This window comes from Glossina fuscipes, unplaced genomic scaffold (assembly GCF_014805625.2).
Source record: "Glossina fuscipes isolate IAEA_lab_2018 unplaced genomic scaffold, Yale_Gfus_2 121, whole genome shotgun sequence".
In the NCBI taxonomy this organism is placed as follows: Eukaryota; Metazoa; Arthropoda; class Insecta; order Diptera; family Glossinidae; genus Glossina; species Glossina fuscipes.
In genome coordinates, this window is record NW_023998464.1 from 967,866 (window position 1) to 1,039,954 (window position 72,089).

Sequence of the window (72,089 nt, forward strand, 5' to 3'; positions counted from 1 at the left end):
GCGTAGTGCGCAGAAAACGGATGCGAAACCGCTTTGTTGCACATATGTATGTTTCTTATGGAGCTTGCGTTTCCTTTATTTACTGGATATTTTTTTTGCACAAAAATTAATAATTTTCTCTTGTTTCCTAAGCGACGGTTAGAAAAACGTTTTAACCTTAAGTGGAGCCTTAAAGTGGCCAAATAAATCCTTAATAAAATTTTTTGTTAAGTTCGTAAATTTCCTAAATGGGACCAGATTCTCCCTCTCATATATAATACAACATCCAATCTTTTACTTTGTTTTCACCAATTTCCCCAAAAGGACATTTAATAAAGCTGTGACTTCCTCATGTGAAAATACTCCGTTTGAATGTTACGAAGCCGTACACATTATTTCGCATAAATGTACATAACATGCGGTCAGTTTACTTTGGTCATAGCTATAATGAGCGCATAGCTATAATCCACGCACCTATCCACTCTCCTCAATTCTTTCCTATCGTCTCCGTGCAACATGAATAGAGCACATCCACTGGATGATTGGTCCTGTAAAAAATGTGCAAAGCATTAGGGTTTCATTTGAAAGAATCAAGAGATGAACGGAGTATATTATACTGAATACAAAAATGCATGAGGCGAACCATGAAAATCTATGATGCGCCAATTTAGGACTACTAACGACGGCGAACAAGTATTCACCTCCTCGGTAGGCTATAACTTTCATTGTTTCAACCCATTGTTACTAAGCCATCAGTAGGAAAAGCTATCAACCAAATACCAGCCAATAACGAAAACAGCCGTAAAATGCTCCACCACTTCATAGAACAATGCTTCACTGAAAGTTCTTCAGAAAACTTTAGTAGCTCGACAGCCTCTACTCCTCTGTGTGTAAACGATGACTTATGTGATATACGGGCCGCTGTATACATACCGCAAATTTCAGTTATCTATAACGCGATGACTGCGACGACTGTCAAAGTGTCAACAAGAGATGGGCGAATCGATAGATCAAGTCATTTACACATAAAGTTGGGGTAATCATAGCACTCTTTCTGCTTCAGTGGAAACGGTTTTTTTTCTTTTTTATAATATGAGAAAAGTGGCATTATTTGCTTATCGCAAAAATATTGTAGAGACACTGTTCATTTCACTTAGAAAGTCGACCGTATTGAAGGCGGTATTAGGCAAAACGTGACTGCACGTAAGTTCAAGCCTTTACAAAAATGCTCTAAATGTGCTGGTAATCATGGTAGAGAGAGGGGGAGAAAGGACAAATTGACGTTAATATGAAATATGTACGTATTTCTATTTATTAATCATGTTTATCCTTATCCAACGTTTGTTTAGAAGTTTGCAAGCAAGAAAAAAATAAAATTTCAACTTGAACTTCAATTGATTTCAATCAACAGAAGGGTAAAAAGAAAGAAAAATAAGACAAGAAGAACTTATTTATGTCATAATTTCAACATAATAATTTTTCTCATAATTAATAAATTGAATTCGATAGGAACACACAGGCACACGCACACATTCATAGAAGCTAAGCTAAGGGGAACGCTGCTACAGAAGCTATTACCTCAGCTTAATATAATTATACAATGCAGGCATTGCAATTATGTATTACTTAATGCAGACGCAACCGACAACATCATCTTCGTTTTCATCATTACCACCACGAGCAAAAGTACGTAAAGTACGTATCATATCCTCACTACTTTTGCTGCACTAAACAGTTTAACAGTTGTTGTACTTGTTTCTCTTTTTCGTCGTTGTTTCTTGTTGCTATTGTTGTTGTTGTCGTTTTCGTCGTCGACGATGATGGATCGGATGGTTCGTTTTCACAAGACCTCATTTCTTGGCAACTGAAACTGACTGATGTTATGATATTTTTGTTGTGAAGACGATTTTGTTTCACTTGCATTTTTATTTGTTATTATTCATCTAACGTACAGCAATTTGTTAGATGCGTGTTTGCTTGCTTGCTTGCTTGCTTGCTTGCTTGCCTGACTGGCTGTCTGCCTGCCTGCTTGCCTGCTTGTTTGCTTGCTTGCTTGTTCGACAACTTAACTATAAAGCCCGTCCATAAACAAAGACGCACAAAATCTAAACACACACGCACACATGCGGTAACATAAAATATTGCTTGGCATTCGGCCAATACATTGAAAGAGAAACTTGATTATTTTACTTTATATAGCGGTAGCAGTTAACAATAACATTATCGTTGTTATTGTTGGCGTTATGGTGCAAAAACGTCATTGTGTTTTCATTTGATTTTCTTCAACAATTTTTCATTGATTCTATTATATTGTTAAGTAACTACAAAACTTTGTTTTTCTCTCAGTCAAGTTATGTGCTGGTTTTATTCTCTATCATTGACCTAAATTTTTCTTTATTTCGTTTTGCGTTTTTCCAACATTTTTTCATCATTTTTGCGAGTGCCTGCGCGATGTAAAGACAACGTCTAACTTAAGTTATGTTAGCTTATTTGCGTATCCACATAAAATTGTTTTTATTTATTTATTTATTTTTTCTTTTTTCATTTTCCTTCTTTTCACTTGACTACATTCTCTAAAGTGGTCTCCTTTTGGTTCAGCAAAGAGGATATTTTTTCTTAATTACTCTGTTGTTGTTATATGTTAGAAGATTCTTGGTTTACAAACGATATAAGAGAGCTAGAAAGCGACATACTATATATGCAAGTTTTCCTTTATCACAACTAATGAGGAACAAAATTGCTAGAATACAACTCTCGCTGGTTTCATTAAGTCAATTACTCATCATTCTACCATTCATGAATTTTTTGGCGGCTCCTGCGGGCGAATATTCAGTCGAGACAGTTAGCGGAGCTATATTTGAGCAGCAGTTATTGTTATTTATTGTAACCATAAGAAAAGACGGTATAAGTGCCTAATTCCGTCGGCGGTTATTGCAAGACGTCTACCCTCATTGACGGAAAATACAGAAGGCACGCCTGCTCCTCCCGGTACGCAACAGCCCAAAGAAGAAGAACGCTAGGCACATGAATGCTGTCTTTCTCTAAAATTTGGCGTTGTTATCCCTGTTTCTCCGCATTCGAAATTGGGTAACAGTTGCCCCTAAGACTTGTAGCTTTTTCGATAAAAGCCTTTGCTCCTATTAAGGGCCGCCGGCTTTTAATCGTCAGAGAAGTTGATAACGCAGCACTTTTTTCGGTGCCCTAAATACATCACATCATAAACATTGGCAAACATTGCGAATTTTTAGTGAACGCAAAAAAATTTTCAATATTCGGGAAAGGCAGTCCTAGTTTATCTTTTGACATTTATCTCTTGCCCACGGTTGTATTATTATTTATTTATCCCACTTATACAAGAAACTCAACTAAAACAAATTGGCAGTCGAGTTCAATTGACCCTTAAAGTAAATCTTAAATTAGTTGATGTTAAAACTTAGTATAATTACAATAAAACAAAAAAGAAGGAAAAAAAAAGAAAAAAAGAAAAAGGCATGTACACAACTAGTATAGAGCCACACCCACAACCGGTACAGGACCAAATTGCGAGTGAACCCCTGAGCCATCGCAAACATGCATAAGCTTGGCAACCGATAATAGTTAACAACAATTAATTTTCGACTCATAATGACTTTTTAAGGTTAAAATATGGTTCAAGTAGACATAGGTAAATCGGACGTATTAAGCAATGTTGCTTTAATGTACTTTAAAGAGTCCGTTAATGAGAATAAATGATAGACCTCATTTAGGTTCTTGCAAACAACTCTGAGCAAGTTAAACAATTCGTAATTATATTTACATTGACTAAGCTTTATCAAGATAGAGTGCCTGAAGAAGCGACATTAAAGCCTATCTCACGAAGTAATGCGGGCGAGTCAATTGTACCATTTATTAATTTGATTACGAAGGAAACCCCAAGAATAAATCTACGTTTCTCCAGTGACGGTAAGGATAACAGAAGCAACCTATTTTCCTAGGGTGGAAGAGGGGCAATCGGGTCCCAACCCAAATTCCTAAGGACAAACAGCAAGAATTGCTTTTGAACAGATTCAATTGAATCTACGTAGCACCTATATGAAAGAGACCACACAACAGAGGCATACTCAAGTATAGTTCTAACCAAACACATGTAAAGCCTTTTCGTAATATAAGGATCATCAAGCTCTTTGGACCACCTCTTTATAAAATCAAGCGCGGACCTAGCTCTGCTTAACGAGAGCTCAATATGCAAATTGAAACGTAACCTATAATCAAATAGAATGCCTAAATTTGTGAACAAATCGACGTCCTCCAACTTATGCGAATCAATGAAATACTAAGTAATGAACGACTTCCGTCTTGAAAAAGAAAGCTTGTTACATTTATTTAGATTTAGTTTCAGAAGATTCAAAGAGCACCACTTTGAAGATGATGTGATTGCGATTCTACAGAAAAGGAAGAAAACAGTTTCACATCATCAGCATACAGTAAGACCTCGTTGAATTTAATCACGGAGGGCAAATCATTGATGTATAAATTAAATAAAATGGATCCTAAGTGGTTACCTTGAGGTACGCCAGACGTCACGGGGAATTCATCCGAGGTAATGAGGTTAAATAAAACCCTGAATGATCTACCATGCTAATAAGAGCTTAACCATTCCACTAAGAAGAAAGGTAAGCCAGAGGCTTGGAGTTTAAAGATAAGTAGTCTATGATTAACCAAATCAAACGCTTTGCTAAAGTCAGTGTATTTGACATCAGTGCGAGAGTAACCAGAAAAAGCCTTGAAAACCTGAGAAGTAAACTCTAACAGATTGGTGAACCAAGAGCTTCCCTTTCGAAAACCATGTTGGAAAGGAGAAATATACGATTTCATGGAAAAGGCTATATGCTGAGCCACAACAGTTTAGGCAAGACACTCAACTTGGCAATGCCTCTGTAGTTCTCTACAAGTTGCCTACTACCACTTTTGTGAATAGGAATAAGGAAACAAGTCTCCCAACACGAAGGGAAAACACCTAAATTCAAGGACTTGTTAAATTCTTTGAGATAACACCACATAGCTCGCCAGCACAAGATATAAGCACACATGAGGGGATTCTATCAGATCCAGGCGAATAATTATATTTTAGAAAGCTCAATCCTTCAAAAATGTATTTTCAGATATAATAAAGTTAGGAATTGAAATCAAATTAGAAATCGGATATGGATAGTTTGCTGATAAATCAAAATTGGCAGTTGAAAAATTCTGTCGGAAGTATTCCGCAAAGAGATTTGAGGTTTCGAAATCATCCGAGGACTCGGAGCCATTAAAAGACACATGCGAGGGATTTTTTGTAGATTTTTCGTTTGGAATTAACGAACTTAAAAAAGTATTTAGGATTAGCAAACAAGGAGGATTTAACAAACTGAAGGTATCTGCAATAGTATTCGCGGTTGAGGGAATTAAATTTATGCTTTGCCACTGAGTAAGCGAAATAGTCGAAAGAAGAACCACTTTTCGAAAATTTTTTGAAAAAGCTTATTTTTCCTATTCTTGTAATATTTAATTGTTTTATTGAACCGCGGGGGACGCTTGCTCCGAGGACGGGACTGCTTGATCGAAACGGATGCAGAAATAGCTTGATTTAATATATTGTAGAACGACGACAGTAAGCTATCAATACTTCCCACTGAGAAATGAAGCACCATATGAGAAAGATGTGATTTTAGTATGGAAACATTGATTTTATGGAAATCATAAAATTTATATGAAAAATTTGAATTTGGAACGTTATAGAAGTTCAACGAACCAACAAGCTTGTAATGAAAGGAAATACCCAGTGCTGGATGATATGGATCCTCAGGTAAACTAAACCGAAGACAACGATTAACGCAAATCTCAGGAAAATTGCCAGTTCAAGCAATCTACCATTGCAATTAGGGGTACCATTGTATTGAAATAAATTATGATCAAATAATTCATATATATGCAAAACTTGCCGGGAAATTTTTTGTATAGTTCTATTCATTTATGTCTAGATGGGTGCGCGACATGATCGCAGCGACCCTCGCTTCCTGAAATTAGTACTCAATCCGTTGATTCGAATCACTTTGAGCTCGTTCGCATATATATGTCTCTGCAATTCAATGTAAACATCAACTTGAATACTTAATTCCACGGTGCTCGATGACACCCGAAGAAAGCTTGACCAATACCTCCAAGAGATTCCCTACCGTTGAAAAGATACCCGTACTTGCAAAGTTCAGGAGCAGAATGAGCAGAAGCAATCACAGCTACAACAATATCGACGCACGGACATGCTCAGATGTCAAAACGAAGAAAGGACAAAAGGGAGAAAAAAGCCTCTATGTTGTTCTCTCATGTCCATACAAGTTTGCTAAAGAGCAGGCTAAAAACTTTCAACAATCGATTTTCATTGTTCACGGGACTATATCGACATGGTTGACAGCTGTGCTTCTTTTCTGATTATTTCTTAGGTTCGTAATAACTGTGTGCGCATATAGCAAAAGAAAAAATTTCTTTCGATACAATTCTTGACTTCTCTATGGGAAGTGTCCCATCGCTGAAAACATCTGCATTATTGGTATCCCCTCTGGCGAAAAACTTGTAATTTGAAAAGAAAGAATGAAAATAGATTACACTATGAAGAGGTCATTGAGCGGGAAGTAATACTAATTTTATCGTTTCATTATTAAACGCAATAACATGGTTCAAGGAATCCTCAAATACATATATATGTATATATATATACATATTCGTAAAAGAGGGCAACACAATTTGTCCAAGTTTATAAGGACTAAAGAAAGATGGAATACACTAAACCTGTAATGTTTCTTGAAAGGATCTAGCTATGCCCGACCCAATCTTCATCAGCCATCCATGTCCCGTTGGAATTCTCAAGGTTGTAGAACTTGACAAGGAAAGATCAAAGTTGCAATAGAAGTACTTAAGAGACCGCTTTCAACGGCACGGATAAAAGTTATAAACGATTTCCATCGCTCTTCAAAATACACAGCTATTCACAACAAATATCTAAAATTTACAATTAATTTAAAAGCATTGCCGAGTTCTATATAACTATATCTTTACACTCCCATCTAAACCTAAACCGTAAAGGGAACAGTAAACCTTTTTCGACGGTCACGAGATCAATAGATCACCTCGCTAAATAAAAGGTCATAACTTTAATTTCCGCTTAAATCAACTTGAATTTCCCTAAGCAAGCAAAAATGCCCCTCTATACCCCGAGTATTGTATTTGAGGATTTTTCTATGCGCTTTCTGGTTTATTTCATGTAAATTAAGGAAAAAACAATTCATTTACTTCCGTATTGAAACCTACACGCGAATGCTTTTCCTACTGGGCTAAGGAAACGAGAAACAAAACTTTTTCTTAAAAATGTACATGAATAGGTGTTAAAAGACTGATGAGTATAAAAAAAAAAAAAAAAAAAAAAAAACATTAAAATTAAATATGATTTCATGATCTTGAAATGCAAGACGAACTAACTATACGTACGTTACGTACCTATAAATATTTATAACTGCAGGCATGTGAACACACCCAGCAACGCCAAATCGCAATAACACGAGCCAAACTTTGCAATTTTAATGCGTCTTGAAGAGTAATAATAATAATAATAATAATAATAATAAAAAAAAAAACACGCAATATTAGGCTTAAAAAAAACAAGTTTACTAAAACAAAATAAACACAAAAAAAAAACTTGGCCACAGGTAGTCTCAAATCCGATAAAATGAACTCAGTAAAGCACGCCAAGTTGCATACACTCTCAGTGAAGGATTCATAAGAATTACGTATGTATCGTTAGTAACTGGTTGGCAGAATAGCTGTGCGAGTGCTTTGCAATATCAGGTTTTTACAATCGCCTTCACCTTCATGCTCAAAAAATATGACAAAAAAAACAAAATCATGTGGGAAAGTTTTATTTAGCTTTCGCCGAATCATGGAAACCAATCACATTTCCAACAATATCTTCTAATTGTGGGTTTATCAAAGAGACTTGTGTCTCCTCCGGACTTTTAGGTCAATATCGCGACTGACAAATCTCAGTTGCGGTAGAGTTTACTTCGGTCGTGGGTACAGTGAGCACTCAGTCGCTGTAAAGGCATAACACTCGTCTTCGGCCACCAACTACCCATCTCTTTATGTTTCCTCGCTTTTCCCTACGCCCCAGTCTGTTACACGAATAGGCGGCATTCCCTGGCTATATTTACAGCAGTAAAGCAGGACGTTAAAGTGTGTTTTCTGAAACTTTTCTAATGCACGAAATAGAATCATGTGCAACAATTTCAAAGTTGGTACAGGAACCAGGAACCAAAAGTGTGTAACAGAAACGTGGGCAGAACGAAGAATAGCCTATTGGCTAAGATGTATGTATGTACTTTGTGAGACTTTCAAATGTATGCCACAAAGGAACTAACGTGGATAATATGCGCTTCATGCTTTATTGATAGACAAGCAGACATAAATTCTCTTCAAGAATCCCAACTAAAGAAACCACAGTGGTACGGGGCTATCGCTGACGATAGGCGCATATCTTGGCCGATCGATCCCAATATCGCCAGTAGTGGTCTTCGTATCAGTCTCTTCACTAAGCACTTTCTCAGAATCTCGTTCTACAGAGTTAATCCCGAAACGTTAAGGTTTAGCATATGAACATCCGCATTAGAACGATGCAAATCCGCACTCTCCATGTTATATAACAATAAAAAAAAAAAAAAACAAGAAGTTCGTTTGGACTTAACATATTTCTTTATTTAGTTGATTCAAGCCTCAAGAGTGGCTAGAGCGTACAAACATACTGGTAAACTTAGTATACTTTCAAATCTGAACGATGGAAATAAAAATCAACTGGAGGACTAGAAAAACTTGTTTCTCGCAGTTTTTATTTATTTATTTTTTCTTTTTTTTTTTTTTCTTTATCATGTTTTCTATTGAATTGATGCTTCGCATTGCTAACAACACACAGCAAAGGAAGATACAACATGCAACATGCTAACGTTTAAGGCCATGGCCAATGTAATACATATTTTTTCTTCTTCATTTCTTTTTTCACTTTGCGCCTGTAACAATTCGCCGAACAACAATGTACTGATTTGAATCGCAGACGTAGGCATTATCGTAAATGTTGCATAAACTTGTAATTTTAAACGCATAAGAATGCATGTGTGCATGCTTGCGTTAGACAAGTAGACAAGTAGCGCATTCCTTCTATTACTTACATATTTTCATTTTCATTAAGAAAGAGTCTTACAAGTAGCGAAAAAAAGAAACAAAAAAAAGGGAAACATAACGATAATTGCTTTCCATTAGAGAAACCAGTTCCCCTACACTTTCAATTTCACTAAACAAATTTAATAAGACACGATAACCACAACTAATTGCACAATAAATCTATATAACGAGTCCTTTTCCTTTCTATGCGGTCGTCTGCTTAATGAAATGTCTCTTGATTTACTTCCTAACCATAGAACCCTTCAATGCAAAAAGCCATCACATCATAGATGCCCGCTGTTTTATTTAAAAATAAAAACTACCTTCTAGGATGTTTAGATGGACCCAAGCGTCATCCAAAAACGAATGAAAAAGCTACCACATACATCGAAAGGCACATTACTATCAACCTACTATTTTTTCAAGACTTGGCCGAATGGTGGAATGCAAAACTCGCCAATTAGAGTTTGGCAAAAGCCATATTGCGAAAAACGATACCATGAAAAGTCCATGTGATGATTTTTTACAGATTGTTGTCAGGAAAGAAGAGTGCAGTTTAGACATGAAAAGCGTTGTATATGTACCGCGTATTAGAACCGGCTTCTTACTATCACTTTCAAAACCAGCTGACAAAGACTTTGGCAGAGGCTAATGCGTTACTAACCGCAGAGAGATATGAAATGAAATCTTTATTATGTGAGTTCCGATATTTATGACCTCACAGAAATAAATGAGTTCTGCATGATGAAACAGATGCATCTAAATGAATACTATTTGAAAGTGTAATGAAACTGAATGTTGAATAAAATTTAAGGATCGAAGAATAAGGCAAGCGGCGAGCATGAACCCTTGCCCTAAAACACGTGTCAGCCAAAAAGTAAACTCAAAGCAATTCTGCCAATAGCGATGAACAACAGAGTAAAATCCTGCAGGTTACGCATAGTGCAGTGCATTAATTCTGGATCGGAGTATTGTTGCAATCGGTGATTACCTTCAATATTAAGAAATTTTTATACTTCAAAGCAAGCCCGACATATTAGAAACTTTCGCAACTCAGAACTCAGTTGAAACTTTTGCCGCCAAAAAGATAAAAATGATGCATACCGACAACTGTTTATTACAAGCATTTTAAGACTACCTATTCATGTACATCTACACATTCCTGACGTCATCAAAACAGAAACACTTGAGGTAGTAACCTACGGCTTGGCTAAGCCCTACAAGAGAGTGTAAAATTCCCGAAATTGGAAGCAAGCAAAGTATAGCAGATGTGCTTGTGATGTTCTCAAAACTATCCACATCCATCTTTCATCAATGAAGATAAAAGGTAGATCTTTCATTTCGGACGTGCACTACAATTGGATATGTAGAAGACAAATTATGACTTTGTTGGGAGCCTCTTGCTTTAGTGTGAAAACAAACACCGAACAAGGCGCCCATTTTGAGCTCGAAAGACTGAAGGGCTTCAAAAAACGAAGCACATTTGTAATAACTGGCACAGCAGAGAGTAAAACGCTGAAGATGGCTTTGAAACTTTACGTGAATTCATCATATAACAGCTAATCAGTCAGCAACTTTTCCCGAATGGTCTCAAAGATTCATGATCATCAAGATGCTTTTTACTTTTCCTGCTAAATATAACATTTTAACCGTTAGGTGCTGAATCGCCTTACCAAGGACTTAATTTTTTTTCTACCTACTCGAGGAACGGAATGCTTTGGATTTGCCGCTCGCAGTTAATGTTTCGCATGGCTCCTACCGTGATTTTTGTGCTTCAAACTATCTTTGCAACGCATCCCCAGTTTCCATGACTAATGACAATACATTCGTGCTTTTCTCGAATTAACCAGAACAAGCAAACGCTTTTTTTTTTTGTGGATTTCTTCAAAGCTAAGAAAAAACTGCGTTTAGAGCTTAAAAACAGAACTAGTCTTTCTCTTACAAACCCCACACGCGCTTAATTTGCACACTCAGCGAGATCTGGGTTGGATACAACACGTTAAACGTAATACGTTATAATCGGCCATGTACATCACCTTACAATTATTCTTATAACGGCCTTTCAAAATAAGTTTATAGTAAGGGAAATGATCGAAAAAGTGATCCGTTCCGAACTATTTTCAATAGAGTTCGTTCTAGAGCCAAAAAACGTGAATGTACCAAATTTCACCAAGACATCCCAAAAGTCGCGGCCGGTAGGTTGAACAACAGAGAATAAGACGGACAGATGGACAGACAAGCTTAAATCGATTCAGAAAGTGACTCTGAATCGATCGGTATAATAAAAGGTGAGTCTATCCCAAGTGGTTGTTGCCTACGTCCGCATACACATCTTGTACTGTACATGCGGTGTAGGGTATGAAAATAGAGCTACTCTTTCACTTACAAAGCTGCAAAACTTTAGTGTTTTATTCCTGAATACTGTTAATTATTGGCAAATAAAGCCAATCATTGAGTTGTCAGGCTGTTCACTGCTGATACGAAAGTTTACATTAAAAGCAATATTAAAAAAAAGGTTTATCGAATTTTGAATTTTCTCAACATTTTTTTTTACACGAATTTTTAAAGAAGAAAACTTTAAAAATGATGTTGAATTTTTTTTATTCCAGGTACGATATCGGTCGTGATGGCTATTTGGATTTAACAGAACTTAAATATATGATGGAGAAGCTCGGCGCTCCACAAACGCATTTGGGCCTAAAGCAGATGATTCAAGAAGTCGACGAAGATAATGACGGTAAAATTTCATTTCGTGAATTCCTTCTCATCTATCGTAAAGCGCAAGCAGGCGAATTGGAAAACGAGTCCGGGCTCAAGCAATTAGCACGTCTCACCGAAATCAATGTTGAAGAAGTGGGCGTAAGTGGTGCGAAAAATTTCTTTGAGGCTAAAATTGAACAACAGCTGCGCACAAATAAATTCCATGACGAAATCAGACAAGAACAAGAAGAACGCCGCCGCCAAGAGGAGGAGAAAGCTAATCGACGTTTATTGTTTCAGCAACGTGCTGCAATTTTTCAATAAACAATAAACTCAATCAAGAGGACGTGAAAAGCAATGCAGATTTTAAGCGGATGATAGCGATTGTGTTTTTATTTTATTCCTTTTTTATTTTTTTTTTTTTTTCGATATAAGTAATTAAGCTTTAGTGTCAGTGTTTAGTTTCAATTTGTGTGATTGATTACCTACGCGTATAATTAATATATAATTTATAATATAAAAATTGAAAGCAAAAATCAAAAATTATTAAATTCACGCTTAAGATATGTATTATTTAGTTATGCTTTTTTATTCTCACGCAAATAAAAATCATTGAATGAAAGAGAAAAAACAAGGCAACCACATACATAATCATATGAAAGAATTTCTCTTCAAAAGATAAATTTCTAATGAAAGATAAAAAGAAAAATAATATTATAGATTTAGAAACGGGAAAAACACATTTACATACATGCACTTATAAATCTATACATGTATATGATATTATTGTAATACGGTAATTTACATACACACATCTAAAAGGAAAGAAACTCATATAGGCATAAAGAAAAAAACGCATAAAAACTAAAAAAATTATTTGATTACATTTTTAATAATCGCATTGCAACCACTACATACATAGTACATAGGGATATTTATTAAGATTTTTTGTAATAAAATTTAGTGATGTAATATCCGCGATACAGTTACAGTACATATATACATATATATATATATAACACTATATTGGAATTTCTTAGTATATTTGTGCAAGCCTGAAAAGAATTGAAGAACAGAGTTCGAGAATCGAAGAACCGATTTTAATAGTAATAGCCTAAGTAAGAGGCGTCCCTTAAGCTTTTCAGCAAACCTGTACATGCGTATGAAAATAAATGCGCAAGATCAGGATGCTTATGAGAAAATTAAGAAATTAAGGCGTATTGCTTTTGATGATCCTTCCGGTCATTTGGCAGAAGACTAAGAAACCTACGCATAAAAAATCTAAAGCAATTATATACAAGATAATAAGAGTTATGCACCTATTCCAAGAGTACGCTACAGAGCTAGTATTGATAAGTTTTACAAACGTTCTTAGAACTAGCGAAGACAGTTTGGGATATGTGACAACACGTGTGTAATTGGTATGATTGATATGCCGGAAGCTTCTAGAACATCTCTAATTGTTTGAAAGCTGGTACTCTAGCAGTCTAGCTGAAAACTGTGCTTGAAAATTAAAATGAATTTCATCATTGCGAGGATTGTAATAAAACCCATCATCATTGCGCATAAAGGAATAACAATGCAAGCATTTATACATCACAGTGCTTTTTTAATTATCAAAAGGAATTGAGAGAATACGATAATAACCATACAATCGATACATGAAAGTCTACTAATTAATAATCCCTTACTTGGCTCAGAGAGGAATTGAAAACATTCCTAATTAGGACTGTTAATAGGGTAGGTGGGCCACTGTAAATTTTGCAAGAAATCAATGTTTTTTGGATTGACACCAATGATCCCTTAAATGGCTTAGAATGACAATAGAAGCCATGAAAGAGACTTCAGTTTTTTAACATAATTATATGGCTCTTAATACTGCAAATGCGTTTTACTCGAAACACGGCTTCCAAAAACGGCACAAGGATGAATCCCTCAATTTTCGTTTGTTTCAATTTCACTTTCTCACCATCAGTCAAATTCACCTTTAAGGCGCATTGTCTTCATATATTTGGTAACTGATCTCGCAATGCTTGCGTGGGAAAAATCCAGCCATAAGCATGTTGATTAAATAATTTTTGTTCTAAGTCAAATTCAAACCAACGTAGACCAGGGCGCAGAGAGCCCATTACATTGATAATACCTAACGAGGATGATCCCGACGTTGCTATTTTAAAATATGTTTCGAAGATAATTTTTTTTCTACATACGCTTAATAACCTCTAGAGTTGTACCTGCACAATTATTATTATTTTATTCCCTTTTCCACCCTCCAGACAAAATTGCCAAAACGCCTCTTTTTTTCAAGACTGTAACAGTGGCCCAATCCACTTTAAACAGTGATCTAAGATTGACTTTAACAAACAAACCTTCGATCTAGCTTTAATAGAGTTGTCCATCTCACAACCAATGCTAGGCTTTTAAATCTTCATCAAATGTTATCTATTAAAGAGACACAAAACTCCTTCACACGCAATGAGAGAGAATGGCTTTTTAAACAATGTTCAGGGTATAAGTTCTCTATATTGGAAAAGACACAACTGAGTTCTGTATTAAAGCGAGTTCCATTTGAAAACATGTCCTAAATGAAGCTCATCAAGGAATTTCAATGGGCAGATGCATAGGGAAGCTTATCTAATCTGATATATTTCGCAAAAATTTTCAAACAACAATTTTAATAACAATTGCGAAATGAAAAAAAAAGTAGCGTTACCTTATTACAGCAACAATGGCCCATGTATTTGGAGTGCAAAGGGAATTGAATATTCGATTTAATTCCATTTATTATAGCATAACTGCAATAGGGATGCATGTGTTTAATTATAAATTACTTTAAAAGCTTCCTTGTTTTTGTGTGTGTATAATTTATAAGTCATTGAAGATTCATTAGTTTTTTAAATACTACTGGTTCTCTTCCTTTGCTTGACTTTATTTTTTACCATAATTTGTCAATGCTTATTTTTTTTTACTCTCTTCCCCCCCTCCCCTCCTCCATTCCAAGCTTCGTTTCAGATACATTTCTTGCAAAAATATTCCAATGTAAACAATTTATTTTTCTTTCTTAATTATCTGACTTTGTTGCAATATAAATTTAAATTTACACACTTGCTTTACATAGAAAAAAACACTTTTTATATAATTTTCAAACTACATGTAAAGCGTTAAACAATTTTAAATTAAGTTTAATTATAAAAATAAAAAATAAACACAAAAATTTGTGAAACAGTAAAATTATTTTGTTTAACTGGAAACCGAAACAAAAGTCCACTTCTCACTGGTACATGCGTCTATATAAGATGTAGACGTTGTGTTATGCTTCTATGTCAATTGAAGTTTAATGCTCTTTACGAGTATTTCTTATAGTCGCATTTCTATGTAGTAGGTCCTACGAAAGGTTTTGTCCGTTTTGTCCGGTTACAATGAATTCCAACAAGTATCCGCAAGTTCATTTGATGCATTTTGGTTTTGGTTTACGGAATACATTCGTACTGACTGACCGTCTTTAATCGGCAACCATATTCGTGGTGGTAGAGTTCGAAAGGAGAAAATCAAATGAAAGAGAGAAGCATGACGAATTATAAAAGCAACTTAACATGGGAATTATGTGAATGTTTATAAATAGTCGCAAATAATTTTTAAGTTTAAATTTATATATAGGATGGAAAAAGAAACTTCTACGAGACATATCCACCCCCGGCATACCCCGCTTCACATACTCCTTAATCATTTCTGGCGTCGTTGTAGAAATAACGTGCGATACAGAAATCGCGTTGCGGCTGGGAACCGCTAGCTCATTAGAAGAAAACACTGGAGAACTGGAGAAGTCCAGCCCGATTCAACTCCATAGATTCAACTTGTGTGGCCATTGTTTTTTTTACCAATTTAAAAAAAAAATTTAATTATTTTAATAGAAATATAAACCAATTCTTTCAGGATCATGTTAGAGCAAAATTCTTTCTATCCATCAAGAAATCATTTTGAGCCATATTCGGAAATTAGGCTTTTATTTTATTCTAAAAACGGACAGAACTTTACGGTAGATCTATTATAATTACATAACAATAATATATACCAAAACCAACTGAAGTCAGATATATGAACATTTTGAAAATACATCGACAACCTAATATCAATAAAATATTTGACCTTATTAAAGCTGCTGAATCATTTGACCATTTAATCTACCTTGAAAAAAAGAGCCGATAGAGTGTTGGTTGCTAGAGATCATCCTACTTTCACCCAATCCACGATACTTATACACTTTGGATCATCAATCTAGTTAAAACTTCGAAAGGAAACAAGTAAGACAGTTGTACTCGACGGATGCTGAAATCATCCAATGCTACAAAGTTTGATACGGAAGCAAGATCATCGCAAGGCTCCGCGTCCCTCTGGGTGACAAAGACAGTGAAAAATTAAAAATGTCAACATGGAGCGATATGCGAGTGGTAGAATGTGGTTGCTCTTAACAACTCGTCCTTTTGTTAATCGCTATTGGAGTTTAGCAATATATCCTTCGTTAAAAGATGTCTGAGATGTGCATTTGCAACTCCAGTTCATTTCCGCTGGTCCGGTCCGCTAAATATTGAAACTAGGCTTCAGGTTGAAGGATGGTACAATACATTTCGTTGCCGAATCTCGAGTACCTACTACTATACTTTTCGCATTCTACTCTCCAAGTGTTTTAATTTAATACCCTTATCGCTGATATTATTAAGAAAAAATTAATCCAATAGGTCGCGGTGTCTAAAATATTCATTTTAGAATTAATCCATTTTTAGGCAGATAGTACATCTTCATTTAAGGAATGTAAGGAATGTACAAAATAGTTTTAAACATTCTATCTTATTTGACTTATGACAAATAAGACTAAAACCTCGAAAAAGTGAAAAAATAACATCTAATCACTTGTAACTTTATGTGGGCATGGCCGAATTTGTCCATTTTGGCACGTAAAAATTAGAGTGCGTCGTTGAGTAAATGACCTACATTTCATGGCCTATGCAATAATTTTGAGGAGAGCTGTTCTTCTAAGTCAATCAATGTTAAAAGTTCTCAGTTCGCATCAATAGAAGTCAATGATTCCTGTTTATGAAATTTCTAAAGATGATCCACATTTCGTGGCTCCTTAGCGTGCAATAATTTTGAGAAGAGCTATTCTTCTAAGTCAAATAAGAAAAAAAATTCTACTCCACGGCCATGCTTTACTCTAGCAGGACAAATAGCTGGAACTTCCAATCAAGAGATACTTTATCCTACCTGTTGAACAAGATCCGCATTATTAAGTTGTCAAGTAAATAAACGTTTGAGGTTATTCCACAATTTGATAATAACTATTTAAAATTTATTTTTCATACAAATTTTATTTAAAGAAAAAAACTTTCAATATTACAACGAAAAAGCAAAATGACAGAAATTCAAAAAATTGCTTAAAATACCAACTGGACTCTCTTTTATGAGTGGTTCTGTGAAAAAAGGTCACATCGAATGTACTGTAGAAGAGTAAGCATAGAATATAAATATATAGCAAAATAAAGTTTGAGTAAAATATGTTTGAGAAGCTATTTAAAATGGAATTTAAAATCTATCATTTCGGTGATGTTAGGCGACAGCAACACTAAAAGATAAATGTACAAAAGTCTTTGTTTTGTTACTCTGTGTAAATTATCAAATAAATTAACATTATTTACGTATTTAACAAAACACAATTATTTTAAATCAAAAAGTAAGAAAATGGATATCGCAGTAAAAAACCGCCGCAAACAACATATTCTTCGTGTTTTTGCTTTATATTTATAATATTACCATCTTTGAAACTTATCATTTTATACTTAAAAGGTATTGAGAAATAGTTTTATAGTTTTCTTTTTTCCATGTGTGTTTAAAATCAATCAACAAAATTCTACGACTTGACTATTACAATTGTTTACTTTTCATCTTGTTTGCCTTAATATTCACATTACATATATATAAAATTTTTATTAAAGGAATGCTTGGTATAAATCAAAAAAGAAGAGTCTCGACTGGCGCCTCTTTTTATGTTTACCGCATCCCGGATATGCTAAATATCTAGCATACTAATGTCATTAGTTGGTGCATTTTTTCTTCTTTACAGCTAGAATTACATAGTTTTTCTTTTTTTTACAACATTTAAACTCTGCTCGTGATATATGTTTGATTTGTAGTTTGCTGTTATTTAAGGGTTTTTAAACTCCTTACCTACTTTCTTCACTTTACTTTTTTTTTTTTTTACAAATGCTGTATCGGTTGTTGTTTTTCTAACGCATATGTTATTGCTGTGATGTTTTGATTGTTTTGTTGTAATCCAGCAAATCATTTCAGTTTAGCGTAAGCATCTACCTTTTTATGGAATGTTTGATAGTATTCCAAAGCTAGATTTTGCGTGTGATTTAAAGTTTTACTCAAATTTTGTGGCGAAAGACGACCACTACAATACAAAGATTAGAAATGATTTTACTATGTATAAAAATAATGAAAAAGAATTAAAAGCTTACATTAAAACTTGAGTCATGAAGAATTCTCCCACTTTAGCATAAAATTCAAACGAAAACCGTTTTACAGATTCTGCAGTATTTTCAATCTTTTTAGACAAACCGGGTACGTACTGATCCAACTGTGTATTTATTAGAAGAAAAAATTTAACTCTTTTTTAATGCAAAAGCACGAGAAAAAAGGAAAATTTACTTACAAACTCCGCAGCCTGTGGCAGTCTAGCATTCATTATATTCTTGAGCATGCTGAAGATATTGCAGAAGGCATTGCGTAACATTTTGAATAAATCACAAGACATTTTTAAAAATGGTTTAGAATAAGGAATAGTTTTGCTTTCAGTCCACTTATAAGCCCGAGCTGCAGCACTCATTGTAGTATACCAAGCTTTCTCCACAGATGGCAATACGCCGGCATTTTCCAGTACTTTGCCCACAGATGATTTGGCAAAAACACCCTTACCGTTTACCTCAGTATCGTAAAGTAAAACACCGATAATTGTGATAATTAATATTAAGCTACCCAATGCCCATTTACGGCAACCTCCGCTCTTTTTCTTTTGATGCATGCTTTGCTTTCCCTTTTTTGGATTTGAGGTTTTCTCCTGCAAACTCTGAAACATACAAGTTAAAACTTATTTCATTATTAAATCCCCCAAGTAAATTGACTGAAACCATATTTATTATTAACATCTTACCTTTTTGCTAGATTGCTGTTGTTTATATTGTTTATTTTTATTGCTCTTGGAATTTTGTGCCATTCTTTATAATTTTTATAATTTAAATTTATTTTTAATTTTCAACAAAATAATTTTGTTTTTAATTATTAAAAAAAAAAGTAAGAGAACAACAATGACGACGAACTATATCAAAAGATAAACATCAAAATATTAATTATGAAATAAACTTAGTTTTAACGATGATACCACAAATGTACAACCAGGGTTGCCAAAGGTCGTCTTTAAACTTATTTTGGAAATTAAAAAAACGGGTCAGGTCGAGCATTGCAAGCAATTACTAAAACTTTTGCACCTCATCTCATGTTAATACTAAAATAAATATTAGTTAGTCTCGACAACTGAACTAACTTCTTTCATTTTACTTTTAAATTAATTTAAAATTTCTCTATTGAAGCAAGCAAAACAATTAATGATAAAAATGTTGTTGCAATAAGAAGAGAATGTCAAAACAAAATGTCCGATGCACATAAAGCACAGTTCTGGACGCGTAGTTACGTAATGTATAGTTAGCTAACCAGCTGGGGGTAAACACGAAGCTGAAAGTTGGCTTTCGCTTTTATTTTCACTCCTTTTTACCAAGTAGCTGAATAAAACAACCAAAGCTACGTTTTTCATGTGATTACTTCACAGTTTTTGCTGAATACGAAAGTGAAAATTAAATTTCTCATACGTGATTGAAAGTCTTCGTTCATAAGCCTCCTGCTTTCTTGCCGTCTATCTCGATCGACGTTCGAAGAACCTTTCTAATTACATCTGCTGTTTTTTCGGAAACTTGAAGAAATATTCCTTTTTCTAAATTTCCTCACTTTAATAATGAATGGGAAAATAGTGCTAAACAACGATTATATGTAAAGTCCTAGGCTGAGTCGTAGAAAGTAGACCTTAAAATCGATTTATTAAATGTTTGGAAACCACTCTTCGTAACAAGTTTATTAAAATAGCAAATAAATAAAATTTGTAACAATGTTTTAAAAAACAATATGTACTTTTTCTCTAACCATAAACAATTAATTGTACTTATTAGGCTTCTGTCATAGATAACTCTCTTTGCAAGGAGAGCCAGGTAAATTATAACAAATTTTTCACCTTTAGAACATACGAATGAAATTATATTGATTTTTTTGATTCTAAGTTTAACGAAGCAAAGCACGCCGCAATCAGCTGATTCCTTCTTTCACTCGCGCATTTCAAAATATATACAACATAATGTGTTTATAATGTCTAAACAGACAACAAAGTAAACGAACATGTATTGCATTTAAGTGTCAACTTTCTAAAAGATTTAAAAATTTTGATGTAGCAGCATGTCTCTGTGTGAAAAGCACTATTAAGAAACGAATGCCGGCCGGCATGAAATGGAGATAAAAGCACGTGTGCACATAAAATAACAACATACTTGTCTACGAGGAGAATTTTTGTTTACATTCGACTCTTAGAAGCGATTTTCGGAAAAGCCTGAAAACAATCTTTTACAGAGAGCACAAATAATAACAATAAAAAAATGGTAGTGAAAATCATCAACTTTAGCCGAACATAACGTACACTTTAATGTTTTTGATAGGATATTTACAGAACTGTCACCATAGGTGAAAATGGCCATAAAAGATGATTTTTTACTTTAAAATTTTTCCAGAATTTTTCGCATGGTCATATAAGCCACATAATCTCAACAAACCACAGAAAAAAAAATGATATTTAGATCCGAAACATCTACTATCCCTATCTACGTACATATATAATAAAATTAAAAGTGTAGATGAAACCAACAGCTTGATCTGCTTCCTCGATAAGTATTTAACATATTAAGAGCTCAGGCATTGTCCAACAAATAAGTACGTTTCAAACTTTCGATGCGAAGTTTTCAACAGACGTAATGCACCGTTAGATTCTGAAAAGAAACTAAAGTTCCTTGTGGATTCTGACAGCAACAAGCAAAAGCGAAAATCTAAATGAACGATTCGAAACTGAACAATTATTTATTCAAAACTGAAGAAGATAGGAAAAAGAAATGAAAGAAGTGAAATAACTTTGGCACTCTTGCAGACTTAACAGTAAATTCAAAGAAGATATATAATCGAAACAATCTCGAAATTACATCGTTTTGTACACGGTCACTAAAGTTCGTTACGGTCATTTTATTTTTTCTATCCACAATTTAAGCCCTATAAAATATGGCAAAAAAGGAGGAAATAAAGCATTTAAATTCTTAAAAATCCCCCCTTCGAAAACTTAAAAGTGAATGTTGCGGCTACTTGCAGCCTCTTATGTAAAATATACCTTTCGTTCTTATAATATATATATATATATATATATATTGATATATATTAGCCTCCGGAATTTTCAATTCTTGTTCATATTTAAATTTTAGTTGTATTCTGAAATGTATCTCATCATACTTAAGCGATCTGGGTTTACCGTTCATAACATACTGCGAACCAAGGTAGAGGCAGAGATAAAATATAAATGCTTTGAAAACTCAAATGGGCCTCGCAAAGCAAAAACCATTAAACTTTATCACGATTTTGCTGTCTTCTAAATCGACTCGGGTAAACCATGTCATATTTATGGCCCTTTAAAAAGTAGAACCTGAAAAAAAGTCACGAAGTCTCTCGTAAATATACATCTCAGTCAAACAAGTTCGCTATCACTAGGTTTTTACTAAACACCTCTTCATGAATGCAAGGCTTGCTTACAAAACAAACTAACATAAGCGTCAAAGTAGGAATGCTATCATTTTTGACCAAAAATGATTAGGTGACTTAAATACGCCCCTTAATGAAAAGCATCTCTTAAGCATACCCTGTCTCACAATGAATGGCAGGTCATCTTACAAATCTTCTTATATGGCGAAATCTTCTTATCTAACGAATTAATCGCTAGACATTATCAAAATAATGCTCGAACATAGAGCAGCAGCAAATAATTTCTTTTCTTGAAATATAAATCAACAGACACTGTGTGTGCCCTCGCGCATGTACCATCGAGTGAGAGGATAATAAGAATTGAGATAATAAAAATAATTGGTTGACTGAAAACCTATGATCACAGAGTAAATTCAGAAGATGCAAAGTGTCTTAAGTTGAATTATACGTTGGTAACAATACCGCGGTAGCATTCATGTATATGCAATAATTACACTTGTGCAGAAATAGTCACAGTTGAGAGATATTTTGGCGGTAATAGCGCAACAGAAGATAATAAAATTTTAATGATTTAATTTTAAATTAATTAAGAAGAAAGAAAGCGAGCGACAGATAGTAGAGAAAACAATAAGCAAAGCATTTTCAATGCATCAAATGAAAGATGTCGTATGTATCCATATACACACAAATGTATGTATAAAATGAAGCATTCTCTAAGAAAGCGACGCTTTAAAGAAACCATTTGTGTTATCTGGGCAAAATTGAATTTATTTCAAGTTAAGCTCCTCTGGCTAGCTTTTAGACACAATACAATGATAACATTTAAAATTTGTGCGAATTAACACATTTGACCGATTATTTTGTATACGTACACAAAAGTACTTTCAAAGTTCCTCCATAACCTTCGAAGATAGGTTAATGAAGCTCAACGGAGAATCACTTTAAGAATGTTGCCTTAATATTGAATTATCCTTTGAAATATTCAAATTTCTGGTTGCTTCCTTTCTCTGTCAAAGGATAACGACCCTACCTTTACCAAATATGGACATCTTGGTTTATCAAATTTGCTTATATATTAAAAGTTGTTGGTTTTTTTATATTAATTTTGCTAGAATATATTAATGCATGCATGCTATCAGTCATTGAGTCTATTAATGTCATAATTATTTGTTACACACGTTTTACTTTAATGGTTTATCAGGAATGCTAAATGTATACCTGAGCGAAAGGTGACTCTGGTAAAAACAAATCAAAAGGGAGATAGTAAAGGAAAATAAGAATAGATATACATGTCAAACCCTTCTGAGGTAATACATAAAGTTCTAGTATAAAACAATGCAACTTTGATATTGATTCGCTAAATTGGAAATAAGATGTCCTCAGCTTCATATATAAACAATATTTAATATTACGTTTTCTAATATTTCTTCTGCGCTCAATTTCTACTACTTTTGCAGAGTTCACTTCAACTGGAAAACTCATATAACAAATTTTTTAAACACGTTGCACAATTGCTTATCATCGTTTTTTCTTTTTTTTTTTTTGGAAATTTACACAGTACTCATTTTCTTACTTTTTAGTTAACAAAAAACTTTATACTTGGTTGAATTAAGGTTTTTCGACCGAACAAATGTTTTGCCGCACTTCCAACGTGAACAGTAAAAAAACTTTATGACGAGCGAATTATAGCAGAGTACTAAAAACTACCTTCGAAGTTGTTTTCTTAAGTAATATCATTTTAGCGCTTTCAATTCGTTTTGCAAAAATTTTAAATAAATCAGACTTGTTTAAACTTAACACAAGGTTGCATGCTTTATATGAAGCTTATTCGCATATTTTTAACTTCATGCTTAACAAGTTTCGCAGAAATTTATTGAGAATGCCTTTCGTACGATTATTGAAAAATATATCTAAATCACATTCAAAATTTATTTTCATTGGTATGTACAAAGAAGTGCAACCCCTTCAGCAAAGAATATTAAGCGTACTACATGTATTTAAAAAAAATTTTTTTTGAGAATGTGTTTTTTTATGAGATGATATGCGTGTTTACATATATATACATAAAACTGATCTAATTTTGTAAGCCATTTATAAAAAAGAACTAATACAATAATAATCAATTTTAAACTTACGTTAGGATGCTCAGAATGTATAATTACGGACTTATAAAAGCATTCTAATGCTAATCTTGCTATTTCTTTAGCTCGCTATTACTACTCTTCTTGCCTTAGAATTACTTGTTGAAAAATTCTTTTTTGGTCACTCGAAAATATCCACAGCGTCTTTTGAGAAATCGCAAAAGAGAAAGTAGGAAGCTGCAAAATGTTTCACAAATCATACAATTTTTAAGGCAACTGCGGACATTCATAAACTAATAGATGAAACTAATTCATCATTTGATGCTTTTTTTTATAAATATACACTCTCAAAACGTACCACGAATATTTGCGAATTACAATACGAAACATCAGAATGAAAATAGATTCGATCTTCGGTTTCATAAGTTTACTTAAAGAAGTCTAAGCTCTTAAATTCAAAAACTAATCAACTTTAATTTTCCTTAGTCTTTAGGAATATGCCTTGATCACAAATACCGGCGACGCCGTTAACCGCAAGTTTAAATGATTTTTCTACAGCCACTAGTTACGTTAAATACTTTGCTGTTACGTCAGTCCGGATGCTGATCGACTTAATTTACTATCAGTTTCCAAGTTGATACTAGAAGAAGTACTGGAACATTTTATGGCAGAACTAACATTTGGTATGAGATTTATCTGTAGCCGTCTTTTAGCAGCAAAAGCTAGTGACATTTCAATCGATCGTAAAGCATGCCCCGCGGCTATGGAGAATCTGAAGCATATTTTCAATGTGAAAGCTAGCGTCGAAAAGACAATGTTTCCTATTAACGAAGGCAAACTTTTGAAAATTTTTTCCGTTTTCCTTCTTCCCGCAAGGAAAACTATATGTAGTCTTGCTTCGCTTCCCAAATGATGCTGCAATTAAATCACAATTTTCTGGGTTTCACATGATATCTCCGATAAATACAACTAAAATTTATTTAAAAGATATGTAAAAAAAATTGCATATATTAATAAAATAGAATAAAATTTGATTGAGACTGAGTTTTTTTTGCTAGTTTACTTTTATTCTTCTTCTTCTTTTTGTGAATTTCTTTGCTTTAATGGATTTTGGAGGCTGTTTAAAAGAAAATTATCGGGTTGAGAAGGACTTTTTAAAAAAAAAAACGACTGGATTGACCGAATATGTGCAACATATGATTTCAAATAAATACTTTCTTCTTCAATTTGTGGCACTTTGTGATTAAATTCAAAAAAAACTGCTAACGATTCTTTCGTGATAAGTCAACGAACCTTCTTAGGAATTAATGAGTGCGAGTTTGTGAATAGTTTTTAATTTAGAAGAAAATTGGAAAAAAATAAAGTTACTTTAAAACAAAAGTGAGAATACAAAAAAAAATTCAATTTTGCAACAAAAATTCAAGATTAACAAGGGATATTTTTTATCCGAAATATTTCCACCGGTGTCCTCACATGGCTTTATGTCAAAAGTTTCATGGAAAATAGTGAATACACTATCTTTGGAATGTCAGCTATCGCTTGCAACCTCATGTTTTCGTTACCGAGAATAATTTGAGAATTTTTTTGATGCGCTTCTAATGTAACTAACTCCCTTTATGGTATCCATCGCATTCACATTCACCGGAACCTGTAAGACTTCGTGTAAAATCAGTAAGCCGCCAATAAATTGTTCTCTTCGATAGAGGAGTGTTACGTAATATTCGCCCAACCAATGCTGAGTGTAACCCACATTTTTTCTTCAAAGAGCAATATTTAGTTAAACCATTATATGCGGACTTTTTCTTTATTTTAAAAATAACAAAAGATCGTTATGGAACGTTATTTTCACTTTATTAGAGACCATGATCGACATGTTAAGACTCGTGGCGAGACGAAAGAATTAGGTTTCCTTTTTTTCACTTCGTCTTAACCCATATGCAATTGAATTCCTTACGAGTGATCAATTTTTGATTTGCAATACTATGAATAATGCTTACCTTAATAATTGGTAATAATTCGTCTTGCTCATAACCAGGTAAAGTCAGGGAAATAGCTTCAATTTCGAATAGAGAATGCATCGGTAATGTAACACTAGAGCAAGCGACATCTGAAAAGAGTCAGAATTTCCGCAATTAAAAATCAATAGCAATCAATAAATGGCATGGTACAATATGTATAAATATGTATAAAGAATTTCAAATACGATTAAGCGCATTACTTTTTTCTAAGGCTGCGGCGTTCGCTTAACCGCGCACAATCGGAATTATTTTGATTTTGCTTATTGTTTGTCTTACTTAAATTTTTCAATAACAGCTTTGTAGCAGACACTTGTTTCTTTAAATTCATTTTCCATACTTTAAGACACTCGTCACTACTGAGTTGCAAGCAAAGCCGACAACCGTACAATACAAGATCATTATTATCATCATCACCATCATTCCCAAGGTCGCAAATTAGTTGTAGGAATATATTCGAGAGCTCGGTGGAGTTTGTAATAAATTTATACTTAAATTAGATAATTTACAGTTTTAATGAGAGATATTTTATGGAAGATTGCGAAGATACACTTACCAAAAATGTTGATGCAATATGATTTAATTTACATGAGTGAACCGTATCCAGCTTGAGAAGAGATACGAAAGCATTTAAGGTGGTGAAGAATTCGTGACGGCTTAAAGATAAGCTAAGTTATAAAATACGAAGGTTAAGTGTTTATAAAGAACAACATAATATAAAATTACTCACCCTTGCCCAGCGTCTAGCTTTAATATGTTCTCCATATAGGCCAAAATGTAATAGCTATGTTTATCCATTTCCAGTATTGGTAGCATAACGTTTTGAAAAACTATTGTAAGAAATCATTTTAAAAATTTTGATTGATTTTGGATGCACACACACTTACTTCTGATGCCTTCGCTAAGGTCCACATAACCGCACTGGCTAACTGCCCATAATAAGCTCAAGCAGATATCATATTGATTTTGATACGAGTTCCTCAGCAAGACCGTGTTAGCCAGATTACTTGTACACATGTGCGGCCAATTATGACCCACCAGCTGAAGTAGTAACTATAAATATATATTCTTTGCAATAAAAGTCATAAAAGAAGAAAAAAATTCGGTTTACCTTTATACTTAATACTGGCATATCGTTGCTCATGTTCGTGCACATGGTTTCGAGAAGAGTATAGTGATAAAAATAATCAAGGTTAGTCTCACCGACAGACCCCAAAAATTCGATAAGAGCTTCCCTATATGATAACGAAAGTAAACTAGCTGGGTACATCGGAAATTTGATGGGGAAATCAGGAACATAATCACCGGTTATACGATCGTTCAAAAACGTGGCTAACTATTTTGCAAATTATATCAACATAATTAATACGAAAGTTACAATTTCTTTTTTACGCACTTCCTTTAACCAAGTTAATTTCGAATCAGGATATGTTTTTTTATTAAATTCCAAATGTTTTTCCAATTCCTCAATTTTCAGATTGCTTAAAAGTCTTTTCAATCTACTATATCCAAAGCCCTTCCGAGAATGCCCAAGAATGGCCTCGCTTTGATAGCGCTGTTTCTTACCGCTTTTCAATCCGTTGGATGCATCTTTAACAAGGAATTGGTTGTCATATGTATAATTTTTGATTAGTTTATTGTACAGCTGAACGGACGCTACAATTAGTGCTAAATAGTATTCTCAACGTTAATGAGAATTTACAATTAGTTTAAACTTACAAATTCCCTCAAGTTTGGGCAAAGCAGTTTCTTTGCGCTTAGTTGCCTGAGCGTCGATTCGTTTTTGCAAGTTGAGTTGTCTTTTAGGGTTAGTGACAATTTCCCAACGATTATTCGACATTTTCAGTCTTCATATGCATAAATACACACACTTACCACTACCACACTACCAAATAAAGCCGGCTTAAGCTGAAATTATAAATTGCAAATGCTTGGTCGTATTTCAAATGGAACAGCGTTAACAGTGAGAAAAAATTTAATTTACTTATTAATAAGATTTGATGTTAGATTTTATTTATTTTGCTGCAAGCAAAGGTTCTATAAATTTTATAAGCGACAATGTATTTCCCCCCATTAAATAGAAATATTCTCTGACGGTAATTACTTATAATAACTTTACTTTCGTTTACAGCTGATTTTGGTTAACATATGCGATACCACTCACGGTAAATAGATATGCGAATAGATGCGAATGTACGTAATACCCAGGAAGGTTTAAGGGATCATATTTTCTTATACCGATCGATTCAGAATCATTTTCTAATCTATCTAAGCTTGTCTGTCCGTTTGTTTCTCTTACTTTCTTCAACCTACACGACGGAATTTTTGAAATATTTTGATGAAATTTTGGCTCAAGAAGGAAATGGTTTAGATTGTACGTGCTGTAATAGCCAGTTTTTAACGGTCAGGAATGCATATGTTGCGATTAGTTGGTTCAGCGACATGGGGCACAATGCTTAACCGATTCCCATTTTAACTCCTAGTCATAAATTTATTGAGTATTAGGGCGACACTTTCTGTTTTTATTCAAAAAAGAAAAATTTTTTTAAATGGGAAAAGATGACCAAACCGACACACGGTACCATTTCGGATATGTGAATTTTAACTGAATGTTTACTAAAAAAATATACTGACACATTTACCTAGAATTAAAATTACTTGCTTTACACCAATATGTATTACATTAATTGATATTGTGATTGAATTTTTACTTATGGTAATCGATGTTGTTGCGTATTGTGAATGATTTTCTAATTTCATTTTATTAATTTTTCATATGTTATTTGCTGTATCAGCTGCTTTTTACATTTATTTTATCAGTTAGTAGTTAACTGGAAGGCATTTTACATTTAAATTTAAGTACTGGTTAGAGTGCAAGCGATTGCTATTATTTGAAAGTTTTCATTATGGATGATTTGCATTATTTAACTAGAATCCTCTGATTATGTTTACATCAGTTGAATTATTGTTTTAATTTTTAATAATTTTTGTTTATGTTTTACCTTAACTGTTAAGAACTACTGAAATATCAAAATGGAATAAAACAGCTACGCAGCATCATATTCCGGAAAGGTAATCTATAAGAGATATTTTCTATTAATCACCTAGCTGGCGATTACAAAATTGCAGCCAGAAGAGAATTATTATTATTATTATTTTTATTATTATTTATTTAGAGGAAATAAATGAATGCCAAGAATAAAAAAGTAAAGTAAAGGTGATCTTTAATAAAATTAAATAAATTATTAAACAGTTTAAAAAGTTATAAGTAACAGGGAAAATGCCACAAATATTTTCTGACGTTTAAAAATCTAATCCAAATCAGTTTAATAAGTTTAATAATTCTGCGTTAAAAGGATGACGAAGATGGCAAAAATTATCACGCTAACTTGTAAAATAAAAGAAATTAAGAAATTTTATATGAAAACATACATTTATTAATAAATAATATTGTAAAATGAAAGAAATTAAGAAATTTTATATGAAAACATACATTTATAAAAAAGAATAAAGGAACATTAGATACTAAATAAATTGTAGAATTTGTAAAATTGAACAAATTAAGAAATTTTATATGAAAACATACATTTATGGATAAAAAATAAATAAACATTAGTTACTAAATATCCCAAAGTTTTCCTTTGTTTTGCCGACGGCTTTGCATTTTAACAGAATTTAATCGCTTTTGTCGGTTAAGTTGGGCATTTAACATAGCTGAAACCTCTGGCCGAAATAATGTACATATAAAAAGCCTCGACTGTGTAGCTTACCATATCGTTTGAAAAATAAAAATAATAAGATCGCTTTAATAAGTAAACTAGCAACATATAAAATATGAAATTAAGACAACTTACATAAAAATAAATAAGCATTTTGAGTGGTTAGTGAAACAATACAATATACAAATGAAAAATGGTATAATATACAAGACAAAATATGTTTATTTTATAAATCAAAACTTCAAAACGTATAATATAAAGGAAAATATTAAATAATACGATTTAAAAAGAAGTTTTCAAAAGCATCTTGTAACTTTCGTTGTTTTTATTTTACATATATTTTGCTTGTTTACCTATTAACTTGCTAATTCAGTCAAAGCCTAATAAAAAGTGAAGCTTTTAATGCCGGATATGCTTGACAATGTCTAGGCACACTCATTGCTTTCAATATATTCAGCTTCTATGTTAGTCTAGTAAGCGAGTAAACATTTTATGCGGTAAGAGTCAAGACGTGGTGGAAAACGTAACTTAAGTCAAAACTTTGTACGTTTTTCTACATAATTTTAAGCCACAATTATCTAAGAAGCAAATTATAGCTTTGGCAACTCTGTTGATAATTCTTAAACTTGTGAAGAAAATTCATTGAAACGAAAGAAAAGAAATTTTGCATTAGTATTTTTAAGAAAATTTCTTCGAAGGGTACCTCGTATATATTGAAAATTTATAAAGAAAGTAAAAAAATAATTTTTCCAGCATAAGAAAATAGTAACAACAAACACGCGAGTTTTTAATCGGACATCAAACGTATTTTGATGAGGCGTTTGAGAAAATTGTCTGCTAAGGGCAAGTGCGACGATAGTGTTTCATCGAGTGTAGATTATAGTGGTGCCTGTGGTGTTAGTAATAGTGCGGGATTGGAAACGCATGCAGGTCTCAATCTTCATAATCATACAGGAAGTCAAGCAGCAGAAAGGAGAACTACGGTGGTTGTGACATCAAGCAAAAGCAAATATAGATCAAATATGGAGTCTATCAACAAAGGCTTCAGTGGCGGCGCTCTCAGCAGTGAGGTGTTTAAGCATTTCGAGAAATCGGGAAAAAGTGAATTGTACGGATTGTTGTATTGTTGGCGTCTCACTCTCTCTATACATATCTTAATACCTCTATTTAGAATAAAATAAATAAATTATCTATAAGAAAATAAGAAAAAAAAATCTGGTCGACAGAGCAGCAACTCATCTCATAAACGCTTAATTCTAAATAATTTCGTTTTAGTTTGAAATACTTAAAGCAACAAATGCGGGACAACGACTGTCCATATATGGGCAAACAGAATGAATTCAAGTTCGGAATTGCTAATGCCATCTACGATCTTCTATGGCAGGGTTTACGGTGCACATTGAAAAAGGACACCGTTTTGAATACCTTAGGAGATGTGGTGGTATGTGTACATAAGACATTTAAAAAAGTGTAGACCCATACGAACGTACATTTCTTACTTAGGCCCTGCATGACGACTTTCCTTCCTTGATTTTGGATGTGGTAAATGTTTTAGATGCAGAGACATCGCTAATGACAGAGGGTATACAAGAGGAACGTTTAATGTTTTGCCAGATGCTGAAGGAATTGGATAAAGTTATATCAGATAAATTAATTAAAGAACGTTTAGAGATTGATACGTTGCAGGAAGTAGGCATAGTCAAGAATAAAGTTTTCTACACGAAGTTTATTAAGATCAAAACCAAACTCTAGTAAGTACCTTTTTTACTTAATTTCTACAGGAACGTATTTTTAGCCTTTATCTTTTTCTTTATTCCAGTTATAAACAACGACGATTTAATCTATTTCGCGAAGAAAGCGAGGGTTATGCTAAATTAGTAACTGAATTGAATCAAGAATTTGAGGAAGATGTTACTTCCGAAAGCATTATGGATATTATAAAATCATTGATCGGTAAGCTTTACCAAATCCTTTGTTAATGCATGGAAGGCCTTTTAAGATATTTATTTATTGAAGGTTGCTTCAATTTGGATCCCAATCGGGTATTGGATATTATTCTAGAGTCCTTCGAGTCTCGACCAGAACGTTGGCAATTGTTTATCCCCTTGCTAAGAGCCTATATGCCTAATGGTTCCATTATTTGTGAGGTGTTGGGCTACAAATTTCGTCATTTTTCTGAGGGTAAAACGCCGCGTTCTTTATTTCATGTTTGCTCGTTGTTATTAAAATATGGTGTAATAGATTTGAATGACATCTATATATGGGTAAATCTGGGTTATAATGACCTTATTTTTGTATATGAAGCAAACCATTCTTGCGTTTTTTAGTTAACACCCACCGATAAAGATATAATAAGCGATTGGGAGCAAGATTTATTGGAAGCCAAGGAATTTGTTCGCAAACTAAACGTTATTGTAACTAATAAGGACAAAGAAATCACTGAACCAGAACCTGAGAAAGAATACAATAGTGTAAGCACAAAAATTTTTTCTTTGATAACTTTTAGTTATTTTATACTTTGTGTTATTATCTTAATTATCTTAATTGTCATCTTAGGAGAAATACTATGTCAACCAAAAATTTGGTTTATGCGAAGGCTTACTTAAAGTTGGAGATTGGGACAATGCTTTGAAAATTATTAAAAAATTACCGGAGCAATGTGTCGCTGTTCATGAACCTATAGCTCGCGCCTTGGCCGAGCTTATACATATTGCCATTGAGCATATATATCGCGTGAAATGCTTTAAGATTTCTCCAACTGCTAAGTTGCAGAAGAGGCGTCTATGCGAAGACTTGAAACTAGTGCAAAGAATACAAGCAAAAGAATTTGTTGAGTTAAGAAAGTATGTGCTGCCCATGTGTGTTGCTTTAGGCCCGTCATTACATTATGACACGGTTTTAATGTATAAATTGTTGCGAATTCTGCGTGCTATCATCACTGAGATGGGTGTTGATAATCAAAATTTGCCAACTTCCCATACGGAGGCAGAGAGTCTATATAACGAAGTAATGACCATAATGGATGCCGCCATATTACCAGCCTTATCATATCTGGATTGTAATTGCCCCATGGCTGAAGAAATTTGGACGGTTTTGAAATATTTTCCTTATCATTACCGGTGAGAGAGAAAATTACAAACAAAAATTTCTTGATGTAAATCTTTTTTGTAACTCTCAGTTATGGTTTGTACGCCCGCTGGAAGAATGACACTTATTTGCTGCATCCTCAGCTAATACGTCGCCGTGGAAATGCTCAAAAACATATTAAAGCCATTATGAAGCGCGTCAGCAAAGAGAATGTCAAACCGTTGGGCCGTCAAATCGGCAAATTAAGTCATTGTGCCCCCGGCTTCTTGTTTGATTACGTAAATTCATACGCATTCATTTGTAAAGATTTGATTTATATTGATTTACCTTCGTAGATTTTGCTACAAATTCAAATTTATGACAATTTAATTGGGCCCGTTGTTGATTCGTTGAAATATTTAACCTTATTGTCTTTCGATTGCTTGGGCTATTGCTTGATAGAGGCGTTAACTATGGCTGATAGAGATCGTTTCAAACATGACGGTACGTCCATATCGTTGTGGTTACAAAGTTTGGCTTCGTTTTGTGGTGCCATTTTCAAAAAATATAACATTGAACTGAGTGGTCTGTTACAATATGTTGCTAACCAACTAAAATCACAAAAAAGGTAATACATATATCGCTGTTTTAAGAAAGAAAATTAGTCTAAATATTTCTTCTTTATATTAGTTTGGATCTGCTAATACTTAAAGAAATTGTACAAAAAATGGCAGGTGTGGAATCGGCCGAGGAAATGACGAACGAACAATTGAATGCCATGTGCGGCGGTGAATTGTTGCGAGGGGAGGTAAGAATCAAGAAGAGTCTTGGAAATAAAACTTATGTTATTCGAATTTTGAGAACTAAATTGCGTGCCTTTGTGAAGATACGTCTATCACCAGGAAAGTAACATTATTTCACTTTAACACTTGCATTTGAGTGAAAATGATCAGCTTTATAACAACAATTATCATTGTTGTGGGGCCTTACGCAAGCGCCAGTGTCGAAAAAACTGCGACATAAAAATCTTCAATTTTCGTTTTGCTTCTGAAGCACATTTTGAATTTAAGAAAATGTATTCTAAATATTAAAGTTTGCCGTTTTTTCATTTTTAGGCTGGCTACTTTAGTCAGGTACGAAACACCAAAAAATCGTCACAACGTTTAAAAGACGCTTTGGCAAGCAATGATCTGGCTGTCACTATTTGCTTGTTAATGGCTCAACAAAAGCATTGTGTTATATATCGGGAAACGGCACAAAGCCATTTGAAATTGGTAGGCAAACTATACGATCAATGTCAAGACACATTAGTACAGTTTGGCACATTCCTTGGATCCACTTATTCGGTTGATGAGTATGTAGAACGTTTACCTTCCATTATTACAATGTTACAAGATTATCACATTAATGCCGATGTAGCATTTTTTCTGGCCAGACCTATGTTTACACATCAAATCAATGTAAGTTATTTTATTCAATAAACATGAAGGTAGCAATTCCAATAAAATTTCTTTTAACTCCAGCAAAAGTACGATCAGTTGCGTAAAGCAGATCCAAATGCTAAAAAGTTGAATAACAATCAGAAATTACAAAAATATTTGGACGCTACTAATTTAATAATGAATCCGATTGTTGAGTCAGTTCGTCCTTTACATGGACTGAAAGTTTGGGAAGATATATCGCCACATTTTTTCGTTACATTCTGGTCTTTAAGCATGTACGACCTGCAAGTACCGTCGGATAGTTATCAGCGAGAAATATCCAAATTGAAATTGTTATCACAACAAGCAGCTGATTCCAAGGACTCGGTATAATAATTGGCCTTTTTTAATTAAAATTAAATTTTAAATAATGAAAACATTTTCAGAATGCCTCCAAGAACAAAAAAGAGCAAGAACGTTATATGGCCTTAATGGACAAACTGCAAGATGAGCGTAAGAAGCAGCAGGAACATGTTGATAAAATCTTGCAACGATTGCAGCAACAAAAGGATAATTGGTTTTTATCACGTTCGGCTAAGTCAGCAAAAAATGAGACCATTACCCAATTTTTGCAATTATGTTTGTTTCCCAGGTGAGTGTAATTGGAATTCGAAAGGAAATTTTTAATTTTTATTTCCTTACTTTCTATTCAGGTGTACTTTCACTGCCCTGGATGCTTTATATTGCGCAAAATTTGTACACACTATACACAATTTAAAGGCTGTTAACTTTTCAACTTTGCTTTGCTACGATCGAGTAAGATATTTTTGTGCGATGAAAAGTGTGGCAAATATTTTTATATTCATTTTCTAATTCAGATCTTTTGTGACATAACTTATTCGGTGACTTCTTGTACGGAGAATGAGGCGACACGTTACGGTCGCTTTTTATGTGCTATGCTGGAAACCGTAATGCGTTGGCATTCGGATCAGGCCACCTTTAATAAAGAGTGCGCAAATTACCCGGGCTTTGTTACCAAGTTTCGAGTTAGCAATCAGTTTTCAGAAGCAAATGATCATGTTGGCTATGAGAACTACCGACATGTCTGTCACAAATGGCATTACAAAATCACCAAGGCAATTGTATTCTGTTTAGATTCTAAGGAATACATGCAAATACGTAACGCCCTCATTATATTAATGCGCATTTTGCCTCATTATCCTGTTCTGGCCAAGCTTGCTCAAATCATTGAACGTAAGGTGGAGAAGGTGCGCGAAGAGGAAAAGAACAAAAGACCGGATCTATTTGTAATAGCTTCTAGTTATATAGGACAGCTTAAAACTAAGGCTGCACAAATGATCAAGGAGAGCGATTTCCATCAAGTTTCAGAGCGACCTTTGCGAGTAGAAACAGGAAATGCCGCAGCCAGTGGCGGCAATACAACAATAGTTGCCAATATAAATTCATCAATGACGTCGAGTGGTAGCAGTATCAGCTTATTGGCTGGTAACAGTCTTATTAACTCGAGCAGTAATACGCCGAGTGTTGCGACAATAACTAGCAATGAAGCCCTCAGCAAAGCCATTGTTAATAACGGTGAAATGAAATCAGGTGTTTAAAATTCGCTTTAATAATCTCTAGACGACAAGAAATTGACAACCAAACTTTTATATTTCAGAAAAGCGTGAAAAAGACCGCTCGGAAAGGCCTTCGAAGATCATAAAATTAAATGCTAACAATTCCTCCGACCGTGAACGGGAGAACTCGACCGCTAATCGCAATATTACGGTTATAGAGATAAAGGATGACTTCGCGTTAACAACTGCTAGTTCAGTCAACTCATCCTTATTAACTACGATTAATGATAGAGATCATGATCGTCTAAGTAGCACACGCTCTTTAAAAGAACATGGAATCAAGAAGGAAGAGCGTATACGTGATCGTGAACGCGAACGCAGTGAACGTAACGAAAGAGAAAGGGAACGTGACTTACGTAGTCAAATTAATGAAGATGTGGAAGGATCAGCTGCAATTCGGTCGAAACGAGAGAAACGTCGTGAAGACCGCTATCGCAATGAGTCGCCCACGCCGCTGGACGCATTAGATGTAGGCGCAGTTAAACATGAATACGGTGACAGAGAACGGGAACGCGAGCGGGAACGTGATTATGAACGCAATGAACGTACTGTAAGAGATCGTGATCGTGATTTAAGTTCAGTATCAAATGAGAGTAATGGATCTTTGCAGCAGCAGAGACGCAGTCAGGATATGATAGAATATGATAAAGGTAGGAAACGATGATAAAAGCGTAGGAAAAAAAAATTAGAATTCCTTAATTTATGCATAATGCTTTTTACAGTCGACTCTAAACGTCGTAAACTGGATACCTCATCAACGTCTTCAAATTCAAAGGTTAGTATCATGGTGCTATCGTAGATTCCTTGTCTCTGTATGTGAGTGAGTATAGGAGAAACAGCTGCAACACCAACATTAACAGCAATAATAAAAAAGATCACAACTATCCTTCTGGTGTCACATCAGTGAAAGCAATTTTTATAATCATAACAACAAGCAGCAAATGTTTGGCTTTTCTTCTGCTGTGCGTGGAACGTCTCTCAACTTCACCTTTCACCAAGCTCAAGTCTGAAAATCGTTTGTTTTGATTGTTTCCAACTCAGGGTTTATTGTCGATTAAGTAAACATTGGCTGGTCCAGTAGCAAAATATTTCAACAAGAACAATAACTAATGTATAAAGTGTCAATTTCTAATATCTAATTTTAATTAATTTTAGAATAATTATATATCCCTCCTATATATATCATTATGTAATAAGGGGTGAGTATGTATTACTGCTAATGGTAATCGATGTCTATAGGGTTTATTCAAAAAATCTTTTATTATCGTTGTTACTTGAAATGACCTTTAACAATTTTAGTTAGTCAATTAACTTTTTTACGTAAAGATACAAAAACAATAGTTGAAAAGTAAGGTTTATCAATTAAGTTTAATATTAAGTACGTATTGCTTCGCGAGGAAACTGCTTTGCATAATACCTGTGATATCCAACTTATCGGAAGAGCATAATTACACTATTATAAAAGAAGCCGGGAAAACAAAGGACGTATATTAGCGACCACGAGAAGCCAAGCCTGAAGCTATTAACAATCGTGTCTAATCAACAACCCTTCAAAAAGGAATTCAGAAATCCCAAATTTCATAGTCACAACTACATCAAAAAATTCATCAGAACGATCAGCAAAAGAAGTCAATCCGTACCGAAATAAGGTTCTAAATAATAAAACATCAAAGATTTCGTAAACTTCATCTGCCGAGTGGATGCCAACTTTGTGTGACCTACATCGGAGATTTTGTTTTAAAACCCGCTACAACTGGTGCAACAGCATTTGAAAATATTTGTCGAAAATCTTCAGCAACACTTAGTCTAATCCTCTTTCGCATTCGTTCGTTCATCGCTTTCCTAAGTCAATCAATTTGCTTGCGAAATTCTTTGGAAGGTAAAAGACGAAAGGAAACAAAACTAATTCAACAGTTAATCACGGCTTTAATTGTTTTGAAGGCGGCTTTGTGGGAAAGAGATTTAAGTATAACCCAATGCGAGTTGTATGCACGAAAAGATATACGAACTTTACTAATCCCAAACGAATCGTAATGCGGCCAAAAATTAAGGATTTTCTCGAAAATAATAAAAAAGAAGAACTGAGAGGACACCACGGCGGATGGCATTAAAAAGTCCTTCTGCTCAGAGATTTGTACATCTTTGCCACAAGGGAAGATTTTATCGATTAATGGTTTCCTTAAAGTAGCAGCAATCCGAACGCAGAACATCTGAAACATCAAAGTCTAAAGGATTTTCAAGCAACTTCTCGTCTTTTAAGACTTGGTAGATGTGTTGTTATCATCAGAGAAAATCAACATTTCTACTACAATTGCTAAAGTTACCATCACTTATAACACGTTGCAAAAAAAAGTTCTAATACTACTACGGAGGAAATCATGCGGCCTGTATCATCAACGTCTTCATTGTCCTATGTCGAGAATGTCTGATTGAAAAAAACTGTAGCCCAAGATATCTACTGTAGTGATTAGTCTTAATTATAAAGGACCTTGCATCATCTTCATAAAAGCCCACAAATGAAATCAGTGATAATAAATAAGTGTCAAAGAGTGAAGAGAAAGAGAGAGAGAAAGAAAGAGAGTGAGTGCGTGCTTGCTTGCTTGCCTTTGTGTATACGCCAAAAGAAGACAAGATTGTGCTGCTTGTGTTGTTGAAACGTTGGTCACAAAAAACAGCTTAAACTTGTAATGGTGAGCGGTAAGTGGCAAAAATAGAAAGGGAGCGACTAGCTAATGAGTTAGAAATGAAAAAGGCCTAAGTAAGAGAGAGAAAGGCATCAATAGATTAATTTAGTTAAGGAATCTAAATTATATGTTTTAACGCTTTTTTCAAACAAATTAGACCAATTTCATTTGTGCTTCCAAACCTTCTCTTCAAATATATAATTCCAGAAGCAACAACAACAGCAACAGCAATTAGTGGATGATCACAGTGAGCCGACGAAGAAGGAACGAAGTCTAAAAACGAAAGAGCGTAAAGAAAAGATGACAGAGGAGGAGAAAGACGCGCGCAAAGAGCGCAGATTGGGGCGTAAAAGGGAGCGTTTGGAGGAAACTTCTACTTCTACTTCTAAGCGCAGAAATAGTAATTATACTCGAAATTATATCTAAAAAAAAAAAAAAGACGAATTATTTTACATTTTAGTACAAAATGGTGATGATGAAATGCGAAGTGAACGTGACAAATACCACCAAAGGGTAAGATTATTTGAATATGCGAATATTTGGAAATTCTCCAAACATTTTTATACAGGAAAAATCCCCTCATATACGTGATGCGCGCGAAAGATCACATGAGAAATTTGAACGTGAGCGCAGTTCCCGTGATGAGCGCACGAAGTCTACGCGGTCTCGTATCGGCTATTAATTGTTCCACGAATATACTTTCTTCACATTATCTGAATAATAAATTTTTAATTATGATTTTCATTTTTTTCCACTTCGACTAATAATTAAAGTAACAAACTTATTAATTAAAAAAAAAAAATATATAAAATAATTTACACCAATATTTATATGCGCAAATTTTTTTTTTTTTTTTTACTTTTTAGTTTTAAGTGGGAATTTTCATTATTTTGACATTTAATATTTTGTCCAAAAAAAAAAAAAAAATCCAACACAAGCATAGTTTCACTTTTTTTAAAAAATTATTGCAAAAATCCTTATTTAAGATGTGCAGTTCCATACACGGTCACAATTGTAAATGTTTTACCCTTTGATGATTTACCTAAAATATTGAAAATAATTAAAATAAAGTTTTTTTTAAATAAAATTAAATATATTTGAATGAAATTGCATGAATTCATTATCATGCTGAGTAGTCATGCTGAGTTTATGTATCCTAAGTACCTTTATTGTAAAACTTGTGCAAAGATAAAAGTGATATGTCGACGACTCGAATTATTTGAAGAGTTTTGCGAAATTTGAAGAGGCAGAGTGACGAAGGACATGTTTAACGGGTTAAGAATTTGATACTGATCAGACTTCTTGGACGTCGCAAACGCTTCCACAAAGCAAGAATGAGAGAGAGTAGAAGCTTGTTAAACATATTCCATTGTCCAAACATAAAAATTTATTTCACTATTTTGTACTACTAGGGAATACTATAAATAAATATAAAAAAAAGAACGACAAACCAAACATTATTCCAGTAGACAAGAAAATTAAATAACTTTACCAACTTCAAAAACATAGGGCCGTTAATACTGGATTTTTCTTTTTCATATAAGGAAGGATACGAGGATAAAAAGCAGCATATTATTAAAGATTAATTTTCGGTGAGGTCTCCTATTTGCTTAATAACGTCATTTAAAAGTTTTGACATATTTCATACTATTTTTTGTGTACAAAACAGGGATCTTACTTCATTCTTCTCATAGTCTATTGATCATCTTCTGTTGTTGACATGCTGATATTAAAAAGGTTTTTTTTTAATTTCCTTCTTGTGTAGAGTGAGTCCCATTAATATTGGGTTTTTTCGCTCAACAAAAGGAAAAAATGAGCTTAGAAACCTGTCTTCCCTGTCTTAGCTGCCTATTACGTCCTGGACATATGCCCAGCGGCTTATGGCGAGCATGACAACGGCCATATTTGGTATGGATTGGACCAATGGAGTCCCCCAATTGGTGTTTACGGATGGCTTTGTAAACACGGAAAGTGTTTTAAGGAAGGATAAAATTTAATATAAAATGTAATATTGAAGGAAAATTTGAAAGAAAGAGCGGATAACTTGGTAGTTTGGAAATATTCAAATTCTCCCAAGACAACGATCTCAAGCGTAAGTCTCGCTGATTTCAAGAGTGGCTCTTATATATCTGCTGCAATGTGCTTCATCCTCTTCTCCAGAAGATGATTCGTCGCGTTCTAAAAACGAAGGCTCAGTGTGAACATAAAGTTCTTTCCCTGGGCTTTATAATGTTGACGATTAGTTTAGGTTGTTGGTTAATAAACCTAAATGAACTTATGTTTATTTGTTGACACTAGTAAACTCTGTCACTTTTATTGTTCATGCGTCCGCCACCATTTTACAAAATATCTTTTTCGATTTTTCGCTTAGCTAAATATTCAAATAAATCTCTTTTTTTGCGAAATCATTTTCCAGGAAAGAATAAATACCGTTTGAAGTGGGGGCCTCATAAAATTATATTCTTGAATGAAAACTCTCCCGGCGCCAATGAAGTATTCAAATCTGCAAACCTCAAATAACGCGTAAATCCTTTACTCGCTTATTTGTTTAGATATTTGTGTATATATTTGTAAATAACACCGTTTGCTTATCAGGCTTATCAAACGAAAAAGTAAGAAGAAGAGCAGAGAAGATTTATTTCAATACAAATAATTTTCGTTGTCTTCTTTTCTGTTGAATGTTCAGTAAGTTAATACCGGATGACTCACTGCGTTTTAATGCAATATTTGCACTTTATTGTTTGAATCTCTTTTGTATACTGCGATTGAAAATTTGATTTATGCAATATATTTGAGGATTTTTTAATATTAAGTTTTAGACCCTGTGTCGTTCGTTTATATTTGTCTCAAATTCTTCAGATTTGCTTCTCAAACCATTGTTAATGATGATGATATTCTAATTTTGAACCCTCAAGTATGATTTGCGATCATGATTTTTTATGTATTCGTTATTTGCGGCCCCGTAAACTAACGAGGTGACCATATTCTTTATCGATTGGTTGTTTTCCTAAAATAGGGACTTTTTTACTTTTTCAATAATTTTTCAAAACTATTTAGTACGGATTGAAAGTTTTTTAAGTAATTTTTTATCTAAGAAAATTATTTAAAATTTTTTGTTCGGCATTTAATTCATTTTTCATTACAAATATCTGTAATATTGTTTGCTATCCGTCTGAGTGGCCGAATAGATAAGAGTCTCGGCTAGCAACTGAATGGCCGTGGGTTTAGATCTCAAGTGCGGTAGAGTTTTTAATAAAGCCGAAAGCCTTAGATGCTAGTGCTTTAAGACTTTAGTCTTAGAATTTATTCTCTGGCTAAATTTATAATAATAATAATATTAATATTGTTTGCTGGGTTATGGCTCTAGTTCTTCTTCTTTTTTATTAATTTAGACATTGAGATTTTCCGTTATATGTCAAAAACAATAACAATATCATGAATAAGATAAATCATTTATGAAGAGGTTAGCGCGTTAAATACGAGGAATGGAGCTACGTAGTACACGCCATAATAGCGATTACGAGGACTTGGCGGCCATTCTCGAAGGTTACTTTAAAGAAATTTTATAGAAAAATTAGAAATTTAAAATGTGATCAAACTTCTTACAAAGGCCTTGGTCTGCATGAAGAGAATATGGAGTTGCTAGAAATGAGAGAAATTTTAAGTGCTTTGCAACAATCGGTCGACAATATAGACACGGATGACAATGCTGCGCCTGTACTTATTGAGAATGAAAGAAAAACTATCGAATATTTTCCTTATAATAATTGTTTTCAGGAAGGTGAAACGGAGTTTATGTCCAAGCGTAGTGATGGCGTTTTTAACTCTACAATGCTAAAGGATAACAGTGCACAAAGTAGTGGAAGTGAAAGCGCCGATAAGTAGAATTTTACTTTGAAGAAATGGTTTGCATTGCTATATAACACGTCTTCTATTGTTGCAGTTCGGGAGTAAGGGAAAGAATTTTTGTCCAAGCTCAAGTTCATCACTCTTTGGATTGGACTCCGGATTGGTGGAATCAACAAGAAGACTTGCAACCCGCTCAGCCTTCGACAACTTCTCCTACGTTTGATAATAACAGTTTTTCTATTTATAAAGATCCTAAACAATACGACTCCGCGACAATGCAACAATCGGAGACAGGTAACGAGGATTTTCATGAGCAAAGGGGTCCTGTATCCGTGCGACAAGGTGATGATTGTCAGGAGCATTCAGTTTCAACATCGTTTTCAATGAGTGGCAGTGCATTATCGTCTGGTAATAGCCAAGTTAGGGAACGACATTTAGAGCTCAGCACTAGCAGTGCTGTTGTATCGGATCAGGAAGAATCATCGAATCTTAATGATTGCGATGAGCTATCTATTTAATGTGAAAGCAAAGAATCAGCATAATTTAAAATACAAAACTAAGAAAAAAAAAGTTAGAAGGCATTAAGAAAACCGTTCATAAATATTACGAATTTGTAGAATTTCAAATTGAAGTCTGAATAGTATTTGGGAAAGGAAACGTGTCTCTTAATTCTAATTCCAATATGCTAGCTCTCAGATTCGGCATTAACCAACTGTGCTTTATTTCGAGGGAATAATAGGAAAAGGATTTTGGGATGAAAATTGAAAACTACGACAAATTCGATAGCACCTTACAGTGAAAGAGTGAGAGAGCTCTTTCATATTTTTGCTTCTGTTATGAATTCGGATGTTTTTCGCTTAGTAAGAGATTTCGGCCGATCCTTTGCTTCTTCAAAAGTATTAATGTACATTTCAATAAACGGTAATAACGATTAGAGATGGCCACACCTCGCAAGGGTTGGAAATTTTCATAGCCGTTCGCAAATCGAAGAGCATCGTTCTGAATGCTCGATGCTTTATATTCTTTCAGTAGTCGACATTTAGATTTAAATTGTTTTTAAGGTTCATAACATTCAATTTGCGGCAGACCTTCGTAAATGCCGAATATAAAGTCAAGTACTTAGGCGTTTATTCACTAACGTTAATATTATGATTAGAGCATTGACTAGGTAAATAAGAACAATTTAATTAACGTCAGATAAGTTCAATATAAAAAGGAGCCAGATTAGGGTATAGAAATAAAATCGTTGTAGACTTAACATTCTGTATGTGAGGTTATTACAAACACAACTTGTTTACTTCCTTGCCGTTTCAAACAACTTTTAGCGTTGAAATGAGACTGTGGTGATGTAAAACCACAGGCAAGATCCACTTTTTACTACATCGATTGGCCATGTAGCATTTTAAGGGCGTCTTTTTGCCTGTCTGATGTTTGTTTATGTATTTTGGCCGCAATCTTTGAGATATTTTGACAAAATTTCGTGCAATGGGCAAAGTTTCGCCCAAGGATGAATGTTAGTGCAAATCGAATGGTTTGGAAGAATTTAACCATATGTAACACTTTCGACAAAAATCGGCAAAAATAGGATTTGAGCATAAAAATGGCACACATATTGAAAATTTAGATAGAATGGAACCATTTTCTAAGTACATATTCTTCCAAAAAATAAGCCTTTATATGATAACAACTTCGAATTTTCACAGTTGTAGAATTTTTTTTTTAAACTAGGGGTTTGGCATGTAGACTTGTTGCTATATGTGTGAATCACATAAGTCCGTTTAGGAGCATTTTCTCATGTAAGAGTATCTAAGCAACGTTTCATCCATTTTGGTGCACCATATCATTTACGGGAAATCGTTTATATAATAACCAATGCTAATTTGGCCATTTTAGAGTGAAGATATAAAGGTTGCGTCGATATCAATAGAATGAATTTCCTTTTCGATGTCACACTGTATCAATTTTTCACCGCCCGCCACGATACCATGTAAAATTTCTTAGTTTACTTATTTCGAAACAGCTGGAATGCCTTCAACTTCTTAGGGTTCCACTTTTCTTCTTATCCCATTTAGGCATGGAAAGTCAATCGTTAATTGTTTTTGATATTTGCAAAACATGTATGAAAAGGTAATTAATTTCTCAAGGGTGAAAAATTTCTTTTCACCCTTCAGATGCCGTGACAGGCGCATTGCCAATTGTTTTGAATGGCTGGCTTCCCTGTAGGCCAACACTGTTATAAACTTAATTTAAAACTATGGTAATAGTGTTTACAATAATAATAAAAAATAAATATAAGTCCCGTTTATACATAACATACATACGTAATACGTAAACACATAAAAAATATATACAAATACATAAGGATCGCTGCTGTGATATCTGCAAATTTTGAGATGGTTAAGAATGGCTAACTTGGACGTGCTTCTTGAAATAACAAAATAAAGGGATAGAAGAGTAGCAGAATTTATAGAAGAACGAAATAACAGAACATTTCAATAATATAATCATAATCAAAATAGTACAATAATTGAATTATAGATATGTACGATAGAAGAGGAATAGACCTTTTTTGCTAGCTTTGTTTTATGTTCAGAAGTTTCTATATCAATAGTGGATTCTGGATGGACTGGGCCACGTAGGTGCCTGCGATAATATTATTAAAGGATTAAGTACTTTCATGGTCGAAATGCTAGAATATAATTTTTTAGAACCGGATCCTGCGAAGTAAGGCACTCTTAAATTAAATTGTTTAATGCAATGCTATAAAATTTTTCAATTTGTGCAAGCTTAAATAGACAATTGAAACGATCGCACAAATATATCTGCATGAACAAGCAGACGTATCTGCTAATAAATGCAAGACTCTATACCACCAAATTTAAATCCATATCAGATAAATTCAGAACATATGATAACCAGAAGAGCAAAAAAAAATAAACGAATAAAGGACAAAGTCAAATGTGAACTATAGTAAGCTCACGAATTTTAAGAACAATTCATTCCCTCAGATATAAATTCAAGAATAAAAATATTAAAAAAAAAATGCGCCGAAATAATAAAAAGAAATTCTACAATAGACTACGCTAACCGAGTCTCACTCCTATTGTATTTTGTGTTTCTGCCCTTTTTCCCCTTTTTTCTTCTCATTTTAGTTGCAAGCAAAACTTTTATTAGAGCTAGAGAGGATGTCAGTGTGTTAGCTTGAAAAGTATCAAAGGCTAACGCTTAACCAGTTAAATTGTTGCATTAGTCTGTGCGCTTTCCTAAGTGCACAAGAGCATACAAATACGTACCTTTTTATGAACAAATTGCATTCAACCTCTGCTACTTTCGTTAGAGAAGTAAAAAAATAAAATTACATTCACTACATATATACACAGATATAGAAAAAAGTACAAAATTTTAAACTTAAAGCGAAGAAAAAGTTAAAAATTAGAAGCAGCTTTCTCTTTTTGTTGTCGTACGCAGATAAATGACTCCCGGTGGTTAGTTGACAAATGCGGACCTAACGTTTCCTTTTTTGTCAACTCTGTCTCTCGTCTCTAATTCATTTTCTGCGACGGTACGTCGCTCAACTTTCGCTTTAATAAAGCTTAAAAAAAATAAAAAAAAAGAAAGAAAATTTGCTGTTAGCGGGAAGCGGAAATTTAATTTTAGTTTTTGGCCATCGCTATGTTACAAAAGGTGTTGATGTCTGCGACTGTCATTCTCGCGAACAACACTTTTGCCTTGACTTGTGCAATAATTTTAAAAACTCTTTCGCTGTGACCTATATACGTTTTCAATGGAAATTGCGTATTTTATAAGACGACCCTCTGTTTCTGTTGAGCAAGAACAAAGGTCGCCATCGCAAACGCGCACCCAAGGTAAACGGTAGAAACACGACGATTATATTGCCATATTGGAGGTATCGATATTAAGGCTATTATAAAAGTTTAAAAAGTTTCAAGCTAATTACTACCAAGGAAATTCTATCCAAAAACCAGCTGGTAACTGGTTACGTAAAAATACGTAGAGGTAGTAGTTAGTGAGTGCATGGTCCGCCCGCCCATGTTCACACTTTTTATATTATATATGCACGGATGCCTGCGGGTAATGGTGGTGGTAATTGATCAACTGCGCTTGTGGAAACCTTATGGTGGAAGCAAACGCATTTTTCTTTCTCGTTTTGAACGCATAAAGTTGATCAATTTGTGAGCCCTGACTGCTTGGGTGCGGAGAGTACTCGTGGTGATTGTGGTTTTCAAACGTTCCATGCCAAAGTGGAACAAATCGAGGTGCGGATAGGCCTCAACACTGACCAGAGTGGGTTTATTGAACCAGACGCAATAAACAATCTGGACTCTGGCGCTGTTTAGGCCCCTAGTTTATAGGGATTGTCTAACTCGCCAGGGGGCGTAGATTGCGCTTAAATAATCCGCGTGGCTTGGGCCACAGTGTGGTTAAGCCATCAAGGCAGTAATCCACGAGAAACCCATGACACAATGTGTAGGAAGTGTCTTAATATTGTTGAACATTGTGTATGACCCCATCATGGAATATAAACCGTTTTTTCACTATTATCTCAATGTCCAGCAAAATATAAGAGGTGTCTCTACTTCCTTAATTGAAAGGACGATGTCATAGCCGAAGACCGCTGTGCAATTATGTGTAAAAACCCTTTTAAGCAAAATCTACATCCAAGTTGTTACAATTGTGCCCTTTTTGCTATTCAGATCTAGTTTAAGCTCTTTTGTTCCTTTTGCTGGTTTTAATCCAATAGTTGCATTACGGACGGTTTTTTCACATCCGCTTACCGGATTTCAGTTTCAATCAGTGTTAATTCAGTCATCTCACCTTCGTAAACTTCTTTAGTTTCTTATTTCTTCTTCTTAATTTCATTGCTAAACACTTCGGAGCCCAAGTAATAGAACAGGACAGAAATGTAGTTCATTACCAAGTTCGTGAGCAGTCGCTAAAGCTATCGCGGTTTTATCAACTTAGTATTGGAAGTTGGCACGCTGGCAATTTCCTAAAAGAGAGCGTCGTAGCAGTTGACCTAAAATTAGGATTTATTACGATTTGCTTGAAATCAAGCGATTCATCCTTCCATTCTTGAATGGTGTGTTTCCGAATTAGACAGAGAGCATCGCTGGGAGGATAATTGATGGAAATAACTGTACCATCAAATTGAGCCTCAAGCGCATATCAGCCATTTGATTCAAACTGAAAAGGCAATAGCCTGGTACCCAGTTCAAGTGGCATTTCTCAAGGAGAGGATCGTTTAAAATACCACAGATTTCAAAAACACACATGTTGTACGTATCTTTGCTTTTGATTAACATCGACGCCTATTTGCTATCAGAGAAGATAACGAATTTTTTTATTTTGTTGGACTTAGCCGCCTGTCTGACAGGAAGGAGCTCAATAAAAGTGGAAGATATTTTTTTTAAGACTGAAATTTGCCTAGGAGCATCTCGGTATAATTGACTAGCGAAAAGCTGGATGTCACAGAATTTACCGAACCGTCTGTGAATTATATTGTGAAGTAATTTTCTAGGAAGAAGTTGAACTTTTGTAAACATACAGATCGAGGACTTAAATGAGCCAAATTCCTTTCGGACCTAGCTACAGACTTTAAATAGTCAGGTCGGTTTTGCATTTGGGATGAGTTAACTTCCAAACGGGGATGTTGTTGACTTTGTTGTAAATGTGATTAACTTTCTGATAGCTGCTTGTGTAAATGCTAGGGACTTCACTATGTCTGGAAACCTCCCTTCCGAAGAAAGAAGGTCTAAATAGTTTTGTTTTTTGTTTGTCTGCAAATAGCAGATAGGTCCTCTTTGAAACTGGAAGTTCACCCGAAATTGATCTTAGAATGGGTATACGCCTCGAGAGGAATAGTTTGAAAAGTCTCTACTTTTTTGGTTATGTAATCCGGAAGGTTACATGAAGAGGAGCAGGCATACTCTATTTTTGAAGACTAGGGATTTGTACACATTTGAAACTTAGCTTGGGGAAAATTCACTTTGGAAATTGGTTATAAGTTTGATGACATTTGTTCCAGAGTGACAGCTCTTAAAAGTTTCAACGTAACGTCCTTGGAGTTAGACTTACTTTAATAATCGTGTCAAGGAATTTGAAAGATGCTGGGCTGAATAACCCTTGTACTATTATACAGAGATATTGATAACTTTCTTAGATCCTTTGCAAAGTCAATCACTTTAAAATTGTTTGGATTGAAAGGCATGTTTAAGTCAGCGCAAGCTTCATAAAAAAGATTGGCCTTGAAAGCGAGGTTGTAAACTGCCTCGTCAAGGGGTCTTCCTGCCGATTCAGCTAAGAAATCATCTGCGTATTGAAATATATGGGTTCGGTTATTCTGACACCAATGAAGACTAACAGTGTATAGACTGAAGAGGATGGGACTCAGGCAGCTGCTTTGCGGCAGACTTGAACGGACTTCAACTGAATACGAGATGAGAGAAAATTTAAAATCTAGAGTCTAAAATGTTGTAGAACTTTAAAATCTCTAACGACTTTCGAGGTTTGTTTAAATCAACGCAATCATAGGCTTTGTAGTTGTTTAAAGCGAGCATTACAACTATGTTCCCGTCCACTTTCTCGCTTGATATTTTAAAGGCAACCTCATTTAAACACATATTTGTAGATATGTGTTCCTGGTATGCGTAAGACCAAGCAGGAAAGAGGTTTCGAATGTCCAGAAACTTCATAAGTCTTTCTTTAACCATGTGCTTTGCGACCTTTAACATAACGGACAAAAGAAATGTCGGTCTAATCATCATGAAATCTTACTTAAGGATCGGAACAATCTTGGTTATTCGCCCAGCATTTGGAAAGGAGTTCTTTGCCCAACATTTATTTATGGCAGAAAGTAATACAGATAGACATGGGGTAGAAAGGACCTTTAACATGTCGTATTTGATAACATCACTGCCCGCAGCAGAGGGCCCTATTCTTAGTTGACGGACGTGCAAAAGTTCATCCAACAAGGAAAGAGACAAACCTTCTGCAGAGGTATGGAGGACTGTAGTATTAGCTGCAAGCAAGTCTTGATAAAGCGTGAATCCACTTAAAAATTTTCAGAAAGGTCTCGTATTGCTATTAGTATAAAGTTCTTGAATTATTTGGTGATGTTTGCACATTTCGCAAATTTTTGCTTGGAAGGCTGCAGTTTGCGGTCAATCGCAGAAATGGGCTCATTCCACCACGGTTTAGGAGAGAAACTGTTTGAGGTCTGAAGGTTGGCTCGACCCGACTGGATATCCTGGTGAAAACTGTTATGAATTGAGGCCATATTAGGCTCTAGCTTTAAATGAGTTCGGAAACGAGATTAGAGTGAAGGAAGGTTGGCATGGTTTTATTAAGAGAATAGAAAGTACTAAAACTGATGATGTCGCAGAGGGTTTTCCTCTGTTGTCCAAACTGAGAATGTCTCGAATTAAAACCACCACCAAGATCTACGTTTTCGGAAACCTTCAAGAGTGCCACAAAGTTGTAGCATTTCATCACGGAAAATCTGAATAGGAATGTATGGTTTAAAATAATAGGATGCTATCACAAGATTAGACTGAAGAGATGAGGTTTTGACTATATCTCCAGAAAACTTGTATGGGATTTGCTTACAAAGAATTCTTTTTTTACTGAGGGTGGCCACACCTTGGTATCCACTCACACGGGATTTATGTACCCGGTTAGAGTTTGCGAGTTTCAAACCAGACACATTGTCGTCGGTTAAAACATCTCAAGGATGGCAAAGTCAATACTAGTAGAGTTGAAAAAACGCTAGGGAATGAGCTTTGTGTCCACAACTTTGAAAGTTGGACATCATTTGTTTCTAGAAGCGGGTGTTAACATCTGATTAGACCCACCTTCTAAAAGTAAATTATGTTTTGATTTGAGGGTGGAAAGAAGATTCTTGAAATGTTTTTCACTGATATCAGAAGAGAATAACTTCAATATTGTGTTCAGAAGTTTCTCCATCTTAGTGGATTTATAACTGTTGTAATGGATTGTAGGTTCAACGCGAATGGTAGGCTTTTTAATTGGATTACAAGCAAGTGAAAGAGTAGCTATTTGCCGTTTAGTAATGATGGCCTGTGCGGTTTGATTTGAGTGAGGATTTACATCATTGGTAGTATTTCTTGTTTTGCTTGAAGTGGGGTTGTTATTTAAAAGTAGAAAGTTTTCCTCACAATCATTGTTAAGACTCTCAGAAAAGTTTACAGAATACTTCTCTTTGTACTCGCGAAAGGAGATGTTTTGTATTTTTTTAATTTTTTGTTCCTGTTTCCTATTCGGATAGTCTTCATTACGAACACTGTGGAGTCGTCGTAGGCTAAACATTGCCTTTGTGTACAGATGCCCGGCTGCTGATTTACCATAACTGAGACAGCGGGCTTATTCGCTCTTGCAGAATTTGACGATGCGATCAAATCTGCCACATTTGAAGGATAACTTAAGGGGTGGTATGCACAAATTCTTTGGGAGCCTGCAGAAGTTGAATTTAACCGCTTTGGGGAGTTCTTTTTCCTTAAGGAATGAAGTTTTTGTTATCGTAGAGGTCTTGGCGAAATGGTCTGGTGACTGCCTTTATTTAAATTTCGGTCTCTGCATTTTTCATTTATGAATATAGGAATATACCGAACAGCACTAAATCTCTCAATGAAATTCCTAGGGTTATATGTTTTTGCACGTTTGGAGGAGAAGACATTGTTCTTTAGAAAGTTATTGGTATTCTGAGCGTTGTCAAAAAGAAGCTTAGCCTTGACATTGCTAATTGCACTGAGCCGGGGGTCAGGTAAATCGAAATTCTTGATACAATCAAAGGCGAAAAGGTCAAAGTGAAGACGGATTCGCAGACCATCCTCGTTTTCATATATTTCTGTGAAACACATAAAAGTCACCTAACGCGTTATTTTCGTAGAGGTTGAGCTGCTCAGAAGAAGGGCGTGATTTATTCGAGGCAAGATTATTATTAACGGAGCGAAGCATCCATTGTTACAGTTACTGTCCGACTTCGAAGCTATACTGGGGTCACAGACATAGCTTCAACAGAAGACTGAGAAGAGCGACCTCCAGCAAGAGTTTTCTCTGCGCATTATCTAACAATTTTTGACTTTTACGTTTTATCGCACCATGAGCCTTTGCAAATTGGTCAAAATTGTCTTTTTTTAAAGCCATATCTTAAACACTAGAAAACGAACTATCGACTTACACAAAGAACCAGTAGGGAGGACGATTACGAAAAGATTCGATGAAACTCGAAAAAGTTTTGAGAGTTCAGAAGATCGGAAAGATATACTTATCAACCGCCACTTGGTGTCCTAGATAACGAAAACAGTCGCCTATGCAGGGATAAAATTGGTATCAAAAGCTAGTGCTGCGCGACATGCATGGTGGCGTAAAGCTGGTGAGATTCCCCATAATTTCTTTTTTTTTTAAATTATATTTACCAAAGCTTAAAACTGGAGCAGGATGATCGGTCGCTGTAATTGCTTATTTGCAGTACAAAAAGCAGTTATTAGCAAAGTTATCCGTTTGTTTCTGTTTCTTTATATATACAATTTGCCAAACGTTTCAAGTATTTTTTTTTTTTTTAATTTTGGATTTGAAATTGTTAATAATGTTTAATAACGTAAATGTGTGCTAAAAGGAAACATATATATATTGTTTCAATAACTTATATACTGAATATACTGAATAAACTATATATTGAACTATATACTGAATAAAAAAGCTTAACCCATTAACGTGTTTATTTTAAGGAATAAAATCGAGGGATTGCTTCTTTATCTGCACTTACTTCATTCCAATAAGAGAGTGGATGAAAACTTTAAAGCACATTTAAAAAATGTTTCACAACAACATCATGTAGCAATCCCTAAACCGTCTTCAGAGTCTTTCATTCTATTATCCACTTTTTTTTAAATTCTCACAATTCAAGTGAGCTTTTATATGTGCGTTTGTATTTGATTTAGAAAAGCCCGTCCTGTATTGTGTAAAAAAGAGGAAAGAAAGCAGAAGCAAGACTAATAATATTGTTCAGTACACGTTGCCCATTCTTTCTTAAGCAAATTGGAGCAGATGTTTAACACATGGCAAAACAAAAAAACCACAAGGCCCTAGCTATTCGTGGAAGTTGTTCACAAGGTATATACAACAACAAAACGCTCACGTCCAAGTGTATCGGGAGTTTTGGATATATTCCCTTTGCCATACGAATATGTTGGCTCTTCGTTGTGCGTAGTCTAGGTCTTCAGGCAAGATCTAGCCCCAATGACGTTTCGTGCAGGTAGGGTTAATAAAAGTTTTCTTGGTGCAAATAGGAAATGAAAGTTTAACAAGATTAGCAAAAATGTCAGAACATGATATTTATTATCTCAAGCTCAAGCCGAGTTAACTCAATTTCGATATTTGGACAACAAATGCAAGTAATTCTGTGTATAAAATATAGTTTCAATTTTTTAAACAATAGCTACGCTATTGTTTATTTGAGGAATACGGGAAAAAGTATCTTACAAGCGCATAATGAGCAGCGATAATAAAAACATTTTCGTTCTCCAGGTTGATCCAAAAATAGTGCACTGCCTGATACAGCTAAAGAGTGATATATGTTGTATTTCGTACGTTTTTTTTTTGTTTTTTTTTTGCCGACTGCATTGGAGTCTCTGCCGCAATGTTAATATCATTTGTGCACGAGATGTAATGTTTTCAAAGCCTTAGAAAGTTAGTCGGTACAATGTAATCTTAAACCAGTAAATGAAATGATACAAAAGTAAATTAGGCTTCATCGGCTTTTTAGGCTTTATATAATTATCATAAATGGTTTAGTTGATGTATAAAAGTTTATCTATTTATAGTTCATGCTCGTTTATATACCCATACGAGCTATATACATATATAAAATATCGTACACTGGCCATAAATTAAAAATTGGAAACGCAATATGAAATAATCAAAAAATTTTTCATTCAATATTCAAAAGTGAACGCCTGAAAAGATTACAGTTAATTATATATGAAATTGTGTTATAAATTATGTCTGCTGGGACGTTTCAGTTGATCGATCAGTTGCTGATAACTTCACTAAACAATTTTCAGTTGGCTCTAGCAGAAGCAATTTTTCGTAAGGATTCATGCTGGTCGTTATTTTCAACATCAACCTTTGCCTCACTGGCTATGTTGCACATTGCTTTCATTGCAATGGATTAGTTTAGGTGATCGCTACCATTCTCCCGTAGACGCATCGTTCATTAACTCTTTAACTATCCGCATTTTTGTAACTTGTCCGCTTGAACATATTATTAAGTGAAGCAACTCTACGAACTATACTTTCTTTTAAGAGACTTTATGGAATTAACAAACGGTAATGTAAGTTCTTTCATTAGTTTTCAACTAGTCATCTTCGCGACCTACCTCTGAATGGTTGTTAACAGAGTTTGTGTTTAAATTCCGTTAAACAAGAAAAAAAAAGCAAAGACCACTTTAAAATGTTCAAGGCGTTTCGCTCCTTTTTTTAGAATATTTTTAAATTCAATTAAAACGCAATACGCAGTCCAAGGCTAACGTAAATACTCTTTGGCAACCAGTATCCGTAAAATGCATTTAAAGTGTTTCTGCTTTTTAAACTGCTTTCCGTTTTGTTTTTCTGCTTATGCTTTTTATGTTTCCTTTCCCCGCCAGATTATTAAAAGATATTCATAATTTTAATTTTAATTAATTTTTTTCCAAAATATATTTTAAAAAAATCCTTCAACTATTTTGTATATGTATATAATATATGTTCTAATTGTTTATGCCGCAAACTATGCTTCAATCTACAACACATTGGATTTTTGTGAAATATTATTCGTTAAGAGAAAAAGGGATATGAAGTGAGAGTTTAGTTAATTTCAATTATTTTTCAATTAATTACTTTGCGAAACTATGCTCATCGAGCAAACCATGAAAAATGCTTAATAAACTTTGTACGTGCTTGGGTTTTTCTTTTCAACGTGATTTTAATGCTTGGAAGGAGAAACCTGGAAAACAACGTCCATAGCGTAGTGGTTTAACTGAGTTGAATTTTTTCTTTACTGGCATGTTAGCTTTGCGAAAGCTTTTCTCCCAAGTTAAGTAACTTTAAAAATTTTAAAAAAGATTTTCAACATCAAATGTAAACTGTTACGTTAAAGGTCAAAACGTTCTTATTCTTATTCTGTTCCTTTAAATTCTGTTTAGGGTATTTCGAAATTCCCTTCTACCTTTAGTTGGTGTACTTGTTTTTCGTTCATATACGCTATAAATGAAGGAAATTAGCATAAAATTCATCTTTGAAACGCTTTGTAGCATCGTCAGGAAACAGAAAAACTTGTCCAAAAACTCTCTCTTAATAACCTACAATGCTTATAAAGTACATATAAAATATGTATATAGTATATATATATATAATATATGCATACTTTTACTTACACATATACGCGTACATTGTTTGCTATGTCGCTTTTGGGTAAGTGCAGCGTGGAAAGCGAAAAAGGAAAAACTAATACAAAACATTAGAAACTCTTGTGTGAAATGAAGTGAGTTAAGCTGCTTGTCTTCTAAGAGCCTGTGGCGTTTTAAAGTGCACGTTCTATGTTTATATGGAAAAAGTTGAGATGCTCGCAACAACAACAATATTGAATACACGGGAAAATATTTGCAATTTCATCTGCGCATATACTGCATATGTACAAAGTAAAAATTGTTCTAATTATTTATTTTTAATTTTTTTTGAAAGAAAAACTTTAGTTTCTGGCAAAAATTAGTCTCCACATATTCAAATTATGCTTAGCAAGGCAAGGTCTGCTAGGTAAAGCGGAAAACGTGTTATAAGTTTTTTCTCTTTTTTCTTTGGGATGTGATATTAATCTAAAGTTTTTCAAGTGATGAGTTCTGAACTCCTACACTATCGTATATTTATATGTAGAAGTGCTAAGTATTGTGACTTGCTGACTGCGGACCTAAAATTGATCATTAGCCCTTGTTCTCTTGTTAAAGGATAACGTACAATAATCCGGTTCAATAAAGAAAATTTATAGAGGGAGAGTTGATATGGTCTTTAGACCAAATTTTTTGGTGCTCACCTAGTCGAGAAAACATTTAAGGTAGCACATTATATTATTTGCTCTGTAAGCGTCTGACATAATTGACAGCTGCCACATATATAATGTGTACAACATCAATGCTTAGGCATAAGCATTCTGGTGCATGTAAGCCATTACCCTAATAGAAGCACACTTAATATACTGCACGCATAGAGGAATATATTTAATCTTGCGTAATCGGAGAGTAGTGTAATAATGTCACAGGATAGATTATTTAAAGCGGCAAGAATCAAAATAGGATAGCATAGGTGGCATAGCCAAGAAATGCTGTATTCAGTGATGATAATAAAACGACGTCGACAGCAAGTACTTAAAATTATGCTAAGCGTGAACTGTCGCAAATTAACCAGCAGGTGCTGTTCATGCTATAGGCGGCACTTGCTAAGGCTTAGAAAGACACCAGTATCTTTAATGTACGGTGACAATGGTCGCAAAACTTAATGAGTGCGCCAATAGCATAGTATTGAAAGCAGACTCGTCATCAACAAATGCTTAAAAAGGAAGAAACACGATACCAAGCTCTAACTTAAATACTCATGGACTTGAAGGGAGAACGAGACAAGAAAATTTACAAGTGACAGCAGCAGTTGTAGACTCGCGAGAGCGGAAGATAGGCCCTTACATTGTTCTCAGATATTGTGGGAAATTTGCTACAATCTTTGAAGTATTTCTATCGATTTAATTTGAGCACAGATAGGATATGTAGTATATGTGCAAGAATAAAGAAAGGGCGCAAAATATTTATTTTTTCCAAGAATGGTAAAGAAGGATTTTTATGGTTAACCTTTATATACTGTAAATGATATACAGTCATAGTCAATACATGAATCCATTACATTAGTTTAAAGACTGTCTTTCTTATTTTCTACCCCCGTCACATGGATTTCTTAGACTATAATTAAATGTTCACCTAAAGCGAACGGGATGAAAAGAAAAGGAGAAAATTGAACAAATCTATCTACGAGCAGTCCGTAATATAAGCTAAATAGTGAGCCATTTTGCGCATCTAATTGCGCAAACGTTTACTAACAGCGATCTCACCTATGGGTCTGTACTAGAAGAACGACAAAGAAAATTTTAATCTTTTACGTTCTATGTGAAGTTTTAAGTTGCAATTCGTACTTCAGTAGGCAAACGAAAATGGGTAGTTTGTTGCTTTTTGATGTAATTTTTTTGATTTTACTTTTATGCTTAACTCTTACAGCGTACAATGTAGTTCTGATATTATTGTGTTTGCAACCATGCTGTAAAAGAGGTTATGGTCTTACTGGCATTTCAATCTTTATTATAATGATGATTATTGTCCGATATTATTGTCATCAATAACTATTATCACTAATTAATAAAGTAAACTAAATGATAAGGGAAAAAGGCGTCTGTCAAATGACCAGATAACTACGGCAGACAAATCATAGTTTAATATATAACTGAACCCCTTAAGATATTGATTGCTAGGGGATGAAATTTTCAGAGACTCTGTAGGGTGGCTGGCACTTCCTAAAACATAATACACATTTTTTTGTTAGATATCGATGCTTTACCAGCACAAACTTTGTGTACTTTTAATATTTAGTAGAATCCATTGTTCTTCCTTTAGATATGTACTGTGTACGTAAACATGAAACCGGAAATCGCCCATAATGGCTTGCTCCCACTATCACGTATAGAGGATGTTCATCTTCCCAATAAGCAACTCTTATAAAAATGTTTGTCGCAACGAATAAATACTGTTTCCACCGACGCAAATGTTTGAGTTTTGTGTTAAATAAAGACCATTTGACAACAGCACCTTTTTTTTTGGAGTTAATATCGTTTGCTTGGCGGAAGCAGGGGAGCGTGGCCTGTGGCCAGCTGTCGAAATCTGGTGAAATAGGTAATATCGAAGGGAAGAAATCGAAACAAAGACAACAACTTTTTTTATGTCATGGCTCCCTCCATGACGAAACCGGTTTGTAATAAGTCGCATCGATGGGACAAGTACTCGCTGAATATCGAAAATGTACAAAGTGGCTCGTTTGCCTTAGAAGAGCAGAAGAAAGTTTTTTGGCGGGCGATGTGCAAATTGTCGGTCAGTTATAAAAAATGTATAAGTAGCGGTGCACACTATTTCGCATAAAATATTTTTTACCATTTTCAGACACAATGAACATATATTTTTTATGCGAATATTCCCTTTTTATATGTAAGTATTTGGAGGGACGTAAAAAATCCATTTGCGTCATACAATTAAATAAGAAAGGAAAACGTAGTGGGGCCGATCCAAGAAATGGTCATCATAAGAACTTATATCTTGCTCCTACAAACTATCAACGGGGAAAAAAATATCCTTAAGAGCAAAAAGTACGAATTATCCGCTCTGTTTATTTAACATGCCAACCATATCTCAATTAGCAAGTAACTCTTAAGACCTGAAATCAAGACCCGTGGACATCTGGTATGCCTAGAGAGTAAGTTGTTGAGTCAGGACTGTCTTTCTTGCCTTGATTAATCTCAAAGACTTTCGAATTATCACAAAAAAACGTTGAGTCGAAAGGGGATGTCCGGCTGACTTCTTCTGCAGTGTAGTTGATTCCATTTCGGCCTTACAATGTGATAAGATTGACGCAACTCAGATGGCGATTACCTCACTCCAGAAAGCAGACGTTGCGTGTGAATGACCCAGCAAATATACCCGCGTTCTTTGGTGTTGTGTATAAGAGAGCGTTTGAAATATTTTAAAAAGTTTGTGGAAATTTCCAGAAAAAATTTTGCAATTAAAAGCATTGTTTTTATGATATTTCTCAATAATTTCTCGAATAAGTTGACGCAAAAAACTCAGAAATCCAAATACAATTCCACTGCCTGTCCTTTTCCTTATGTCTCTACGTGTTTGTTGTTGTACGTTTATGTAAATTTCAAACAAAACTTTAAACGACATTTCGACATTTGGCCTTTTCCAACGACAAACAACAGCAAAAATGACTTTTGTTACTGCACGAGATGCGAAACTTCTCCGTTAAAACTTTTTTGGACAATGGACATGATTTTAAAGTAAAACTGGGAAAAAAAGGTTTTCCTTTTTTCTTTTTTTTTTTTATAACAGTACAACAATATGTTAAACTGAAGCAGTAGTGGCAGTAACTTGATATAATGGAGTAACAAGCTGAAGTAGTTAGTGAAGAATAACTCTCACAATATTCAATATTGAATATAAAGTTGAGTTACAGTGCGAATCGTGCTTGTGTGTGCATTTTATGAAAAGCTATACGCAGAGACTGAGTGACTGACTGGCTGTTGGATTCTAATGTATAAATTGTGTCCTGTTTTACAGTAATTGTGTGTTCGTGTAACATAACTGGTTCTGTGGCGTAAGCAAGTGTATGTGTTCTTACAGTTGCAGCCTTAAGCACTAAAATGTTTTAAAAAACAAGACAAAAGCCGTTAGTTGATATAGGGAGCGTGGGTATAGAAGTGTATGGAGCGTGATTAGATATCGTCGTTGTTGCTGTTGTTTCAAACTGCATACTTTCTTTCATTGCTCCTTTTTTTCTTTGTGCGACTCTCTTTCCCTTTCTTTTTCTCGACTTCACCTCCCTACGGTCCTGTAACTTGCTGCCTTTTTTTGTTTTTTTAATTTTTGTAAAATGTTCACATTTTATTTATTTATTTATATATTATTTCATTTTTGTTTTGCTTTCAGTCGTCAACTTAAATGAAAATAAATTGTTAAAATATTTTACTGTTGTAAATGTTTATGCGCGTGTGTGTATATGTGGGAATGATAAGATGTCTGAGTGTATGTGTGTGTGTTTGTGATTTTGATAATGTCAACAATGACAATAGCACAATGAGTTAACAAGAGGGAGTCATTTTATAAGTTGTGTAGGCAACAACGCTGCCGTTAGTGTATCTTGGGTAGTAACGAATGTACTTTCGGTATTCACATCAAGATAAACGGATGTTTAGGATGGTATTATGACTTTTTATACCTGCCTCCCGAGCTTACTCGATTTGTTAATTGTTTGTAACACATATGTCATATGGGAGGCTCTGTGGAATATATACATTCTGTAACAAAGTGAATACGAAAAAGAGACATAGAGGAAGAGACAGAGGGAGGGAACAATAATTGAGAGGCTGGAAGAAATTGCACATTCAGGAAAGAGAATGGTTCCCATTTTCGATATTATATGACAAAATACAGGCATATATGAGAGCTGTCCTCATAATTAGGTCGTTGGAGGAGAAGCGAATTTTGAATGCTAAGACTAAACTGTATAATATATATATATATTGTGTATTGTAAACGAATGCACAGGAAGACACAATTAAATGTGTAGAATATTTTATTAGGCTATGTCAACCAAATGTCAAGTTACCATGTCGAATATGTCGCACTCATTATTAACACATACTTGAACTTACAGTAGGAAACAAAACAGCTCTAGCATTCTAGGATAGGATTACACTGACGAATCCAAGTGTATCAAATAACAAATCACGTAGAGTTTTGCCTCTTGAAGAATAAAAAAGATACTTCCAGATTATGGAGTAACATCCACCGACAAGAAGTTTACTAAGTGCATTAGCGGTATTGAATCCAGAAGAGCAAATCAGCACCTACCACAAGTCATTGGCAAAGATATATACATAGGTGAAGCGCCAATAAAACTCAAGTGGAATAACAACAGCTTAACCTTTGAAAATGTTTCATTTTGCATTAAAAAAAAAAAAAAACGCCGAAATTGCTTTCTTGCCAATCCAATAGTAAGTTTCCATTTTTGTGTGGGTGTAATTTCTATTTATATATATATATATGTTTGTGTATATATACATATATATGTTACTGTAGTTGTAATTCCATTTTTTCTCTGCATGCATATATTCATAAAGTCTTTTGTAGTTTGCTAAAGTATTTAAGGAGTGTTGACAAAACTATGCATACGAAAGTGAAGGCAACAAGGAGAGAGACGTTTGCTGGGATAAGTTTGCAGCTCGACAATTTAAAATTTTCATATCTTCTTACAACAAACGACCAATTCACTTGATTTGTTTGTGAGTTTGTGTGCTGTGGTGTATGTTAAGTGCCTGCTTTACCCTCTTATGCTACTAGCATTTTTCTACTGGTTGTAACATGTCAAAGCGGTTACATTAGCTTAAATCTGCTGTCAATCAAAAATTTAAATTGCAAAGAATGCAAGAAAAGGATGAAAAAATTGTGAGAAGCCTGCTAAAGTCAATTTGCACCCTTTTTTCTACTAAGCCTTCGCTTTTTTTCGTCTTCATTAATAACATTGCTCTCGCAACAGAATTCATTGTGAATGGGATAAATGTGTGCGTGCGTGTTTGGAGTTTGGATGCATTAAAAGCAAAGCTTTTTTGTTTCTTTCTTTTTTACATTCTCCCAACAGGAAACTGAAAATTCATTAAAAACCAATGCTAACCATACGTTCTATGTGAGTACAAAAGCTACCGCTGATAGTAAAATAAAAAAAATAAAAATAAAAAAAAAAAATGTTCATCTAATACACACACATAAATATCTACATGTAAAGTGAAGCCTCACCTTATAAATAAAGCGCTTTACGAATACAGTTTCATAGAAAATTTGTCTCGGCGCAGGAATGTGGTATTGAAGGAGCACTCGTGAGACAAAGATGCAGAAAGTAAGAGTTTCGGTTGATCCGGTTAAAGAAATTTGCAGTAGTTGAAGTAAATTTTACACTTTTCTTAAGAAGCATTTGGTTGACAGTGAAAAGCGTACGAAAAGTGCGTTGAGTGGAGCTCACTCACTCATTCACGGTAAGATGACACAATTAATTCTGCAACCCAATAAGTTTTCTTTTTACTAATGAGCCAAAAAATAATCTTCAGCTCTAAAATTTGAGGTGAAAAGATTGCAAGCGAAAGGAGGAGAATAAGACGATAACTGTAATTGAAAGCAATCTCAGTTGAGGAACTTAATTTTCGTACCAGTCGTACTTAGTTCGGCAAAGCCTTTAAAATAGACCCGTGAGTAAGGGGCAATGCTTTGTCCAAATTGCGATAAGAAAAGCAAGAACGTATCTGGATCGTTAGCTAGCCGCAACATTTCAGCAATCATTCCACTGACAGCAAAAAGGGACAGATCACCCGCAACTGGCCAATGTTATGACAGAATGGGAAGTCTCTTCAAAGTAGTAGACGCGATTTCTATCTGCATCTCCATTTCTATCGCTCAATTATATTACGTTGAATAACAATTCCTTAGCCTTCGTAATCATACCGTGCCCCACTCATCGTACGAGGATATATTAAATTTAAGCGAATGTGTGCAACAAGCGGGTATAGATCCACCTTTTAGCATGTCGATCGATCCAGATTCGCTTTCTAAGTCTGTCTGTCCATCTTATTTTCTGAGATCAACTTAATGGTCGCAATTTTTCAGATATTTTGATGAAATTTAGTACGCTGTCATGTTTCGGCTCAAGAACGAACGCCATTGAAAATGGTTCGGATCAAATAAATTTTTCCATCACTTTCCATGAATAACTGTATTAAGCGAAGCCACATAGGGTATTTAATGATAAGCCATGATCCGCTGTAGTGCTTGTACTTATTTTATATTTGATATTGATTTTCTATCAGCTCTGTATTGCGTTATAAGGAAATAGAGGTAATTCTACTTGCGAGCGTTGCAAAAAGACTAACTTTGTTTTTCTTTTTTTTTGAGCGAGCCTACAGAATGAACTTGATCCGCGGTTTGAGGTATCACTGTATTTGCATGAACATAGGTATACCAGAGTAAGCGACATAAACGTCTTACAATGTTTTCAAGTAAAATTGCATTACACTGTTAGCTAATAGGAAGAAAGTAAGGAAGAAATCTCAAAAAAGAAGAAAGAAATGGGAATTACTATTAACTCGGATAACTGCTGACCCGTGTGTGTTACGAAATTCACAAATAGCTCCATCACCCTTCGTTACAGTTTATCTATATATGTACTTTTTGCTACCTCTGTAATATTCGTAGAGCATGTGGATGTAACTCCCATCGCACTAGCTTTGAATACTTTGGTTGAGTATTAGGTTGGTGAGAAAGTCATAAGTGAGTCATTCCAGCTTCTTCTACAGATCTTTGCGTGTATATTAATATGAGCTCGCAATGAATATTTAAGCATTCTGTTCAGATTTGATAGTGTTGCAAAATAATCCTTTTCCCCTGAATAATTATTGCTGAAGTGACGAGGAAAACGTTTGCTTAAGCTTGCTTGCATTGATTCTTTCGGAATCTATTTTCTCATGTTCAGACACTTTGAGGCCACAAACTTCAAAACTTTTCTGACATACGTTCACACACACAGAAAGTTGTGTATTTTCTTTATTTTATTATTTCAAATGTGCAGATCGCCCATTGATGGGGAAAAGATAACCGAAAGAAAGTTGCTCAAGTGTATTCTCGCTTAGGCAAGGTAACAAAAAGGTTGAATTCTCCGCATTAAGCAGATCTTTGATGGTGAGAAGATGAGGAAAAGAAAAGTTACCGGAATAGTCTTGGAGACATAAGAAAGCTAAAAAAATTTGCGAGTGGGGTATTGGGTAAAACTTTTCGTCTTGCAGAGGCATGGTTACGTTGAAACGTAAAATTGATTCCCCTATCTTAAGCCCTTATATCTTCAAAGGTATACCGTATCGCCTGTGATATAATTTCAAGTAATTGTAAATCGTTGCCAGTGTCAGCACCGTCAAGGGTAGACTTTCTTCAATTTTTCTCGACTTTATCGCATCTACCGCTATTCTGTATTTTAAATTTGTAAACGTATTTGCAAGCGCAAATGTTTTGACAATATTTTTGATATGGTTCTTTTAGTCCGGAAGTAGATTTATTTCGCGTTGGTGCGACAGCCAAGTTTTGTATACCTGAGCTCACTACCACCATTTTAAGGCAAGTTCAGCTAATCCGATGCGCACTGTGAAGTAGAAATTTCCGTTGGAATAACTCTCCATCTTCCCAAAAGGCAAAGGCAATATTTATTCCTGAAACGCGGCAATACTTTTACAGCAACCATTGTAAAGCATATGCAAAAAAAATAAAAATAAAAAATAGAATATGGCTAATACACGTACGTAAATGGTTCGCTCTATCCCAATGAAATTTACGCTTTATTTTTTGTTTGTTTGTTTCTCTATACACTTCTAAAAGAAAGAGCTGTAGTCATTTTACGATTCCCTTTAGTGTTTCCCCGAAAGATTTTAGAAATGTTATAGACACTTGGTAGGCGTCAGAAATTTGGTGTTTTTACAAGGAAATCGGAAATAGCCAACTCTTAAAGATGAGGGAAGCCTTTATCATATTTATTTTCATGTTAAGATGTTAAACTAAAGTAAGCAATTGCCTTGGTGCATGTAAGCGCTAGCACGCAATGTCCTATATATATAAAAATGTAAATATAATTTATTTGTGAGGTACTCTTGCAGGCGCATAAAGCGTTTCTTAATTTTTTACTGCTTCTCGCCTAAAGCTGTGAAGTGTTGAGAAAAATAGGAGAAATGTGAGGAGAAAAGATTCATGTTTAAATGAAATTTTCTCATTAAATGCAAAAGGAGATGCAAAAAAAAACAAACATCTTGTGTGAATAGTAAAATATAAGGTTGAAATCGTAAAGGTACCTTTATGTAGCTATAAAATATGCCCTTTTTCAGCGGTCAAGCGTACCTTTTAAATGAATTCTTTTTTGAAAAATATTTTTCAGATTTCTAACAAAGTTAATCTGTTATTTTGAAAATTGAGTTGAAGCATTGGAAATGATCATTTGACAATTGAACATTAGGAAATAAAGGACAACCGGATGAGAACAAATAATTAAAAAGAAAAGTTATGACAAAACACTTTTATTAATTGATTCTTATCTAGGTAGAATATGGAATATAGAAACAATATAATAACGTATTCAAAAAGTAAGAGCAATATTCAAATTAAATTCATTTTTAGACTCGTTGTTCATATTGTTAAACTCAGAGATCAAATCTCCTCTCCTCCTTCTTTCGTGCTTTTTTAAAATTCTCCTTTCTCCCGATTACTTAAAATTTAGGTTACCTACCTTTGCAAAATCATTCGATTTCGAACCCCCAGCCTATCAATAGAATTACAACGGTTTCAAGACGAAATAAAAGACCTGCCATGTTAATATTACCTACATATAACCTATCAGCTGAATAGTCGATATTGGGATTACCACCGTGTCTGAAATCCTTTGATGATCCCCTGCATACCTTTAGACGACGATTTATCTCGTTGCTAAACTTATAATTACGGAGCTTACGGAGCAAGGTGATGGATTACATTTGCAGCCATCTAATTTACTTGCGTATTCACTTGTGCTGCAGTTTCTTTTTGCACATGAAATGTATCTGGTAAAGTTATGCAATAGGCCTACATCTTTATAGTCACTTAATGAATAAGTAATTAAAAATTAGAAATACGTCTGTGTGAAATTTCGCATCATAAACGTCACTAGTGTTTCAGCTGCGCTTGGTTTTCTGCTACACAAAGATTATGTTTTCCGATCTTTACAATGCGCAATTTTGTTAAGCGAAAGAAGTTGATTAAATTTTTTTCGTGAAATTAAATTTGTTGTGCAAAAACTTTTAGGATGTTGCGGAGAGCCTTTGGTGATCAGACTTAGTCGGCAAAAAATTTTTACAAATGATGTACACATTTCAAAGAGGGCTGAGAACAATTTGTAGATGAAGAGCGTCCCGGACAACCATCAACCTCTACCGATAAAAGTCACGACAAAAAGATCAAAGATTCGATACTCAAAAACTGTCCATTAATAAATAGAAACCGTGAGTCTTTCAAACGGATCAGTCAAGAACATCTTAAAAGATACTTTGGGCCTTAAACGCGTCAGATGCCGTTTGGTACCAAAAACGAGTTATTACGGCAGATGAGACTTGGATCTGTACGTACGATCCAGAAGCAGTCGATTAATCGAGCGATTACCATGGAAAAGCTGAGCCGAGAATGGGAAAACACGTTGAGCGTCGAAGTCGCTCAAAAACGAAAGTGAAGTTAACAGATGTCCTCGATTATCGTGGTGGTATGAAATGTAAATTCCTCCAGTCGGACCAAACATTTAACAACCAATATTATTTCAGTGTTATGCGTCGTTTGGTTTTGCATCTTGGTTTTTGCAGCATTGCACACTGCAATGGTTCTCCGAGGCAATTTAGTTCAAAAATGAAATTAATGGACGAAACTCCGCTGAATGACATGGATGTAGATATTTTTCTACTTAATGGTCAAAAGAGTCTAACATCTACTTCGTATATTAGTACATCCAAATGTTGAATTATATTAGGAAGGAGAGCAGACCCAGATGGCTCCCCTGCCGAGCTATGAATTTTACTAATCTTATACTACGAACATGCATCATGTAGTCAATGAAGTGATTACAACAAGCTTTCTTATTACTTTTGTTACGTTAACTGATCTTAGGTAAATTAACGAATGGAAAAATGACATCTAAGTCGGACATTTTCTTGTATTAATGCATCATAAAGATCGTTTATGTAAATAAACGAATGAATTTTTGCTAATATTTAGTTATACGGCTTGCTAAGTATGATCTTTGGCGCATACAACTGATTTGGCAGTTTGAAGTCTCTCTTAGTCAGTCTGAGTTAAATAAAACCTCAAGTTCTTTTACTTACAGATTACACTAAGAAAGTCCTTAGTCTTCCTTAAGAAAGCCTTATTTGGATTCGTCTATTTTGTACGCTTCAAATACCTATTATTTGGTATGCTCAAAAATAATTAGAAATAATCGACCAGCAAAAGTTGGTTCAACATGGCAACTATAATTATCTTTACGCAGTTTTTAATTTTGTTAAATATTTTCTGACTTTTAATAATCGGCGAATATTTCGCGACTAAAACTCATGTATTGTCAAGTATCATGTAATCGCCGAGTAAGGTGGTGATCTTTGCAGACGGCGAATTTATATTAAATATTTTTGCGATTAAGTTCCTATACCCACCCTTCATCAGTCGTGTTGCAAAAGTATGTTAGGTTTGTGCGGACGCATGCAGCACTTATTCCATAGAGAAATGGCTTAAATGTACATGAGAGAGAGAGAAAGAGAGAGAGAGAGAGAGAGAGAGAGAGAGAGAGAGAGAGAACGAAATTTTGAGAAATTTGGACTTTCTTCGACTATTGTATATAAAAATCAAGAAAAAAGTGGGCAATCTCTTGCTAATCCTACATTTTTATTTTCCAGCTTATTTAATCATGAGTACTTTGTTATTGCCATTGAAACGCTTTCATTTTCTGATGCATTTAATTTACAGAAAAGTGACTACCACTGATATGGGTGATACGTTGTCTTTTTCATTAAACTATTTAACAAACTTAACAAAATACTAAATTAATTACCAATTTGCTTAACAAAGAGGAAAATGTAATAAATTAACATGATCAAGTTAAGCATGAGAAAATCGAGTAATTGCTGATGATTGTGACCAAAAGTATGCATGTGTGCATGCAAGATTGAAATGAAGATAAAATAAAAATTCCCTATCTGTGTATATCCTGTTGTCATTTCATTACATTAAGCGACATATGAAAACGTTTTATAAAAACGAAATATTTATTACCGTCATTGCAACTAAAAGAATGCATACGTTTCGTATAATAGATACGAAAAGGGGGTGAATGCACAGAACTTATATGGCCAAAAGCCAGTGGTAAATGAATACGTATTTTCGCATACGTATATATTTATTTAAATCAGTAAATTATTTATGCAATGCTTGGCTGTAAATTTGGTGCCTCGTAGGCACAAATATATGAAGGATGCTTTTAACTTTTTTACCGTTGACCGGCACTCCACCATTGCTCTGTAGGCTAAGGACGGTCATTTAATTGCAGGTAGGCAGCAACAAATTTAAGTTTATTTTTTATATATATACATATATATATATTTTTATCTTCGTAGGTCAACTAAAGTCTTCGTCTCCCCTAAAACAAGGTGTAAAGAAAAGCAATAAAAGACGTGGCGGAATACTTAAATGTTCTCGTGCTACAGCAGCCGCAACGGGCTATACATGTACAAAACCAGTATTTGTGCAAAACTTTAAGAGGTGCTTTTGTGTGTGGTTATCATAAAAGCGCAAGTTGACTGCGGAACAATCAGCGAACGTAAACATGATTTGCAAAATTTCTCTTTTTTTTTTGCTTATGCTGTCAACACAGCAACAGCACACATTAAAAGCATTCTCTTACACCCATTCGCAATTTTAGGTATCATCCACGGCCCCCACGTGAGAATATAGGCAATAATATGCCATGTTTTACTACTCGAACTTGCAATGAACGGCTCACAACATTTACATTGCGTCAAAGAAGTGTCGGAATTTTATTAAAAATAAAACATTCTTTTCAGTTAATCATCAATGCTTACGTGAAGTATACGTTGCCAACTATTTCTGCCAACACTTAAAATACTTGTTGCACGCATTCACCGCAAGAACGCTGTGTTCATTTTTCGATCGCTTTTTTCGCAGGGAAACACCTCATAGAATAATGTTTGAATTGTTGTCAAATTATTGACAATATAATAATAAAATATTAATAGGAACTATACCAGACTGTGCTGCGAAAATTGCTGTACAGACTTTGAAAAGGTTTAAAGCAGCTGCTACAAGTTTAATGATGAATAATTAACAATTTAAAAGGGGCTGAACGACCACATAAGATCTTTTTCATCAGAATTGTTTTGACTACGAATAGCCGCTGACCAGTGCGCGGCATAATTTCAAGCACTTCACAGCCCAACTCGAGTGCTTCGTACTACTCGCACATCGTAAATCTTCTCTAACTAATTAACATGCAGATCGTAAACAGAACTCAAGCATCGCGAGTAATAATCGTTGCTTGCGCCACCTCGGCTTATCGGTAAATATGGTATATTTTCCTTTTTCGATGAATAATTCCCGGCATTTTATTGACAGATTTATGATGGTCATATATGCTTAAAAATAAATTCGGTGAACAAAAACAAAATAAAAATATAAAGTATTCTTGTTTGATGTGCAACAAAAACATGCCAGTTTTGCTGCTGAGTTGTCTCTTTGTCTCTTCGAGTGACCAGAGGACTATTCGCATATGTGCTTCTTTATGGGGAAAGCAAAGAATATTTTTTTAAAACGTAGTTTTTTTAATTTCCTTTTTTTTGGTATTCCATTCCGTTTCGACCACACTGGGCTTTGAATGCGTGCTTGAAACAGGCAATAAAATGTTTTGCACGCTGTGTCCAGATGTGAAGTTGTGTATGCATACTTTGTAGACATTTATTTGTATTATTTGTATCTGTTAAATGTAACTTTGTATGCCTTATTTGCTGGGAGAGGTCAATGGGTGAATAATGCACTCACATCCTGTCAACCTGCTTTTGATTACTTTGCTTGACACACGTTTGACTTATAAAAAAAAAGGCAAAAAAAAAAAACGAAAATATATGAAAGTAAAGGATTAAAATAGAAGAGTTTTTTTTTGTCTCTGTCCGTGTCTAAGGAAGTAAATTAAACTTTACTATAGTGCCAGAGGTTAGAGATGCATACGCTTTTCAATTTAGTAGAAAATAATTAAGGAATTGTATTAAAATTTTTTTCCTTTTTTTTTTGTACTTACAGTACAACGGTATATTAAGTTTGTGCTGGTGTGCGCAATCCACAGAAGGATTTAAGCTAGGCGCAACTTTTATTATCCGAACGTGTTTCTGAATCGATTTAAGCTTACCTGTCCGTCTTATATATTTGTGCTTAATCTACAGGCCGCAATTTTTGAGATACTTTTATGAAGTTGGGCACACCGACATGTTTTGACACAGAGACGAACGCTCTTGAAAATGGTTCGAATTGGACACCTTGTTCGACCGGTTTCCATGTAGCGTCTCAGTTTGAAACGTCGTTACATGAGTAACTATGTTAAGCGAAGTTGTGCAGGGTATTTAGTGGTGGGTCGTGACCGATTATGGTGTTCTTAGTGCTTTTGAATTATTGTTTCGTAAAATATTTTATTACATTTTTCACAAAATGCATTTTTGCAGGATTTTAGGTTCTTATCCTAAGATTTCTCGGAATAAGATCGCTCTAGTCGATTGTGAAATTTTGTTTATCGAATTGGAAGATGATTATATATAAAGTTTAAAAAGAGCCATTTACAGAAACTAGAGTTTTACTATTTCATAATCTTTCAATCTATTGAGTTTACACGCACATCGTGCATTTCTTCTTTCCATATAGCGAATCAACTTTCTTCTAGTATTTTTCATGTTCCTTTTGCCAATTATTAACCATTTCGTTAATCGCCTGCTGCATAAGCCACTCTTACCAAATTTTTTTTTTAACGTAATCAGGTAGATTTGTTGCGGTCTTATTTTATTAAGAAAGCGCTTTTCGTAATAATGTTTGCCGGAATTTAAAAAGCAAGCTGATTGAAAGCAATATATAGTGGAAGAGGTCTTGTTTTTTATTTGCCTATACATTTCTATATATTTTATGTACTAACGGAATAAACGTCAAGGAAAAATATTTGATGCATGTTTGTTCGCAATTGCGTTAATATGTCAATTAAACAAGCGGTCTATTGGGTTACGAGCGGGAGTAGTAACAGATGTCCTCAAAGACAATTGTTTGTCATTTAGCGGAAGATTTCACAGAGAGAGAGTCTTTTCCCGAAGTTATTTCAGTTTGCCCTTTATTAGTGGTACGTATACGCGGGTTAAGCCTATTTGCTTAATCGATCAAGGAACGTTTGAGCGCAATTTCAGACTTTTATATTAATTTTTGTGACTGTATCGGCTTCCAAAATAGATATATGAAACACCTCGGTAACTCTTTCAATTCAATTAATTGCTTAGGAACTTGAACTTAACGAATATCAAAGGAATGATAAATTGAGTTGCTGTGATACTTTAATGTCGCAGAAAAATTTGAATAATATATAAACATAGAATGTTCGTGGTGTAAAAATGATATTGCGATTGAAAATATGAAAAACATTAAAAAAAAATGCCTGCCTTTGATGAGTTTAACGGGCAAATATTCTCTTTTACGTGCAATTGCACATATGCTGCGGAACGTTTGTTAAAACGAGATCGTTTTGTTTTCATTTTCTGTGCGACTATAGTTTTCCCGCTAAATAGTCCCGGCTTTACCAAACATGAAGAGAAAGGTTGAGGATATACACAAAATGCCAAAGCTCCAAAAATATACAAGGAATGCAATTGGATGTTTCTGTGTATTTTTTTGTGCACAAAACGCGGAAGCTAGAAACTAAATTTAAAATTTTTGCTTGTATTTGTTATTTTATTTGTAACCTAACGACACATGAAAAATCCCGTAAGGTGTACATACTCCCGATTAAATTACTGTACATTGGTTCATCTGTTCGCGTGACGCCTATAGCGCGAAATTGTAAAAATTGAAACAGAAAACTAAAAAGCCACCTCATGCATACGTTTTCGACTAAGTCTGAAACTTGTGATTAAATAATAAGTGTAATGGAACCATAAGTTGACATACTATTATCAAAAATTGGTATAAAAACCTTTATTACAAAGATTTTAACATTAAGTTGAATAGCATGAAGCTTCTAATAAGGCTGATATGTGTAGGCGATAACTTTAAATAAATAAAATGAACAAACAAATAAATAATGACGATAAGTTTGGAACCTTCTAATCGAGCCCGACAAATTTGTTTTTAGATTCTTTTCATCTCGTTAGCTCAATCAATTGTCTGTCCATCAAATTTAGGTACTTAGTGGGCAACGCATAGTCAAAGAAATTAAACACGAAGGCTTGTATATGTTCAGTTCAGTTCCTTACAAGTGTAAAATCATTATAACCGGTCTAAAGTAACTACTATAAATTTGCGAATTATCGCCATTAACAATTCGCATTTATTATAAAGAGTCACAATTGTGCCTTTGGTTTTTCGTTTCTTGCAAATTTTGTTCCTTGGAAAATCGACGAGTTTTCATAAAAAGTTAAATCATGAAATATGGAATTTTCGTAACAAAATATATATGATTATGAATGACTAGAGGTCTCCAAGATTTTCCTCAGTGCTAATAAGCATTCTCTTAAATTTTTAATATTAGGTATTTGCACGCATACTGGCCAGCGAATTTTACAAGTAAAATTGATAAAGAAATGGGAAATACCAGAGTACATAACGGTGGAATTTGATCGCTATGATCATCCTCTACAGAAAATAACAGTTTTCCATTTAATATTGTTGATTTATTCAGCGTACGGTGACACTGATCATGAAGTCCTTAAAATTCCTTTTCTTCTAAATTCATTACTTTTGTTGTTTATTTGAAGAAATCTGCTGGCAAAGTCCACCAAACATGTTCAGAGGCTTACGTCAATGTCGCTCCATCATGTCCCAATTGTCGGTTTTGGGTTCAACGGACTGTAATGACATTTTGTGGTCACTTGTTGCAAGAATTGTCCAGGATACGCTGTTGCAGCTCGAACGGGCTGGGGCCTTCCGATTACGACTTGTTCAGATCTGTTTAACACGGGCTGGCAAACACACAGGTGCGTAAAGTTGATGAAATGAGAAAATGGGTCGGTGGACGAATCGCTGCCAAAGCAATATAAGTTCTTTCGACAGGATATCTCCAGGTTGGCAGAGATATATTGAAATGTTGTGAAAATTTTGGGTAAT

The 72,089-nt window shown here is 34.5% G+C and overlaps 4 protein-coding genes and 1 long non-coding RNA gene across 7 annotated transcripts in view; 3 read left to right on the top strand and 2 right to left on the bottom strand.

The window, feature by feature from the left end:
- LOC119640359 (EF-hand domain-containing protein D2 homolog) overlaps positions 1–14,385 on the top strand; it is a 38,103-nt gene extending 23,718 nt beyond the window's left edge. The window contains exon 2 of the mRNA XM_038038323.1: positions 11,808–14,385. Within this exon, the coding sequence (XP_037894251.1) occupies positions 11,808–12,222 (415 nt within the window). The 3' untranslated portion in view covers positions 12,223–14,385. The remainder of the gene's footprint in view (positions 1–11,807) is intronic.
- Positions 14,386–18,135: 3,750 nt separating this feature from the next.
- LOC119640372 (transmembrane protein 214) lies at positions 18,136–27,770 on the bottom strand. 2 transcript variants are annotated; one of them, XM_038038341.1, is made up of 11 exons: positions 27,605–27,770; positions 27,282–27,553; positions 26,997–27,221; positions 26,773–26,938; positions 26,616–26,715; positions 26,442–26,553; positions 26,165–26,375; positions 25,868–25,977; positions 18,608–19,021; positions 18,414–18,532; positions 18,136–18,346 (listed from the first exon to the last, which is right to left on the bottom strand). In XM_038038341.1, the coding sequence occupies exons 1-11, from the start codon at positions 27,723–27,725 to the stop codon at positions 18,232–18,234; spliced, it is 1,965 nt and encodes a 654-aa protein (XP_037894269.1). In that variant the 5' UTR covers positions 27,726–27,770; the 3' UTR covers positions 18,136–18,231. The 2 variants fall into 2 exon arrangements, with proteins under 2 accessions (XP_037894269.1, XP_037894270.1); XM_038038342.1 differs by having other exon boundaries at positions 18,232–18,346; positions 27,282–27,541.
- Positions 27,771–30,291: 2,521 nt separating this feature from the next.
- LOC119640371 (THO complex subunit 2) lies at positions 30,292–39,263 on the top strand. Of its 2 annotated transcripts, XM_038038340.1 has the most exons (20): positions 30,294–30,712; positions 30,880–31,045; positions 31,108–31,355; positions 31,424–31,557; positions 31,621–31,868; positions 31,932–32,075; positions 32,161–32,723; positions 32,783–32,969; positions 33,027–33,298; positions 33,361–33,478; positions 33,786–34,130; positions 34,194–34,478; positions 34,538–34,743; positions 34,805–34,907; positions 34,970–35,702; positions 35,770–36,378; positions 36,451–36,503; positions 38,620–38,812; positions 38,873–38,925; positions 38,981–39,263. In XM_038038340.1, the coding sequence occupies exons 1-20, from the start codon at positions 30,417–30,419 to the stop codon at positions 39,092–39,094; spliced, it is 5,070 nt and encodes a 1,689-aa protein (XP_037894268.1). In that variant the 5' UTR covers positions 30,294–30,416; the 3' UTR covers positions 39,095–39,263. The 2 variants fall into 2 exon arrangements, 1 of the variants encoding a protein (XP_037894268.1); XR_005247661.1 differs by lacking the exons at positions 38,873–38,925; positions 38,981–39,263 and having other exon boundaries at positions 30,292–30,712; positions 36,451–38,425; positions 38,620–38,710.
- Positions 39,264–39,336: 73 nt separating this feature from the next.
- On the bottom strand, positions 39,337–41,020 carry LOC119640599. Its single transcript, XR_005247678.1, has 3 exons — positions 39,905–41,020; positions 39,577–39,830; positions 39,337–39,454 (listed from the first exon to the last, which is right to left on the bottom strand). It is a non-coding gene; the product is annotated as an uncharacterized LOC119640599 (long non-coding RNA).
- A 782-nt stretch (positions 41,021–41,802) lies between these two features.
- On the top strand, positions 41,803–42,800 carry LOC119640649. The gene is made up of 4 exons (XM_038038836.1): positions 41,803–41,958; positions 42,023–42,129; positions 42,190–42,293; positions 42,356–42,800. The coding sequence occupies exons 1-4, from the start codon at positions 41,898–41,900 to the stop codon at positions 42,777–42,779; spliced, it is 696 nt and encodes a 231-aa protein (XP_037894764.1). The 5' UTR covers positions 41,803–41,897; the 3' UTR covers positions 42,780–42,800.
- Positions 42,801–72,089: the final 29,289 nt, after the last annotated feature.

Coding starts and splice junctions, on each gene's coding strand:
- LOC119640649 (XM_038038836.1), top strand. CDS start 41,898: ATGGAGCTACGTAGTACACGCCATAATAGCGATTACGAGGACTTGGCG. Junction 41,959..42,022: donor CTTGGCGGCCATTCTCGAAG/GTTACTTTAAAG, acceptor CTTCTTACAAAG/GCCTTGGTCTGCATGAAGAG. Junction 42,130..42,189: donor CGGATGACAATGCTGCGCCT/GTACTTATTGAG, acceptor AATTGTTTTCAG/GAAGGTGAAACGGAGTTTAT.
- LOC119640371 (XM_038038340.1), top strand. CDS start 30,417: ATGAGGCGTTTGAGAAAATTGTCTGCTAAGGGCAAGTGCGACGATAGT. Junction 33,299..33,360: donor CAACTAAAATCACAAAAAAG/GTAATACATATA, acceptor TCTTTATATTAG/TTTGGATCTGCTAATACTTA. Junction 38,813..38,872: donor TACTTCTAAGCGCAGAAATA/GTAATTATACTC, acceptor TTTACATTTTAG/TACAAAATGGTGATGATGAA.
- LOC119640372 (XM_038038341.1), bottom strand. CDS start 27,725: ATGTCGAATAATCGTTGGGAAATTGTCACTAACCCTAAAAGACAACTC. Junction 26,939..26,996: donor TGCCAGTATTAAGTATAAAG/GTAAACCGAATT, acceptor ATATATTTATAG/TTACTACTTCAGCTGGTGGG. Junction 26,376..26,441: donor ATATTGCATCAACATTTTTG/GTAAGTGTATCT, acceptor ATCTAATTTAAG/TATAAATTTATTACAAACTC.